We start from the raw sequence: 69270 nt of genomic DNA on the forward strand, positions 1-69270 counted from the left end.
GAATGATGTGGGACAACAACAACAACAACAAGGAGAACACAGAGCAACAACAACAACAACAACAAGAATGAGACTGGGAATGGAAGTGGAGTGTCTGAGTCTGGGCTACTTGCTCATAAGCATAGCTCAATGCCGGGCGAAATATGAGACTTGTTAATGTGCCAAATTATATGCGGCGACAGCGATCTGAAGCTATACGGAAAACACTCCTATAACTAGAGGCTAGAAGATATGTAGACTTGAAGTTCTTCTACTCAAATCAACAGCTATCATAAATGGGAGAGATATTAGAGATATAGTAACTATAGAACTGTATGCACCTTGTTATTATAAATAATAATAATAAGTAAAGCGAAAATACAAATATTTTATGGAAAATATAAGCAAACTTTAGTAGACTTTCTGATTGGGTCTTGTCTGGGTTTTCTCCAACCATTTTGCAGTTAAATACCCCCAGAAATCTTAACTGAATTTGAAAACTGAACCAACTTTAAAAATGAGCGAGAATGATGTGAATTTATGAATGTGCTACGATTATCAGCCTTTTTCTTTCAGTTAAGTTCAATTTCTTTCACGAGAAACCAGGAATCGAGAGTCGAGAATCGAGATCCGTTTGCAAAAGGAATCGAGAATCGAATGAACACGCGATCTGCTGCAATCTGTGAAGGATCACGTCTGGAATGTGGCTTAAATTATGACTTAAATGGCGTTGGCAGTTTATGTGGCTGCCGTGTGTGCTCTGTGCTCGGTGCTCGGTGCTCTGTTAATGATCATCATGCTGAAGAACATCATCATGATCATGATCGTGAGTAGCGGAAACGCACTCAAAAGATCGCTTGACTTCGACTTGAAGCAGAAGCTGCTTTTAAGCCTCGCTGGCTTTCTTTCTCAATGCTGTTTCGCCCATTCTTAAGAGCTTCCAACTCCAATTTGGACTCAAACTCGGTCGCGGCATTTTTTTTTTCTTCAGTTCTTTTTTTTTATGACTGCCTCTCAAAGTTGTTATTGTGAGTTTTGCTTTATTTGGTTAGTTGACGATAAATTTTTGCACTGTCGCCGCACATTCTTAGTTACATCCTTCACAAGGTCATGCGAGTGCGCACACACACACACACACAGAGACACATACACTATCTTGTATGTACATATGTATATATTCGTATTTAAGCCAAGTAATCTTGAAGCAAATAATTGTTACTGGTATGCGGTTTCTGTTTGACTGGCCTCTGCTGTTGCCCCCTTCCACTCGCACCCTCCACCCTTAGGCTGTCCATCTCTCTCTCTCTCTCTCTCTGCCCGCAGCGCACCTCGGCAGAGCTGTCGTCATTTGTACACATCGAGGTTGCCGGCGCCGTCGCTGGTGCTGCTGCTGTCGCTGCTGCTGCTGCTGCTGCTTTATGTTTGCACAAATTGTTAGCGACTGCCACAGAGATACAGTTTGTTTTGTTGCTTGTTGGCTCGTTCTTCTTCTTCATCATCATTTTTGTTGTACTCTGTTGCTGTAAGCTTTCAAAAATATCATATCTGTAATTTATGTTTGTACGCATGTATGTGTGTATGAGTGTGTGTGTATGTGTGTGTGTGTTTGTAATGCACGACTGCAGCGCATTCGAATTCGAACTCGAACTTGAACTCAACGCATAATTAGATGTGCCAAAATGAGTAAAAGTGCATCGACTATCGAATGCCTGTTTCCTCTTAGTCTCTCTCTCTCTCTCTTTCTTTCGCTCTCCCTCTCTCTCTCTCTCTCTCTGTCAACGTCATCTTCAACCTCCACGTGTTGCACGCTGTAGGTGCTGTTTGGCTGACGCGTGGGGTGTTAACAACATATCAAATCCGAGTGTGGGCAAACTTTGGAGGCATTGAAGCTGGCTTGATCCACAGATCATGATAAATGCTACGCTGGAAAATGCAACAATCAAAAGTTACATAAATATATATGTATGCCACACGTGGCAGAGCGATACCCCGCACTTAAAGTTTATTTCGGTAGAGTTTAATTGCTTTGCTCGAATGATTTTGAAAATTTATCAAACATAAAAAAGCCTGAAGTAAATTATATAAAATAATGCTTTGCAGCTAAAACTTCAAAATGTAGTTTTATAAAATCATTCTTATTTATAGATCTGATTTTTGTTAACACTTTCAAAGAGCAAAAGTTTTACACAAATTTCGCACAGTGTAAATCAGAGCAGAGGCAGCGCAACTGGGCAAAGCGTAGCACGGTAGCCCAGTTTGTTAGTGTGTGTGTGTGCGTGTGTGTGAACGATGACGCTGGTAAAAAATATAATGATAAATAATAAAAAACACAAATAAAACCTGTACCACAAAAAAAACAACAGCAACAACAAGACGAAGAAGAAGAAAATACAAATACAAAGCAAAGACAAAGCTTCGTCATCGTGTTTTAGTGCGTGCGGCTTAACTGCAGCAGCAAAAGCAAAGCAAAGCTGAAACTGGTCCGCCAATGCGAGGAGGATGGGCGATGCAGACGGCAGACGGCAGACGGCAGATCGGATCAGACGACGGGGGAGAGTGAGAGGGTGATAGGGAGCAGGAGAGGTAGACTCAGGCATTGACAGCCAGCAACACCAAGAAGAGCAACACAGGCGAAACAACAAAAACAATCTGATCAGTTATTGCTCTCTCGCTTGCGCTCACTCAATGTAAAGCGAGGCTCCCAAACTCCTGCCGTTCGTCAGCCAAAGCAGAAGAAGCAGAAAAAGAAAAGAAGAAGCAGACGAGACGAAGTCTTGCAGCCAGCACATTTGGTTAAAAATTGCTTGTTCTTCTCGATGATGTTGTTGTTGTTGTTGTCATTGTGCTTGCTGTTGTTGTTGTTGCTGCTGCTGCTGCTGCTGCTGCTGTTGTTGGAGTGTGGCAGCAGTTCGCTTTGGAGTGCTGCACTTATTATTATGCGCTTCTTTTTTTGCTTGCTTTTGCTTCTGTTTGCCTTCGTCTTCTCCTTCTTCTACTTCTTCTGTTTTTTCAGTTCTTCTAGAAAAAAAAACATAAAAACACTTTTCTTACGTCCTTTAAGGTCATTAAGAGAGTTCAGCCCTAACCTATTTTGGCTACCCTGTGGCATTGCGTTCGGTCGGGTATGATTGCAAATTTGAAAAATTTAATATCACTTAATTTTTACATTTTTACTTAATCATTAAGAAGTGTTGCAGTCTAAAAATTTAATTTGCAAGCATTGTGTTTATGGATTAAGCATTTAATATTTATATATATCTATATATATGTATATCGCATGTGATCTTTATGGCCACCACTTAAATTTACAATGTAATGTCATTTGTCAGGCCCAAGTCAAAAAAAGTGACTCACTTATTTGTCTTGCTTGCATCATGCTCAAGTTCAGTTCGCGAGAGGTCAAAACTGATCTTAAATAATATGTCATAACTTGCCGACACTTTGGTGAGACACCTCCCACATCCCCCAACCCCACCGTCGCTCCCTCTAGCTACCACAGCACAGAGCGATTTAAGCGTGACACAAAAGGGTTGCGCTTTAATAAATTAATCAAATCGGTCAAGGAATTCACCAACAACAACAACAACAAACGCAGATCATTGACTCATTCTTGAGTCTGATCTGAGGGGTCAATTTGGAAGTCAGCGTTTGCCACATAATTTTACCCGAATTTTTTTCATTTCATTTCTTTTTTTAATGTTTTTATGAATATCATCTTAATTAACTGTTTAACTGTAAAAAATGCAAAAGAAAGGGCTTCCAACTGTTTGCAACGGAAATGATAGCGTATACGCAGCGTCATACAATTATATATAATACCCGATCGTATATACATATATAGATATATAATGAGTTGTTATGCTGATGAAATATATATGTACATAACAGGAACTCCGTTAATATGCGTCCGTGTTGTATGTTGTATGTGACTAAAATTACATACAAATACATACATAAATACATAGATACATAGATGTACATATGTGTTTGGTATGTACTTAGTTTCATGCACAATCAATGCAAATGGGAATGTAAATTTTCAAATTGTTAACTCGACTCGAATGTTGCTGTTGTTGTTGTTGTTGTTGCTATTGTTGCTGTTGTTGTTGTTGCTGTTGTTGTTGTTGTTGATTTGCGCAGATGCTCACTGAATATCAAATTACTCGGCTCGGTTTCGGATCGAGTGTGTGGGATATTGTGTTTGTGTCGCTTGGATTTATGTTTATCCAAATAAGCGCGGCATTTTTTAAAGTAATAGTTGCGATTGCTGCTGTTTTTCTTGTTGGTGTTGTTGGTGTTGTTGTTGCTGTTGTTGTTGTTGCAGTTGTTGATTTTGCTGCTGCCGCTGTTGTTGTTGCAGCTGCTTTTGGTGCGCTTGCTGTGGGGTGCTAATAAATAAATCGCATTTGCAAATACATGCTGAAAACACACACATTTGCAAGGTAAAGTTAGCTTAGCTGTCTAAATATGTAAGCAGATACAACATCCATATAAGGTCGTAGCACCATAGCCCATTGAGTACTTGTAAAAGTATGTGGCATGAGAAGTCGCACTCGCCACACTCATCCCACCAAGCATCAACTGGGCTAATCCAGCCAAGCAAATATCCATCCTCAAGGTTTGCTTTGGTGTCGCGAATTGATCTTTTGGTTTGGCGGCACTATAATTTGGGGTATACTGAAGTCAAACATTATGTTTCTTATATTTATGGCAACACTTTTGAAGAGTATTCAACTAGTCGTGCCCCGGCTACTATTTGCTTATTCTGTAATACAGAATCTGTATGCGTAACGCAATCTATTCATAAAATAAAATTAAATAAAATAAAAAAGAAAGAAAAAAAACGAAAAACAAAAGAGGAATAAATATTTTCATTTGTAAGACCGGAAGAGCACTTCCTCTCTCTGTGACTGTGACTGTGGCTGTGGCTGTGCCATCAATCCCGGCACCCGCAGCAACATAGACAACGACTCAACTCAGCCCCATGCTGTCCCCGGTTGTTGTTGTTGTTGCTGCTGTTGTTGTTGTTGTTGCTAGTGCTGCTTATGTTGTATGTATTTACATACTCGTATCTCTCTACACATACGCATGCTAAATGGCTGCCCTATGGTGGCCTGGCCCGTGCCCGGGCACTAGAACACTCGAAAGTGCAACAGTGGCGACCAGCTGCCGAATCATACACACACACACACACACACACATACACACACACACTTACATATGTTTCTCATACAAATGTGGCTGATTGTGCTTACTAAACATGTTTAGTTTTTGTTATCGGTTGAGGAACCGCCTCCATCCGCAGTTGCTCATTGAAAATGCAACGCGATGTGTGTGATTCTTATTAAAGCACAAAGATATCTACACACACACACACACACACACACACACACATATATATATAGAGAAAAAAAGATTGATGCATAATGGATATGTACATCGTACATAACCTCATTTGATACAACTAGTTGCGTTGCTTAATGAGCTTGTTTAATTAAATAGTTTTGTTGTATTATTTCTATTGGTTTCTTGGCTATCTTAATAAGTCACAGACAAACACACAAATTATATTCAAGGCATTCTCCAATTTACGTTTAACTATTACTTTTGGAATCGTAATCGTAATCTGGTCCACTCCAAATCTGATTCATTTCATTTACATATTTTGCAACAACTTTATAAGGAACGCAACGTAAACAATATTATTTTTTTTTGGTTATTTTGATTTTGGCTGTGGCCCACATCCGTTTTTGTAGCCGTCAAACGAGATGAGTTTCCGTCAGTGTTCATTCAGTTTTCTAAACGGACACTATCCTATCTTATTGAAAACTATTTTCAGATTTTGATTTCAAGCAGACTTTTCACAATATTTACACACACATCTCAGTGAAATTTTCCGCAAATAAAATAGCAGAGAGTAGAAAAAAAAAGAAATAGAAAAGAAAAAAACAACATTTCGCCCATCAAGAAGAAAAATATTTCGAATAACATTTAGCGAAAAACTGGCGCCAGGCAATTGCCGCCGACTACCTGAAATTTGCTCATTAATTTCAAGCGTGAAAATTTGGAAAAACCATTCGAAATGGAAAATGACAGACACTGAGAGCGCCGACCAAGTGGATATAATCACACATGTGTATTTGCCTATATGTATATATTTATATATAAACAAATCTATTGCGAACGAGAGGGGCGTACCGATTTTGTTGTGATCTGAGACGAACCATGGCTATGAGCAAGGGCGTAGACAGCCCCTCTTCGAGAAGGAGGGCGCCCAATTCTAATTTAAAACCACTTTGTGTTTATGTAAAGTTGAGATCTATCTGCCTACGCCTTTCGCTATGAGAATATATTTACGTCATGGGTATTTATAGTGTTTAAACTCAAACAGGTGTAAACCGTAAAACGGGCAAAACATTGTTTAAATCATTTAATTGTAAACTTTTTTTTTTCGCAACGTAAGCAGCACAAGGCACGAGGCGAAGATAATCCAATCAAAGTTTCAGCCTGCCAAAAAATAAAAATAAATAAAAAATACACAGCTCAAACTACACTAGCAAAAATGAAAAGTGCGTAGTATTTGAAAAAACCTTCAGCAGAAAGAAATTTCCTAAGCAAATTTCTTGCTTTTCTTATTTGTGTATGTTGTCTATTTAGTTCAAGGACTTCGACTTGTTTATATTTAATAAATCTAGAAATTACTGGTTGCGATGTCTCATATTTTTTTGGCGAGTGTACAGCGTGAAGTGAAGCACTTAGCTGTCGACTGGATGGCTTCCAGGAAACCCAAAGACTGCTTCTCAAATATAGTTCATCAAAACATTTTTGGCACGCGGCTCCGGCTCCCATTGTCAAGCTGGGCAGCTCAATGTACCACTGAGTGAGTGGTGTTAAGATATATCTAGCAGCAGATACAGCAAACAAATGTAGAGGTTCAGCTCCAGCTCCAGCTTCAGCTTCAGCTTCAGGTTGAGCATGCGCAGGCTTTTTAATTTGAATTATTTGGCCGTAAATAAACGCACAATAGGATCCAGGCAGCAGGAAGAGGGAGAAGGGGTCACCGAATGCTCGATCTGGCTCTTGTCTGTAAAAATGAGATTTTTATTTCATCGTCGACGTCGTCGTCGTCGTTGTCGATTTGAATTGAGGCAGCGCAGAGGCCGACCCCAAGCCCAGAAAAAGGCATAAATATTTATAATCATAAAAACTTGGCTGAAAGGAGCAGCAGCACTAAAGGTAAACGATTTCTCAATGTCTTTCATATACATATATATATATCTATATATATTTGTATGTCTATATGTGTATGGACAGTCCGAGCCCTCGTTCAAAACTCCAACCCCTTTTTGGGTAGAGCACAGCACCGAAAAGAACAACAACAACAAGAACAACAACAACACTGCTGAGGACAACATTGAAGCCAGGGCAAAAAAAAAAAAGCCAAAAAGAAAAGACAAAGACGATCTCCGTTGGCCGATCGAGAAACTTGTTTAGCACGCGTTACAGCGGCTGCCTGTGTTGCTTTTCAAATTATTTGCCTTCGGTCACTCTTCACAATGCTCCCCCTCTCCCCTGCCCCCACCCCACCCCCTCGCACTCTATCCCTGTACGCCCACTTGCTCCAGCGCACTTCTTATTTGCTTATGCCACATGTAAAAAAAAAAAAAAAATTTAAAAAAAAAGGCCAGCAACAAGCAAAAATTTTCTCGTTTTACTCGTAATCCGTTCAGCTAAACGTTGATCACACAGCCTCTGCCACTGCCTCTGCCTCTGCCTCTGCCACTGCCACTGCCTCTGCCACCGCCTCTGCCTGTGCTGCCCCTCGGCTACCCCCGGCTGTTCCCTCCGCTGGCCACCCCTCTGTTGCCACCTTTTCCGTTAGCTGAAGAGTGTGCTCGCTGCGTGGGCTCATTCTGGAATTTCTACACTCATTCTTGATTGTTTCGTTTAGTTATGTTTAACGCTCTGGGCCATATGTGTTGCATTCCATCCGAATTGGGTTCGCTTCAGAGGTTGGAAAAAAAACAAAAACAAAAATGAAAACGAAAAAAACAAAAAAGAAAAAAGTGGAAAAATACAAATAAAAATAACCAAAAAACCAAAAACGGGAAAAAATCAAACCAAGCCAAAAACTGACAAACTGAGAGTCGTGGTATCTGCTGAAGCTGTGGATGTAGCTGAAGCCGAGCCCGAAGAGCAGATAATAAATTTGAATTTCAATAAATTACTTTGTTGCTACAAGACAGGCGGTTAGGAATCCTCTTCACAATATCTTTCGATAAGTTGAATGGTGCACGTATTGCATACCCTGCTTAAAGTAATGATACGAAGGGTTTAATAGTGCTGCGAAAAATAATACATTTGATGTTGCCACATAAAAATATACACAAGTTTTAAAAGCAGCTTTTGCACTTTTAAAGATGTTAACTAAATATACTTATTAATTCATTAGGTTATGTCAACGAAATTCGAGTTATCTTTAATCATAAAATTATTCCTGTTATTTATTGATATCTATAAGCAATTAAAAAGGATTTTAATAAGAAGACTATAAGTGGTATAACTCAACCAATTACAGGGTATCTGCCTGTCGTACTACATCAGCGCATTTTGACTTGTTCTGCTTGTTTTTGTTGAGTTGCGTCTGCATCGCTGGAATTTCATTCAAAATTTTTTTGGCTTGACCAATTTCTTTTTAGCATTGTCGTCGTCGTCGTCGCTTTTTCTTGAATTTTTTTTATTATTATTGTTAAGGCCACATTGTTGACCAAGGCTGTCAGCTCTCAGCTTGTAGGGGCACTGATGAAGCGATCAGGCCTTGACATTGAGGAGCATCCAAACAAGCAACGGCGAGGAATTAGGAATAGATGTCTTCTCTTTCTTTTTTTTCTTGTTTGATGCGAGGAGAAACTGATTATTAACCGTAGAAGATCGATCTTCAAGGGCATCAAAAAACACACATTTTGGTTGAACTTTCATTGGTATGATTTGGGAGACCTCCTAAAGCCAACCATCATCATTTTCATAATCACAAAAAAGACAAACTTTAATGATACCAACTAGTTGGCAAGTCAGTTGTCAGATCGCAGCTCAGGTCTCATCAGCATAAGTAATCACCCAAAATTTCCAGCTTGACACAGCTTGACATCTGTTAAACACATAAGTATACATATGTTTATATATATATTTAAATATATATATATATATATAAATATATATGTAAATAAAGTGACAAGCGCCTAAGGAGAGGCCAACACACGATGATCAGCATGATGATGAAGAATTAATTCATGAAGATTCCGTCAAAAGAAATTTAGAGCCCATTCTGTGTCTCTCCATCTCCGTCTCTGTCTACATCTCTCTATCACTGTCACACTGTCACATGGCAACCAGTTATGGGCAAACGTAGTAGTTTACTAGGCGACTAAAAAAAAATAAAAAAAATTAAATCAACTGACAAAGCTAACAAACAACCTTCGTCATTAGCCTTAGCCAAACTATGGCATGTCAACCAAAATTAGCATTTTTTGTCGGGCCAACTTTAGCGGGACGACGATGGAGTCGACGACGCCGACGACGCCGACGGAGACGCGTTGTCTAAAAATTGGAAGCCCAGCTAAAGCCAAGCAAGCATTAAACACCACGTTTCACGCTTTAGCGTCTCAGTCGAGTTCAGTTCAGTTGCTCGAAAACTGTGCGTAGGTAAGAACACAGAGTCGCTGTTGAGGAACCACACACATATAATATATATATAATATATATATATATATATATGTATATATATGTGTGTGTGTATTCAGAACAGCCTACGCATATTTTGCAATTTCGTTTGTGACGCCCACGCATTTGAATTAGCTTAGAAATAACAAAACCAACAACAACAACAGCAGCAACAACAACAACAGCAGCAACAACGACGACGACAACAGCAACCCACAAAACTCATATTATAGTTGTATTCACATTATTTACTATACTCAAACATGCTTTGCGAGTGGTTGCTTCTAAGCTGTCTATGCTTAGATTTTGTGTGTGTTTTTTTGTTGTTTGTATTTTGCTGTATTTTTACAACATTTACCACTAGACATATTTGCAGTCATATTCTTTTTTGCTTCTGACCGACTTAAACTGTTAAATGTCAACGATATTCATTGCACACGCCCATCATACATCAAGTGATGGCTAAATCTCTATTATTATTGTAGGCGATACCCTTACCCAACAGCAATACGCAAATACTTTTAACCCTAGGCCATATTATGGAAAGAACGAAACTAAAATTGTATATATATATATATAGATGTGTGTGTGTGTGTGCATGTATTTACTGGCGTAAAGCCACGCCGGAAATGGTGTGTCCGTGAGCAGCAATTGAGTATGGAGATCAGCATGGTTGCAAGCCGATTCTTACACTGCAAATCATTTGGCATTACTACTGCATTTATGGGCATAGATATCCGACTTATATTCACTTGAATTTTAATTTCTCTGTTCAAGTTTGGTGAGTCGCTTGTTGATTTGACTCCAATATAAAAATGTGACATATCTTTAATCTTATACAAATATTATTGTATTATTATTTTCTTAATTCTAAGTATAAAAATTAAAATGGCAGGCAACCTCTGCTACTTGTTGGCTTCAGTTTTAATCATAGTGTTTTCTTTCAAGATAAAAGAGAATATAAAAAAGTATTCAATTTTTAGGTCATCTTTTAGATGTGCACTCTAAAAATGCAGTAAACGGAATCTCTAGAAAATATAACTTCAACTCAAAAATAATTGATCTAAAATGATGGAGCAGGATAACAAGGCTTCCAAGGCCATATATATATGTACTTATAGAAATAAAACAGATGAAATCTCTTCAGTTGCTTTACACCTTTAATCAAGAGTTCTTAAGTAGTGATTTTACTAAGATATAGCGTATATATAGATGGTATAGACATCTGTTTAAGCATAGCTTTCGAAATGCGAATAGTTTACTGTAAACATAGACATACACATACACATAGATACATAGATAGCATATATAACTGCAATTTATGACATCTGCCACACCCACCACACATCAGTATATGCAACATAGCCAGCTGCATAGCGAGCGGCAAATGTGGTTCACAACGCCCATGTGAGTGGTGCGAGGAGTAAAAGCGCTGCCAAAATTCAGTTTAATCACCTCAAGACACGGCCCATATGGTGCCACATGACAAGCGGTGCCACCAACACAGCAACACACAATAACACACACATGCTACATGACTCCAGCAAATAGCCCACACATATCCATATATCTATGCACAATTAGAGAGTAAAACTGAATGGTGAGCCGAGAAAGGCGAGTGGTGGGCAAGGGCGGAGCCGGTGCCGGTGCCGGTACCGATGCCGATACATTGATCAAGCGATGCGTCGACTGCAGATTTAATTATCAAGCAGAGCAGCGCAGCGCCAGCATATTTTCACCCGCCTAGCAACAACAACAGCTGCAGTGAAATTAAAAAACTTACCAGCTTTTGAATATGGTTTTCGCTTCGACTTCGAGTTTGAGTTTGAGTTCGACTTTGACTTGGGCATGGGCGTCGGACGTTGGACGCCAACGGAGACAGCGTCGACAGCAGCGACGCGTTGACGCCAACGTTGAATACAATTTCATTCACAAAAATTCACTAAAAAAAACGAGCTTTGTAAAAGGCAACGGACACACACAAGTCACGCATGCGCCGCACGAACGGCGATAAACGGGAAAACTGAAGTCTACTCCAAGCTACATTATAATTATGAATATACATTATACCCCTTCCCTTGCCCCACAGACATATCCTATAACTAAGACTTTACTCTGGCTAGTTTCTCGTTCCTAGAAGTGCCCCCTAAAAACCTTTTCAGAGCCATAACCCTGCCAGAACTGAACTGATTTTCAAAAATCAATGATTTCAGCTCTACTTTTTTAAAGTTTAAATCTTTTTTAAAAGTTATTTCAAAAGCTTGACCTTTTGATCATATAAAACTATATTTAAAGTTGATAACGCGATTCTCGCGGGTCAAAAATGTCCACAATCATAACTTTTTCGAAAGGGATCAGATAGTAAACGATGGTTTTTTGATAATGGTTCGACTTGTACATGAATACTACATTTTAAAAAGCCAAATTCATGTTAAATGATGTCCTCAAACTAGGACTTTTTGACAAGTTAAACTCTGGTAATCATTTAATTTTATTCGCCTTTTTAAAACTATTTTGTCTCGGGTGAGTATCTTAGCCCACAGCTTCAATAAGTTGTCGGCGCAAATGTTGACGAATTATATTGAACTCTGGCAGCGCCGACAGATTGAATTCCTCACCGGAATCCAAGCGATGATCATACAGCTCCTCACCGTAGATATTGTGCCAGTCTGTAGATAGAAATCAAATGTGAATGGGGCATGTATATTATCAATAGTTGGGATATGTAATTGCTCACCTTGACTAAAGTTGTTGGCATGAAATCGGACCCAGAGCGTATAGCGATATAGATTTGTGCGGAGACTATAGCCCATGATCTTGATATTCCTCAGCTTGGGCTTGTCGCTGTTGGGATGCTTTGTGGGCAGCATGCCTGGACGCGGATACTGGCTCAGTGCCACGTGCTCCTCCCCTGCAACAAACTCAGATTAAGATAAGCTAATGCACCGAAGGATCTCTGCTCACCCAAATCCGTGCCCTGCAGCTGCGGATACAAACTCTTTCCCTCGGAGCAGGTCAACTGTTGCAGTTCACTGTTGCTTCTATTACAAGTGGGAATCGGTGGCAGATGTGCGAGATCCACAAGCGTAGGAAACACATCTAGCAGCTCCGTGATGCTGTGCATCTGACGTGGCTGCTCCAGTCGAAATTCCGGACTGCGGATGATGAGAGGCACCCGTAGAGCCACCTCAAAGTTGCTGTACTTGGCCCACTCGGCGTGCTCGCCCAGTGACCAGCCATGATCGCCCAGCACCGCAACCACTGTGCGCTCCAGATCCAAATGGGCCATCAGCTTGCCAAAGAGATCATCAACATAGGCCACCGAGGCGTAGTAGGCCTGTCGAATCTGTGCCGCCTGATGCCCCGAAATGGGTCCATATGGAAACGATATGTTTCTGTGCTTGAAGTCGTCCCGCGACCGCACATCTGTGTACGGATTCCAGGCGACATCCGGCATGCCCGGTGGCTTCACTGCATCCGCCGTATAGTTGTAGAAGTGAGTGAGCGGAAAACGGTCGAGAAATTGTCGAGGAAAGCGGAAATTAATGTGCGGCTTGTGAAAACCCACGGCCAGAAAATAAGGCTGGCGATTTTTCTTCCGTGAATCCAGAAAACGCAATGCCTCCGCCACGGATTCAATATCCGGCAGTGTCTTATACGGCTGTGTTTGCAAATGCACCGGACAAATGAGATAATTCTTGCGCAGCACTCCTCCACTGTGATCCGGACAGACGGGTGAGTTCATATACTGTTCCGTGCGGGGATGAAATGTCGGAGCTGACCAACTCAGGGGAAAGTCATCGGTATTGTTGGACGATAGACCGGGATGGAAGACCTTGCCGCAGCTATACGTGTAGTAGCCCTGCTCCTTGAAGTATTGTGGCAGTGTGGTAAAGTTACCCACAAAACTCCGCCAGTAACTATAAAAATCGTACAGATGCAAAGTATCCGGCCGTCGTCCGGTCAACAGTGAGTTCCGGCTAGGTGCGCACAGCGCTTGCTAATGAAAAATAGTGGAGTATAGTTACCCAGGCAGTCATCCCAATGATACTTACCTGACTGTAGGCGCGCATGAAGATGCTGCTGCCCTGGGCAAACTCATCCAGATGTGGCGTTCGAGCCCGACTATCGCCATAAGCACCCAGAGCCGGTCGCAGATCATCAAAGATGACCATCACCACATTGTAGTGGGCAAAAACGGCAGCCAGTCCAATCCACAGCAGCAGCAGCAGGAGCAGCAGTGGTGGTGCTGAGATATAGGACATTTCCGAGCGAGCGACTTTTGCGACTGCAGTCTGACAAGATGCCCATACGGCGGATGTGAAATGCCGGTCCCACAATGGCTTATAAAATATATAAAGGAGCATATCAGCTTGCAGGTGGTGTTTGTCAGAAACTCTAGATCGCAACGGAAATTGGGAGTGCGTCAGATTCAAATAGAAATTGAAACCCAAATTCTGGTTCCTCACTGATAGCTTCTGTTGATTCTACTTAAAAAATTAACTCTTAGCTTAAGTGTGCAAATAGACCTACAATTTGAATTTATTTACAGGGTGTGTGAAAGTCGTGCATGTTGGATAAGCTGAATTTTGTCACTTGTTTACGTTTCACAAAGAGCAAAATATAAAAAGAGGCAGCCAAGCAAATACATGCGGCAAGCGGCGTAATTCAAAACCGCCCCCATTATATTTCAATAAAATTGAACGGAAGCGGGCCTCGTCCACAACAACAAAAACAACAGCAAAAACATACAAACAACAACGGCGATATCACAAATGGAATGTAATAATAAATGTTTAGGGCGAAGCAACCAGAGTAGCGTCACAAGAGAGCCCTAAGACATCGTCGTTAAATAGTGCACATAATACATATACATATAGTTTTAATGATTAACAAGCTACACGCTACCATAAATTTGTCGTGATTTTTACAAAAAAATTAACAGTCGAATGAGTTTTGAGGGAATTTGCACAGATCATATAGGTCATTATCATAATACAGCTTAAAATGTCGCTCCGCAATTGCTGCAGCGCTTCTCACGCATCGCCAGGCAGCACAGGATGCCAAGGGGAAAAAAGAATATTGCACAGCACAGGCCCAAGGGGGAGAAAGTATCTTCCAGATATCCAATGCGGCACGATGGACACGCGTTAATCAGAAAAATCTGTGCTGGCTGCGATGGGTGCACCACAATGCTAACTGGCGTTGTCTCGAAAGCTCCATAACTGGCCATATTGTTTGGTGCCGTCGGTGCACCATGATGGACGCCAGTGATTAGTCGCGTGTCTGCAAATAAGTTCTTTATTATACATTCTTTAAATAATTGTTTGTCACTCACCTGGCGCTGAGGGCATCGTGGCTTGCATGACTTCCTCGTAGCTCGGTGGCTCGGCGTCTTTTGATGTGTGCGCGGTCATAGTTGGAGAAAACAAGAAAACACCACACAACTGTTTATCTTTTGTGCAATGACTCACTATGTGTTTATTTTTAATTTGGTATTGTTATAATGTTGTTTTTATGGAGCCCGTTTACACCTGCTCTTTGTTTGCATTGCTTCTACCAGCCTATCGATGAATAATCAGCTGTTTGCTCTGTGATCGAATAAGTCGCATCGGAGAGCGCGTATTGATTCAAAAGTAACTACAGCATTTCCCATGGTGATTAAATAAGTTTGCTGTCAAGAGCTATTTTGAGGTAGCCGTGCGATAGATGCAGTTAGACGATTTATAGTGATGAGTGACGAGTGATGTCTCATAGTATTTGGCGGGAATTCAAATCATTGTTGCAATTAACCGTATTTGTATTAAATTAATAATAATGAAACAGATTTCGTGTTGCAAATTGAGCAGTGTCATTTGCTTTAGACATTCTTATGCACTCTCAGCAACAAAAATAAAACTTACAAATTAGCAAAATGGCAATTGTGGATGAAAAACTGAAAAACTACTGCATACATTTTCTTAATAATACAATTTCAATTCAAATGAATTGAAGAAGAAAGGACAATTTATATCAATATCGACCCATTACTGCTAGTTTTACAAAGCACAATTTATGCAGAGAACATTTTACGCATTTTTGTCAACTAATTTTAATTCATAATTTAAAATTCCAATTTTAGTGGCAACTGCACTCGATAAATTTCGCTTGAAATGTATCAACGACATCGATTATACGCGGAAAGCAACGCTGCATAGCGCATATTAGCATACATATAGCCGCACTGCTCTAACGCCATTGGTCTCTTGTATCTGTTGACGCAAAGTCGGTGCAGAAGGGTTTTTAGATTAAATTGATGAATAGATGAGGTGAAAAATATGCAATTAGTGTTCGAAGAGTGCACACAAAACTCCTGCATGTACCCAGCACATAAAGTGCAAAAAGTGAGTGTTTTATACTACGTTTCTTTGCACACTTTTGTTTTGCACAATTCGGTTTTGCTAAATCGATTGGCATTTTTTTTCTCTATGTCTATTTCCGCTGCTCCGCTTGTCGTCTCATTCACGCTCTCTTGAATGAACGAAAAGAAAAGGGAATAGAGAAGCCGACGACAAGCAGCAGAATTTGTAGTACTACAAAACCAACAAGAACAGCAGCTAAAGTGGCCGGGTGACACCTCGCGTAAATTGCAACAAACGACGAGGAGAAGCGCAGCGCAAATTGCTCATGCGCGATATGGCCGACTTAGATGCAGTACATCTCGGCTTGGACGAGAACGAGGCGGACATTGCCGAGGAGCTGCAGGACTTTGATTCGTTTGACACACGCAGTGAAGCTTCTAAATCCCGAGCTGGCTCCATGGCCTCCGATTCGGAGCCGAGCATTAGTTCGGTGAGCACGGCTCCCTCGTCCACCAGGAGCAGCAGCAAACGTGCCAGTAAATCCAAAAGTGGCAGCAATAACAAATCCGTCAAAGATTCCTCGTCTTCTGGCAAATCAACGAATGCGAATACAGCTAAAGCCAGCACAAGCAAGGGCAGCAGCAGCAGCAAATCTTCGAAGAAGCCTTCAAAGCGTTCCGCTTCGCCCGGCGATCTCAATGGCAAGAAGAAAAAGTCCAGCCACAGCAGCAGCGGCAGCGAATCCTCAAAGTCCAAGTCGAAAGCGCTCGACGCAGATGACAAGTCCAACTGCAAGTCGCAGGATGGCCAGGAGCCCGAGACGAGCAACAAAAAGTCGCGCGAAAGAAGCAAGAAAAACCACAACAGCAGCAGCAGCAGTAACAATAACAGCGCCAGCACTTCAGCAGCAGCTGCTGCCGCTGCTCTCGCGGATACGGGCAACAAGAGCGATCTGAGCGATGCGGAGGATGAGAAGCCTAAACTGCTGCCCGTCTTGGAGTCGGACAGTGAGTCCTCTGATTCGGATTCGGGTACACAGCACAAACGCAATGGCAGCACTCGCGGCAAGGCGGCGGCGTCCTTAGCGCAAAACAGCTCAAAGGACTCCACGCCCGAGAAGGAAGCCCAGAAATCCTATGACTATATGACGAAGCTAAACTATCTGTTCCGCGACACACGATTCTTTCTGATCAAGTCCAACAACATTGACAATGTGCAGCTGTCCAAGAACAAGAACGTTTGGGCCACTCTGCCCCAGAACGATGCCAATCTGACGCAGGCCTTCAAGGAAGCACGCAATGTCCTGCTCATCTTCTCCGTTAACGAGAGCGGTAATCTATTTATCCCCATTTATATATATTATAACTTGGGGCTTATATTTATTCAGAGCTTTGTATTTAATACAGAATATATGTCCGCTTCATGCGACTTATACTACGCGATTCAAGCGACCAAAAGCGACTGACTCTTACTTCATGAAATTGGCTTAAACATACCATTGAAGAAGGTCTTGATCATAAGGAACTTACAATTACCGTTGCTCGCAGGCAACAACAGATTAAGACTACAAAACGGGAATGCAAGACAAGCTGCGGTGTACATAGGCAAATACAGTTATTTCCAACAATATATTTAGTTTTGTTAGTTATGTGTTCTACAAGAACCGCTTGTGAATTGTAAACTGCTAGAATGAAGGATTCAATTAGGGTTTGATAGACTGATTGGGGAACAACACGCTTCCAGCATGCCTTCTGCTCATCCAATTGTTAATCTTTGTTTCCAATTGACTCTCTTCAAAAAATACTAATCTTTCGTTTTCATTGATGACAGGCAAATTCTCGGGATTTGCGCGAATGTCGACGTCATCGCGACGGGAAATACCGCAGGTGGCCTGGGTGCTGCCGCCAAGTATATCATCCAAGGCGCTGGGCGGTGTCATCGAGCTGGATTGGATCTGTCGCAAGGAGTTGCCGTTTAACACGACACTGCATCTGCACAATTCGTGGAACGAGGGCAAACCGGTGAAGATTGGTCGCGATGGCCAGGAGATCGAGCCGAAAATTGGCGCCGAATTGTGTCGCCTGTTTCCCGAAGACGATGAGATCGAATTGACGCCCATCTTACGCAAGTCGAAGGAGACGGCACGTGTGATGCGCGAGAAGGGCATCCATGTGATCTACAAGGCGCCGCGCAGTCTCTCCACCCGTGGACATGGCGGTGGGCGTGGCAACAATCAGCTGGGACCGATGCGACATCGACGCAGCTATGGCCACAATGCCCCCCATCATCATCACCAGCATCAGCAGCAGCGACCCTATCATCGGCATCATCATCATCATCATCATGGTATGGGCATGGGCATGCCAGGTGGTGGTGGCGGAGGTGGTGGCGGCGGTGGTGGATTTAAGCGCAATGGTTCACCCTATCGCCAAATGGCTGGCGGTTCAGGTTCCGCTTCAGCTGAGATGAACTCACCGGGTTGGGAGCGTTACATGTCCTCGGCGGACATGGCCAAAGCGTACATGGCCGACTATTTTCGCAATATGCACGGCCAGCTGCCGCCACTACCGTTCGCGCCACCCTTTGGTCAGATGCCAATGCCGTCGTCGGCAGCAGGAGCTGCTGGCGCTCTGCTACCCGGAGCACCGGCATCGATGTACGAACAATTGCCGCCACCGGTGCGGTACTATGATGGACCGGGTGCACCACCGTTGCCGGATTATCCGCCGCCGCAGCCGATGCGACCACCGCCGCCGGGTTTCGATAAGGCACCGAGCTATGAGGATTTTGCGGCCTGGAAGAATGCCGGTTTGCCAACGGTGGCAACACCGCCCGGCTTTCCCAATGTGTACGCCAACAATGGTGGTGGTGGCGGGGGCAGCGGCAGCGGCAGCCTTGCAACAAGTGGCGCCGTCGGAGGTGCAACGCTGCCCAGCATCAATGCCGGCAATCGGGGGGAGAATGGCAACGGATCCGGGCTAGGCGGTCGTCGGCGCGATTATGGCGGTGGCAATCGCAGCGGCGGCGGAGGCGGATCCTCGCGACAATTTCGTGGCGATCGCGGTGGCGGTCGCAGCTATCGGGATGGCGGCAGGCGTTGAATCTGTGTATCGATTTTGAGTATTCTGTTTAACACACACACACACCCGGGTCTCTATTCTCGATCAAAATAAGTGCGCGAAAAGTATCCAATCCCCCACCCCCAAAAAAATCCTCCTACCCCCCGGCAACTTCCCCCAACACACTCTCTCTCCATGCTGAGAGTGTCGCGTGTGAATCGAAGCAGATGTCTTCAAAAATGCAATGCAAAAAAGAAAAAGAAAATGAAAATCGTAAAAATTAATCTAAGTGCAGCAGCAGCAGCTGGAATTAAGCAGCGCAAATAATCGTTATCAGCAAATCAAATTCAATCCAATCCAAGTATGAACGAATAACTATTTCGTCTCTTATACAACAACAACAACACTCCAACTCTCTTTCCCCTCTCTTTGTCTCTCACAGTCTCTTGTCTCTCTCTCTCTCTCTCTCTTTTGCTTAGCCTATTTGTCATGCGAGAAGTTTTATATGATTTAAACAAACTTACAAAATAAGCAAATTACACAACTACAACAAAAATCATATATTAATAATATTAAAAATACAAAAAAGAGAGAAAAAAAAAATATACCAAGCACAAAATGTGAACTTTATTTCAAAGAAAAAAAGAGACGCTACAAAACTACAAAACAACCAACAAACAACAAAACTGCACAACAACAACAGCAACAACAACAACATGAACGTACCGTTAAATCAAAGCAGTGATCTGTGTGTGTGTAAATGTGTGTGTGTGCTTCTATACAACAACATCAACAACAACAACAAGAAAAAAATACCCCTGTGCTTCCCCCCACACGAGAGTTGGACATTTTTGAATTGAAAGGCAGACGGCACTCATGCTACTCCTCCATACTACTACTCTACTCTATATATATATATATAAATCGTATAACGATTATTAATTTAAAACAACAACAAAAAAACATCATATCTAACAACCGGACCGCAAATCTAACCTCTCAAGACTCACAATCTTGAGCAATTTCTGAGACAGACCACAAGTTAAGAGAACCAAACAAACATTTCTCGTGGAAGGTGAAAAACAACTACTCCCAAAGTAATATATGTCTGTATATATAGACTATATTCTTTGGGTATGTGTTAAATTTGATTATGTGATATTTTTTGAGCCCTCCGAGCTCTCCAGAATTGACAAGAATTTTACACTTTTGTTCTATTCTGGTCCCAACGAGTTTCAACTAAAATAGATCTGTCTTAGATATATATATATATCGATATATATTTATATACATTACGCAAACTGCAATTTTTAAAAAAAGACTGCCATGACGGCTTCAGTTCCATTGTGGAGCAAATGGGCCAAAGAGACTGCTAAACACCTGAAATTGACATTTTGGACTGTATTAGGAACGTTATTTTTTTGTTCCATTTCTTTTTTTTCCGTTCTTTTTTTTCGTTTGTTTTGCTCTTTTTTGTTACAGATCCTGGCAGAGTTACGTGAGGCTACTGGAACCTGCTGAGCTATATATTTACATATACCAAAGACTAACTTGCAATCCACAACTGGGATTATCTTTAATGAGCATACTCAAATCGATATCTGCCTGTTGCGAACTACAAATATTGGATAAAATGTAAAAATACTTTGCAAATTCTATTTGAAGCCAAGGATATTTTGGATGTTCTGTTCAGCTAAAAGGGAGCACATCTCCTTTTGGAGTTTTAATAAATGTTTACATGTCTATATATATACAAACGACTTGCCTACTTTATTTATGTCACTGAATTATCGAGTTATCTTATTATATTCTGGTAAACTTTTTGGAACTATATTCTCATGGGTTGAATGAATTCTACGATGATAATTAGTCTTACAAAAGCAAAGGGCTTTAAGATATACTTTAAGGACGAGGTCGAAGCCAAGGACAATTGCTTAGTTCGAAGATTTCCTTGCTGATTTTTGAAAGACATGCTGCATTAGCATCACAGGAACCAACTCTATCGATCGGCACTCAAGGTTATGGGGGTCAGCTAAGCAGAAAACACTTGGACAATCTCAGTCGGAGGGCAAACTACCACTTTTAGCTAGTCGATGGACCTGATCACAACAATATAACAGTTAAACGCAATTTCCTTTCAGCTGCTTGTATGATTTTCGATCTTTTTATTAAGCGGCAGGCTAAGTATTAAATGTTGTCCGAAGGATACTCGAATACTTCTTAAAATTGCCGAGCTATGAGCTTGATTAAATTAACATTTGCTGACCATTTTCGAGTGCCAAACGATAGGCCCTTTTACTGTAAACTCAACAATATATATAAAGGTGTTTTTTTAAGGTAATACATACATACCTTTATTTAGTTTTGCATATTTATTTGGTGCTTAAGACAATCAGAAATAATAATAAATTATTAAGAGCAAATATTTATTATCACTACTTTAAAAGATTCGAATATTCAGTTGGTTTTTATGCAACTCTATTTGAATTGGCTTTGATAAGCATTTCAAATTTCAAATTTGTTTGGGTTTGGCGCGTTTTTCGTCGATTTGCTTTGTGCTCGTCATTCGTTATTGGTTATTCAGCCCTCGACCATCTGCCGCTGTTGTTGCTGCTGTGAACATAACCCAACTTTTGAGGCCGAACAATACATGACGTATGCATGCAAGTGTGAGTGTATATGTGTGTCTGTGTGTATGTGTGCCTGCGTGTGTGTGTGTCTCTGTGTGTGTGTATGTGCGTGTATGCGTGTACCACCATGTAGCATGCCATGTATTCTTAAGGAGCTACATGGCAACAGCCCGCGGGGTGCATGAAGTAAAAACTAAAGCATTTGCCATAAGAAATTGTGTTTGATGCCAATTAAAAATACAACTCCCGAGTCGAAGAAATTTAAGATAATAAAGCAATGACTGCTTTCACTTGATTTTTATCTATGACTGCGGGAGTCTCACCATGTGTGAGTGCAGCATATACATGGCAGCCATTCTAGCATACATGGCAAATGAAAACTGGTTCTTGAGCAGGGGCGCAAGAGGGGGTTAAAAATAGAAAGCCGCCCCACTAAAATTGCACCCGGTTGGAATTTTCAGCAAGGGCAATTATATAAGGTAATCTTCGAAAGTTAATAAATAAATAAAAAATACGATTTCAACAACTCTATTGTTCAGTGTATTTGACGAGTTTTATTTAAAATTAATATTAATTTACGAAATGTTTGTTCTTAGTTTATTGTGTACCAGTTTTTTTTAAATTTTTATTATTGTTATTTACAATGGGCGCAACATTTGGAGCATCTGCAGCGGAGGCATCTCCACTAGAGTGCCGGATTCCGTATGCTATGGTTCGATCTTGCGAATCTTAAGCCCGGCACCGACACTGGCCACCCGACTAGTGATGAGTGTTGCGGGTGAGGCGGAGGAGCTGATATTGCTAAGGGCTGAGGAGGAGCTGACCAGCTGAGGCATCAGCGGATTGCTGGTGGTGGTTGAGGTGGTGTTGTTGTCGCCGCCATTGGCGCCATTGTTATTGTTGTTGTTTGGACTGGAGGAGGCGACGCCGTTATGCAGGCGACGCTTCAAAACAAATCGACGTGCATTTGGGCTCGTCATCACAGGTGAGTTGGTTGCTGTCGTTGTTGCTGCTGTTGCTGTTGTTGAAGTTGCTGCCACAATGTGTTGCCCGGCCGTCGTCTTGGTCGCTTGTGACTGCTGCAGTTCCTCGGCCGTGGGATCGACTTCCATTTCGGTGGCTGTGCTCTCCTCGTGCTGTTTTTGTATAGACAATAACTGAATTAGATTCACGAATTAAGAATGGCTCTAGGGATTGCTTACCACATCGCTTGTGTGCTCCTCATCGTCGTGTCCCTCCTCCTCCTCGAACTCGGCGCTCTCCGTCTCCTCGGGATACTCAACAAGCTGGCCATTGAGCGTGGGAAACTCAATGACAGGCAATATTTGACGTGGCTGCTGTGTGTTGTTCTCGTCCATCAGCTGCTGTATCAGCTGGGCAATATCCTCGCGCTTCTTGGTGACGGTGAGGTAATCGAACCAATTGGTCAGCTGCTTGATGGGCAGGCGGTAATCCTTGATGGGATCCTTGAAGAAATGCTCCACATACTGTAGCAGATACAGGCCACAGTCGGTGAAGTTGTTCTGTTGCGGCACCTTGACGCCATGACCCGGCATATTATCCTTGTTGAAGATGTGCACCTGCGCATCCGGTTTCTTAATCTTGTACTCGCACGTGAGATAATCTCGCAGCGTTGCCACCACACGACTGCGTGAGGCGCCCGCCAGTGAATCAAAGATTAAGATCAGCGGCTGCTTCACAGCAGGCATATCCTCGCTGGATACTCGAGCTGGGCCCGAAGACGATGCTGTTGTGGTTGTGCTTGGTATTGGTGTTGCTGCAGCTGATGTAGCTCCACCTGCAGCTGGCGTTGGAGTCGCATCCTTGCTGGTAGCTGTTGGTGGTGGATTCGAGTTCTCGCTAGCCTCGCTAGCCATATCACTATCATCGCCCTCGGCTTCATCTCGTTCGCTCTCGTCATCGCCAATCCGGCAAATTTCGCTGGCCATGGCGGGAAGTGTGACAGTTTCGCGCTTTGACAACGGCGTAATGGTTGTGCTACCAATCTGGAGGGCAACCTTCTTGCCGCGTGGCCGTTTCAGCTGTTGCGGCTCCACGGGCTGATTCGTGTCAAAAGTGACGGGTCCCTTGAGGCAGGGGAAACAAATGATGGCAAGGAACCAATGCGATTGCTCGTTAATCGGCACAATGATGAAATCCTTGTCAAAGATGTCCACCAGTTTCGTCCACTTTTGGACGCGTGCATGACGCTTTTGCGCCGCCGTTTGCTTCACATCCGTTGGACGCGTCAAAGTCGTGAGGCGTTTGTAAAAGAAGGTGCTGAAAATGTGAGTGCGTTCACGCAACGCCTCCGGGATGAGAGTGTTGCGCAGCCAGAGCAGATAGAAATCAATGATAATATCATTTAGATACGACTCCTTGGTCAGGCACACATAGTCCTCCATGCGTATGCACAGTCCGCCGGTGCCCTTGGGCGGATACATCAGCAGACTGACCTGCTCATCGGAGCGCAGTTGACGCGGCGCCAACTGTGTTGGTTTGTCTAACGCCTTGCGATCTGAGTCCGCAATACGCTCAAAGATTTCCGCCGCATCACGAGACGAAATCTCATCCATAAAACTAAACATCGACTTGAGTGTTTCGCGTGCCGAAAAATTGATCGAATCAAAGAGCAAAATTAGACGGCGCTCATAAAAGCTGCCCTGCTTGAAGCCAAATTCTGCGGTGAAGATTAGAGAAAAAAATTGGAATACATTTAAATGTAGCTATAACATATATAGCTTACGTTCATTGGGGCTATCGTCGGGCAGCTGGAGTTGCGTCTTCACATATTGAGCGCAGGTCTTCAGCATGTAGAGAGTGACGAGGGGCTGCGCCTGCTCGTAGCTGGCAAAGTGTGCAACCACCTTGATCACTTCTCGCTTATAAATATGAAGCACGAACTTCTCCTCCTTATCCTGCAGTAGGCCCATTATGCGCACGCCCTTCGACGTGAAGGCGACCTACACAAAACAATTCAACACTCAATAAGTAAATAATAATAGAATAGTGCAAAAAAGGAGGATGATTTGTCGAACTTACCGGTTCTGTAATCTGAAAGCGATATGGCATCAGGCGCATACATTTGCAAGGCAGCTCGGTGGTAAATGATTCGCCATCCGTCAAATCGGATAGATCCATAACATCTCCACGCACAAAGTCTGCAAATAAATAAAATTTCATCATTTTACATGTGATTTTTTTGTTTGCTTCTGGCATCCCTTTGCACTGGCGGCAGTCACATTTTTTCCAACATGTTTTGTTTGCTGCACACGCTTACCGTCGTCTTCCATGATTAAATTACTATATTTTTTATTTCTAAATAAAACTATATTGTCAAACAAACGTCATAACAGGATGTAAAACTAGTTAAAGGCAACAAAGCAGATTGCAATTTCTTATAATGCAATGCAAATGCAAAACGCGTTCGTTTTGCTGTGCGCTCTGCTTCTTCTTATTCTGCTTCTCCACCGTCTTCGCATGCTCTTTTTCTGAAAAATGGCGTGCTGCCGAGGCGCACTCTGGCGTCTGTTGTAGGCAACTACAAACTGTGTACGAAATCGTTGCCAGCTTGAAAATTACGGCACAATCATGTATATAGTTATTTACTGTGTGCTGCTGACAGGGATGCAGAAACTTTGGGCACGAAATATATTTCTTGGGCAATTAATGAAAATCACGACATAAATTAATAATAATGATTGCTAGTTATGAATCGTTAAATGGATCCGCTTTGCAGTTTCAACTGCTTATATGAATATAGAATATGCAGTTAAATTGAAATTTTGCATGCTATTCTTTCATTTTTATATATAATAATATCATAATAATACTAAGAATATTTTTATTTGATCGCTTACCTTTATAAAGCGCTTCCTCATCCACCTCGGGCAGCGTCGGATCACAGGCAAATGCAGTTGGTAGTTGATTAGCGTTTCCATTCGAATTCCGATTAATATTGTTGGCAGTGAGCTGTGGTTTACACATCATTAATTAATCATATTTTACTTAAAATGTGATCTTTTTCTCTTACATTGTTGGCATCGCCTTTAGCCTCATCCTGTTCGGCTTCATCCTCACTGCTGAGCAGGACGACAGGATCTGCTTCCGCTACGCGTCGTCCGCTGCGCGTACGTCCACCTCTAATGGCCATGCCCCTGCCCCGCACATTGCTGGTGCCTGGTGCATAGGTGGCACCACCGACACCCACCTGTTTGAGACGTGCCAATTCACGTTTTTTGTCCGCCGCTGTTGCCGGCTCGCCAGATAACGAGCCCGCGCCGGCTAGGGATGCTGCTGAGGTATTCGACTTGGTAACGTAGGATTTGCGTTTGGGCGGCTCCTGGAAGACACGCTTGCAACGCTGGCATTTGGCATGATCCATGCCCGTGAAGCCGCACAGCTGGCAAACGGCAAAAAAGCCGTCAATCAATTTGGGTCCATCCGTGGGCGCAATCACTGCGCCGGCGGCGGATGATGCGTTGGTGACCACTCCAGCGGTTCCAGCGGCATCTCGCTTAACCTGATCCGCAGCTGCTGCGGCGCCAGCAGTAGCCAATTGCTGGCCGTTGTTGTTAAAGGCTGGCGTTGTTGCCGTTGTTGGTGCTGCTGTTGTTGTAGCTGCTGCTGCTGCGGCTGCTGCTGCCGCCGCTGCTGCGGCATTCTCCTGCTGTCGATTCATTTGCAGACTCTCTTCTGCTCTTGAGATGAGCTCGCTGGCCGATTCGTTGACGGAGAAGCCGACGGTGACGATAAAGTCAACATTGGCTGCACGATGCTCTACACACTGAATGGTGGTTGTGTTGTCGAAGGGAACAGATACCTGCTCCAGCAGATCCTGTACTGTGCACGACTCCCGTGGCAAGGTGAACGTAATCAGACGCTGCTCCCCCGAGGCGAGTATGACCAACATTTTGGCACTGTTTCGATCCCTATCCGCAATTGGTTGACCAGCACGATTGTTGAGCACATGCTGCGAATGAATCTCGTAGTTGTTGTGCGATGTTTGCTGCACCGATGACAGCTGTGGCGGTGGTGCTGCGGCAACTGCTGCGGTTAGCACACGTTGCTGTGGTTGTAAAATGCGAGTGGCAGCTGCAGCACCAGCTGAATTGGCTTGTTGCTCCTGCTGCTGTTGTTGATGTTGTTGTTGCTGCTGCTGCAGTTGCTGCTGAGGTGCCTGTGGCAAGGCTTGCGTCAGCTTGGGCCCCGTTCGCACTAGAGTGCCTGGCGTCGCCTGCCGCATGGGTGTCAATCCAGCCGGGCCTGTTGGTGGTGGCGCCGGGGAACTGACTATCGTCTGCCGTTTCTTGTATTCCGCCAGGGACATGCTGGCACCGCTCGCTGTACGCAATCCTGGTGGCTGCTGTTGCTGCTGCTGTGGTTGTTGTTGTGGCTGCTGTTGTTGTTGTTGCTGCTGCTCCTCCTCGCTGCTGCTGTTGTTTGCCACCGTACTGGGCTGGTAGTAGGTTGTGAGCGTGGTGCTGCCAGCCGGTGGCAGCTGCATGGGCACAATGCCACCAGCTGGCTTCTGTTGCTGTTGCTCCTGTTTCTTCACCACCACAGCCTGGATGCTCTCCTCGAGATCTAGTCCCATGGTGGTGGCATTCGGTGCTGGCGCAGCTCCTGCTGTTGGCGCCGGAGCGGGACGATAGCGCACGGGTTGACGCATCAATACCATCTGTTGTTGTGGTTGCGGCTGTTGTTGCTGCTGCTGAGGATTACCGCTCGCATCGCTGACGACATGACGATAGACATGACGCGGCTGCAGTTGCTGACCCGGTGCCGTCTGCTGTCCAATATTCGTTATCGTTATCTGCTTGGTCATCTGTGTTTGGGTCACAATCTGCATGGTCTGACCGACCTCGCCGGCTGCACTAGTCTGCACCAGGGTCTGGGCGCGTGTGGGCCGCACGCCCGGCTGACGCATCGCACGCACCAGGTTACCTGCCACAGTCTGGACGCCGCCGCCACGCGGTCGCATGTGCCGCACAATGGTGGGCGTCAGGGCTGGTCGTGTTGCAATCACAGTCACGGCTGGTTGTCGAGCAATGACGGCACCGCCACGCGTAGCCTTGCCGCGAAACGGGGCACGCACTAGTTGTGTGCCGGTGGCTGTGACCAATTGTGGTTGCGGTTGCACCTGTACTTGTTGACCTTGTGGCTGCTGCTGCTGCGGCTGTTGTTGTTGCTGCTGCTGTTGTTGCTGCTGCTGTTGCGGTTGTAATGGTGTCTTATGCAATTGCACTTGCTGATAGACAACGTTGCCGGTCGGCTGTGGCACCACACGCGTCTGCACCAGATGTGTTTGTGCCTGGAGATGTAGTTGTTGTTGCTGCTGCTGCTGCACGTGTTGTTGCAGCACGTGCTGCTGTTGCTGCTGCTGCTGTGGCGAGGTGGTGTACACGACCCGATTGTTGTACGCATGTATATTGATTCCCTGTTGCGGTATCGCCGTCGCCTGTCGCATTATCAGTTCCTGATGCTGTGGAGCTTGAATCAAGACCTGCTGTCCCGTCGGCTGCTGCACAATCACGTGTGTATTGTTTAGCATCTACGAGTCAATGAAAAACATATTTAATTGTTCAGTATTATGCGTTGTAACAATTATTAGTTGGTTTTTAAACTTTAAAATAACATATTTGTCAACAGTTTAACTCCGATTTGTACGTAATATTCGGCATGACATATATATATACATATTATTCACATCTTGCTACAAATATTTCTAAACTATAAGTTGGATTTGCATTCTTTAGTCTTTAGCAATCTACAACTACAATTAATTCTTGTTGCTTACGCTTATTTGGCGCTGTTGCTGTTGAGTTGTCGTCATGCGATAGACAATTTGGGGATGCTGTTGTTGTGCGGGTGATGTTTGCAGTTGCAACGTTTGTTGCGGATGCTGTGGACTTTGCAGCAGCTGCTGCTGCTGTTGGGGACTGCCCTGCACCATGGGGGTTGGTTGCTGTTGATAGGCGGTATGTTGTTGCTGAGGTTGATACTGTTGCTGGTGTTGTTGTTGCTGTAGGACTTGCTGCTGCTGTTTCTTTTGTTGCTGCTGTTGCAATTGCTGCATGGAAGCGTGCTGCACAATTGTGCTGGGCTGCAGCACTTGATCCGATGTGTAATAGATTTGCTGCGTGTGCTGAATGGCGGGCTGTTGTTGTTGCTGCTGTTGCACATATTGTTGCTGCTGTTGCTCGAGACGCAACTGCTGTTGCTGCTGTGCCTCCTGTTGCTGTTGTTGCTGATAGTGCACCTGCTGATGATGCATAACCACCTGCTGTTGCTGCTGCTGCTGTTGCACTTCCTGTTGCTGTTGCTGCTGTTGCTGCTGCTGCTGCAAGTCAGCGTTTATAATATAATGGCTCGCTGTTGCCGTTTGCTGTTGTGGCTGATACTGCGCTGGTGCCGTTGTCTGATAAACCACTTGCTGCTGATCACTGAACACTAGCTGCTGATCCTCCTGCAGCACCAGATTCTGTGGAATGATATTAATCAAATGAGCGATCAATTTTAAATTAATTGTTGCAGTACAACTTACGCTCACGTCGTCATGCGGCACTTGTACCACCTGCAAATCTGAGTAGACTGGCTTCATTTCCATGTCGTCGCTGTTGCTGTGCACTATGTAGCCTTCCATGGTGTGGCACGCTGCACGCTGCAAGGGCAACAAATTTGTTATTTATTTGTACGTCGTCTGTGTGACGTCACATGCCTTGTTAAAGGCAGCAGCGCAATTTTTCTTTTTGCATCATCTTCTTTTTACCTTTGTGGGCCTTGGCTTATTATTGTTGTTGTTGTTGCTACTGTTATGCGTTACAACACACGTTTTGAAACACACACTCGGCTCATTCGCACTTAACTCTCAAAGCATTTTCTTTTCGTGCACGATTTCAGTCAAAATATGCCTTAGCATCTAATTATAAACGCAGTTTGCATGAAAATTCGCTTTCTTTAACAAACACCAAAGCAACGAACAGGAATCAAATATGGCGTTTACTTGCAGCTGGCAATGCCAACAAGCGAATGGCGCATGACGCCATCTAGCGACCATTTGGGCGGCAGCTGTTTACAAAACATTTTCAGTGTTGCGTTTTGTTTTGCACTTTATCGACGTCTGCTTCTGGTGCGTTTACGTCTAATGTATAGTGGGACCACTATCTGGCATGTAGAGCACTGAGCGATTTTTGTGGTACCACTAAACACCCGAAAGCCACTTATCACTGGAGTTTTCTTCATTTTCACACTATTTCTAACTAATCTCGAACGAGACACTTTTGACCGTATAAAAACCATGATCAGCGTTATTTATTTGTTGCAATGCACACGTAATTTGCTAAATTATAGTTCGATTTAATGCCAGTTTGAACGTTGTCTTCAGCAGCGCGAAAGGAGCGCGCAGCTCTTGCGAATTATTTGGAAGAGGAAGATGAAGCAACAACACACAACGAAGTAGTAAGGTAAAAATAAGCGCCAGAACGTCCCGATTGAGTTGGCAGCCCTGACAACTCAAATTTAATTTGACTAATAAGCAACTATTTAATTAATATGTTTTAGTAGTATAAGTTTACCAATTTATATATATTATATTTTTTAATGGTTCTAATACAAATGAGAAATTAAACAGAGTGAATCAATATCATTGATAATAATAAGCAATAACTTATTATTAACCGGGCAACAGCTGCGCCGTTAAGCCAAATTTAATGTATTTTGTGCAAGGCTAGTTGACAACGCCAGTTCATGACGTCACATTTAGTTTGTTTTTTCCCTAATAAATGAATCATCCACAAAGAGAAAAATTAGTAAACAGTATTTGAACAATTACCGAAGTAAGCGACAGATACCAAGATGTTCTCCAGTGGTCCCAACTACAACAAGCTCAAGACAAATTTGCGTTTGGCGCAAAATCGTCTCAAGTTGCTCGAGAAAAAGAAATCGGAAATAACGCAAAAGTCGCGCAAGGAAATTGCTGATTATCTTGCCACAGGCAAAACGGAAAGGGCTCGTATCCGTGTGGAGCACATTATACGGTAAAGTCAGGTAAATTTAGAGCACCAGCTGAGATATACTCACGCTGCATTCGCTTCCAGGGAGGATTACCTCGTGGAGGCTATGGAAATAGTGGAAATGTATTGTGACTTGTTGTTGGCACGTTTCGGTCTCATCCAGCAAATGAAGGAACTCGATGCTGGCATAGCCGAACCCGTGTCCAGTCTTGTGTGGGTATGTCCCCGACTGCAGAGCGACATTGGCGAGCTAAAGGTCATCTCAGACATCTTTGTGCACAAATATGGACCGCAATTTGCGGAGCATTCGCTCACCGCAACTGGTGAGCATTTTGTATCGGAGAAGTTGATGCACAAGCTGACTCTGCAGGCGCCGCCCAAGCTGCTCGTGGAGAACTACTTGATAGCCATTGCAAAGAACTACAACATTGAATACGAACCAGATCCACAGGTCATGCAGGAGGAACAGAAGCCAGATCCACAGGCACATCTCATTGATTTATCAGATCGGAATAATCTGAGTGGCGGTGGTGGTGTGCCTCATCCACCTCAAATGGGTTTCATTGGATATCCGGCAATGCCACAATTGCCGGAAATGCCAGCGCCACCCAGTAGCAAGCCATTTAATTATCCACATTTCGGTGGAAACGGCGGCGGCGGTGGTGGTGGCATGGCTGGGGCCTGTGCTGCTCCAGCGCCAGTTCAACCGCCGCCACCATTTGCATACAACATACCGCCACATCAGCCACCGCCGTCGCAGGGCAAGTGTGCCGAGGAGAAGGATTTGAATACCAATTTCATCAATGTAAGTCAATGATTATAAATTATAATTATAATGATAACTTGGCTAATTGAGAAATGCTGAAATTATGATCTGCCAGTATTTAAGTAAAGTAGCTCTATAAGAATGCTTTTCTTTCACAAACTAGAATCAGTCGTAATTTAAAATCAATTGCGTTTCAATTCTCGAGATATCATTGTAGTTATTTATATACATAAATCTGTATATAGTTGGCTTGAGCTGAGCTCTTTGCATGTTTGTGCATGATTTTTTGGGCAATTGCAGCATGAATCTGATCCCAAGAATAAGGAAGCGGAGGCCTCTGGCTCTGGCAGTCCGGACGAGAACATTTTGGTACGTTAACCAGGGCATGGTCTATCTAAACTAACCTGCTTTTCATTTCTAACCCAAAAACTGTATCTGATGTCACTCTCTTGTCGCACTTTCTTGTGACGTCACGGCGTGTCTGTAAGTGTAGAGATGGAAATGAGTCTTCCTTATTTCTGCTTATCTATTTTATATATTCGTTTCCTGCTTTCGTCGTCATCGCTTTTGATATATGTACATATTAATATATATTTATTATTTGTTCCACTTATGATTTGATTTGGAATTTTTCATGTTTTGCATCACAGCGCCCCAAGCCGCATAATGATCCACCGCCACGTTACTCCTCGATTAATCCCGCTAATTTGCAGGTCGCCGACACGTTCTTGATCTTAATTTACGCTTGACGATTGACTTTAAATGCGCCCATCCACTAAATATTAATTTAATATATTTCCTTTATCGCTGCAGAATACCAACAAACCGAAACCTCAACCACGCTCCAAGCTGCCACCGGGTGGACCCCAATATCCCAGCGCACCGCCAGCGTTGGATATGCCATCGTTGCCCAATGTTCCAAGTGATTTGCCCGATGTTCCAGGCGGCGGCGCCGGCAAAGCTGATGACGATGAGATTGATTTCGATGAACTCTCACGTCGTTTTGAGAATCTGAAGAAGCGCAAATGAAGCAACAACTGCGACGCACCCTTTAATCCCTATACATTCAGAAATTTGTTAATCTATATAATCCCAATACATAAATATATTTTGTAAAATTCGTTGCGCATATAAAAGAGCGAGATCTTGATGTCATCCTTATAATTGTGAAGTCATGTTCAATTCCGCGTCATCGAACATAGGTATCCCATGCAATATTTTTCGATTTTTAATCATTATTTGTCGACAAAAATAAGAATCTGTGCTGTATATAAAATATCAATTCGTTTCCCAACTAGAAAAGCTCATCGCTCTCCACAACTTCCTTGAGTTCGAGCAGTTCCAACAGTCCTTTACCCTTGGTTTCGTTGCGCACCAGTTCGTCTATGACGCGATACTGCCCGGGATCTATCAGTAGTGTCAGATGAAGAGTTGCCTCCTCCCACTCTTCGTGCTCCACTGTGTTGGCCAGCTTGATAACCGAGTCCTTCAGCTTGCCGCCACCTTCTTTGCCGGCAAAGCTGACGCGCAGTTTCATGCGAGATCGCTCAATCGGCATGTGTTCGCGCAGCATTTTAATGGCCTCCAGTGTGTTCTGCTTCGTGTTCTTGTTCATCTTCACGGAGAAGTGGGCATCCTTGAGAGATTTCTCAATGATGGTCGCTGAATAGGGACGACGTGTTTCGGGATTAACACAAAGTGCAGCGACACCATTCACAATGCTATTTAGCTGCGAATCCAAGACGCTCTGTCGCTCCTTCTCCGACACCTGAAGTTCACCTTTGCTGAGGATCTCTTTGCAGATTTCCGTCTCATCTTTGGCACCAAAAGCCTTCTGCAGTTCATCCTTTTTGGCTGCCTGCCCTTTGGACACATTGGTGAAAATTGTGTGTGTTTGCAGCACTTCATCGATGTCCTTTTCACTGTGAGTTACTTGTTGAGTTAATTGCAGCGCATGCTATTTTGTGCACACTTACCTGTTGTTGCGCCAGGACAACACCTTGTTTTTATAGCAGGCAATTTCGAAGCGTTTGCCAGCCTTTTTCAGCCGGACAATGGCTACATTTGTAAGACGTATTTGATTCGTGGGCGTGAATATCTTGGACATGTTGAAATGATTGCTCAGTGTGACCGCAGACGGCCAAACCAAAAATACATATACAATTGTCAGAAAAATACCAAAAAATAAATACCAAATTCGCCGCAGCTATTCGCGTTCCGCGTTTGCCAACACTGCACTGAAACCAGTTTCGGTTTGTTTTTACTTTATTTGTTGAATATTTTTGTGTAAAACATAAAACTTTAACAATATCTGCCTACTTCTTTTCTGTTTGCTTGCAACGATTTGCAATTGTGTGTGGCAACAGGCGGATGAGGCACGCCCGCGTGCTGCCAGACACAACAACAAGGCAGCACACATTGGATTTGTTTAGCGGGCCTCAAAAACTCCAAACTTAAATGAACCAAATCATATTTATCATTATCATATCATATTAAACATGCCCATCCACTGTGCTTCCTACAGATGTGGCGGCTCTGTGCAGTCGGACATTTCGCTTTCCGGCTCGCATGGGCATGTCTCCAGATCGTCGGGTATGCAACCTTCCTCCTCGCAGATGCCCGCATCCGTTGCCGACGTCTCGGACTCTTCCTCTTTGTAGCCAATGTAGGTGGAGGCACGCTGCTTGATAATCTCCAGTATGATGGCTGTGAGTATCTCGCGCGAGTCGACAATGTGACCGACTTCTTGGGCCACCTCGGCGGATAGCCATGGACAGACTTCCTTCATCAGCTGCTCCTTCTTCACCGCATCGCTGGCCGGCTCAATGCTCTCCAGCACCTCGGGCAGCAGGCTGGCGATGTGTCCCTGGAGTAGCTTGGCCGCTGTGACGCTCTTCTGCATCTCCACATCCAGCTCCTTGGCAATGGAGTCCTGGCGCAGACGGCGTTCTTTCTCAGCGTGCAGACGCAGTTCCTCTGCCTCCAAGCGCCGCAACTCCACCAGCTCAGCCTCGCGCTGGGCCAGGAATCTGTAAGAAATGAATTTAAATTTATGTCATCTTTTTAAAATGTATTCCTCATGCTTACAGCTCCTGCTTGCGACGTAGTGTATCCAGTTCCATTTCATGTGCCACCTCCAGCATGCTCTGCTCTATGCAGGCATCCACCATTACATCAATAATCGGCTGAGCTTCCGCATCAAAGTGAAACAGTTCGTCATCTCCGATTTCGGTGCCCACATCGACGCCCACTTTGGCGGGCACATATGGCGGCGTTGGCGGCTTCTCCAGAAATAGATCGGTTTGTGTGTCGACCGAGTATTCGGGCGGACGTTGCACCAGCTTCTCCAGGTATTTTTCCGTTTGCATGTTTTCATGCTTTCGTCCTTTGACTGGCGGCGGTGTGCCGAGGACATTGCGCTGATTGCGGCACTGCATCGATCGCTTGCGTAGCATATTGCGGCGCCTAATCTCGGCAGTCTTGTCAAAGGGGTCAACCTCCGCCTGCAAGTAATACGAATGCGATTAGTCATGGGTCAGGGTTGCTTCAACCAGCTTCAACACTTACAAGCATCGACGGACTACCAAAGTTGCTTCCCTTTATGACACGTCGGTCGTACATCATGTTCATGTAGGGCTCGGGCGGTGGAACGACGGGCCTGCAATGAATTTAAGACGGACACCACCAATTAGCAAACCTCGACCCAGTTCAATAAACTCGCGCGTATTTCTTGACTGCTTATTATACCCTGTATTACATTACAACCAGAAATAAATTTGAGTATTTGGCCATTTGGGCACTTTAGATACGTTTTTTTTAAAGATGTGCTGGGCATTTTCAAGTAAAACTCTCACGACAGCTTATTTATACTTGTTTAGACCTAAATCTGTTGCACTCTGCAGGCGATAAACATCAAATTTGTGCATTGCACCACGACCCGCTAATACTAGAATGGGGCGTTAGCTTGTCAAGTCATCTCCGATACGAATCAATTTCCTTTAAGTTCAGTACACTTTTGGGTCACGTAGGGTAGGAGTTTGCACATAGCCGACTTTCAGCACCACAAATCGGAATTAAAGCCTCTTGTGCCGCACAGCTTAAAGAGCGAGCAAAGGAAGCGCACAAGCAGTTGCCCCTGGACTGAACTGGTCAGTTATTTGTGACTTGCTTATTTATATGTACCACTGCGGTGCATAGGTGGTAAATGGTACATGGCATTTGGTATATATAAGTATATAACATTGTCAGACATTGCGCTCCTTTTATGCGCTGGAACCTGAACTCGTGACCTATGCAAATTTTTCAGCTTGTTGGGGCTGAAACTGGCCCACAAACAGGAAGCGTATGTCTACTGTCCGCTTGCTAGAAGCGGAGCAAACGGGGGGTGCTACGACCAACTCTCTGGGTCTGGGTCCCCAAGCACAAAGCAATCAACCAAAGTGACGACTTCAAATAAACGGAACTGCGCTGTAGAAATGAAGTTCAGATGGCATGAGAAGTCTTTGTCAACTTTTTTGTTTTTCATGCTTGATTTTGTATTGTGGTTCTAAATCAGTTTTATAGTGATAAAAGTGATAAAAGACGGACAGTCACCAGGCATGTGTATGAGAGTTGCTTATTTTTTTGCACGATTTTCTTTGAGATTGATTGTTGATTAAGTTAAGTCTAACACATGATCAACATTACACTTTAAAGGATAATAATATAAGCATTTTGAAAAGTAAAGTTGATCATATCTTAACAATTGAATAAAAAGAAAAAAGTAAATAAAACAGTTTAAATATTCTTCCATATCGCATATCCTTTCCCTTAGCAGTGTGTAAAATTCGTCGTATAATAAAATATATAGTATATAATATATATTCTCATCTCACGCTATTTACCGATATATTTACTGTATGCTCCAGTTTTGTTGGCTTATAATAATTGCTTCAACTATCTATTCAGACCATTTCCAAATACTATATATGAAAAGCCGAAAGGACAAAACAAAACTTACTACATATGTGTATACAAATACAATATGCTCGTCTACTCATAACGACTTTTGTATTTATATTCTCATGCCAAAACGTATCGCACATATGTCGTCTGTGTAATGTCCTGCTGCCTTAATTCCCTCTTAGCTGTGTGGATTTTTTTTTGAATCGGTTCGGTTCGGTTTGTTTTTGTTAGGAAAATTTCCAACTATTGTGGCATTTTTTGTTTTTTGCTTTTACCATTGTTCCCAGCGATAATAAAATCATGATTTAAATCATTTAAGAGTGGGAGAATGAGTGTAAGGAAAGTAGGAAAATTTGTGGGCGTGCTGCATGACATACCGCGATGTCGATGTCGGAGTGGGGAAAACCATTTCCCTACCGGACGCGGCAAATAAATTAATCAACGCTCGACTTTAAAATTCCAAACGATTAGAAAGTACATTTCGAATCTATTTGTTCACATTTCAATCGATAGGAGCTCCTCGTTGGAGCAGCCGTAACATAAAAAAATAATAGTAATCCACTCAACCACCAAACCACTAAAATGAACAGCCCCCAAGGTACATTGTGATAAATACGAACTAAATGTATACCCTGTACGTATTATAAAAGAGAGTATCACAAAGGAGAGCGAGATATTTCCGATTCAATTGAATATGTACATATATTCTTTATCACGTCATCATCCATCAGCTTGTCTATATGAAATCGATATGGAAATATCAACAGGGGGATTTTTAATTTCAATATTATACTTTTTGGATAGCCCCTGCAGGAGACGGGGTGTCACCTAGTCGGGTACTCTCAATTAAAACGCTTTTAATTATTCCTTGAGTATTTTTTTTGGGGACTGGAGACCCTTTGCTCTTATTACCTTTTGTCGCCGTTGCGTCGTTGTTGCAGTTGCTGTTGGAACTGTGCCTTGGTTATGTGCAGACCACCGGCGAGCGATTGTGATTGTGAATCGGGTTTGGAGGAGGCCACAGCAGCAGCAGCCGCGGCAGCTGCCACAGCCGCTGTGGCACGCACTCCATTTTGTCGTGTGGAGACTTTGTTTTCTTTATCGGCTACGGGAATCTTGCTACTGCTCTGGTTATTATTATTAGTGTTGCTATTGTTGTTGTTGTTCGGGTTATTGTTGGCATTGTAGTAGCTGTGTAGGATCATAGGATAGGAGGAGTAGGCATAGACATGGCGTCGCAACATCGACGCCGGCAGCATCTGCAGCTCATGCGGCGGTGGCAAAAAGATGCCCGTGGGCACAGTGGTCTCGAAACGAGGACGGTCCATTTGGCGTGTGGAGAGCCAGGCGCCGCTGTTGTTGATGCCAGCGCTGCTGTGACTGCTGCCACCGCGTCCGTAGTAGTTCTCCTCCGGCGCCAGAAAGCGCAGCTTGTTACTCAGCTCATCGGCAAAGCTGCGGACCTCCTGAGTGCTGCGCGAGAAAAACGAGCGAGTTGTCAATGGTGGATTCGATGTATTCGATGTGCTGCCAGCGGCGGCACGTTGTTCAACATATTCCGATGGTTCACGGATTGTGGGACGCACAATGGCCTGATTAGGCGGCTTGTGCTCGTAGTCCAACTCCACGGAATTGTGTAGCACAGAGAATGCGTTGGTGACTACGTGCTGGAAATTGTAGGGACTCTGATAGCGTTGAACGTTAAAGGATTGCTGGTGCTGGCTGTTGCTGCTGTGGCTGCTCCGTCCTGGTGCATAAGGATAGTTGCTTGAGAAGGAGAAATTCTGTGCACGTTCCTGTTGCTGTTGTTGTTGTTGCTGTTGCTGTTGTTCCTGTCTATTGTTGGGGAAGTGTTCTGGATTTGTGTGCTGCTCGCTGCTGTCGTTCGACTCTGGCATGGTCCGCTTTAACTGCTCTTATAAATAGACTCAAGACTTTCGCACTCCAACAACACTCACGAAAAGTTAATCAATACTTTTTTTTTTCTTTATGTTATGCTGCCCCTTTGTCCTTTTGTTTGTGGTTAAAAGGACAGCAAAGGAGCACGCGTTACCGTAGCGCTCTGTTCGACTGGCGAACGCCAAATGACCGCTGGCAACACTCGGTCCTCGGTCCTTGGTCCTCGGCCCTCGCTCGCAACTCGGCCATCGCATGGTCAGTTGGGTACTCCCGTTCCCCCTCGTCCTCCTCCCGACACTTGAGGGTGTAGTGAGTAGTTAACCACTACAGCCGACTGTTGCCGCACAATTGAAATGCCGCCAAAAAAAAGGCGTTTTTACCTAGAAGCCTTTTTGCATGCCGCATTATGTATTCCGTTATTCGTATACAAGTTTTGCGAAGTCGTGTTTCTAATTAAAAGTGTTTCCTGGCACATCGTCCTTGAAATTGGCAAAACCGCAAACACAACAAGGTGTTTGTGACAAGCGACGCATTTCTTCGAATCCTCCTTCCTCTCGCCATCAGTCCAAAACCTGAGATGACTTCACGCATTTTCCCACTTGACATTGAAATATGGTTGGGTGGCGCTTAGCTGGAATCCTCTGCTGTCCAGCTAATGTCAATGGCCAAGGTCAATTATAAGTTCCGCCTTAAGCAGCTTATTTGGCTGACGTGTGTCGCTGATAAGCGCAATTAATGAAGTAGAGAATAAAACAGTCGAGCAGCTAAGTCTGTTTCTTGGAAATTATCGAGTTGTTGCACATGAAAGGCGCCACCAAAGGTCGTGTAGCTATTGCTATCTTCAAGGGCAATCAACTAGTTGGTACTATTTAAATAACACCACACATCAATATTATAGGAATTTCTTTTGAACGTCAACATATTTCACTTGAAGGCTTATTAGTTCGTTCAGAGTGAGAGAGATATCAAAAAATAATAAATATAATCTATATTAACCAATTGTCCATTCAGGCAATGATAAGTTATAATTGGCATCTCTGAACATATTTGAGCTTGAAAGGGTCGAAGTTTATTACTCAAATTAAACACTTTAACCCAATTTTTTGTGCTTAATATCAGAGAGATAACAATCAACCTACTTTTCTCACAGATACTTATACACTTGCAAATTAGTGCTTCATTTCAATGACCTTTCTATGACCCGTTCACAATTATTGCAACATTCACGTGTCTATTTTTGCATTTAACGACGTTTATAACTTACTAACTGCGTCAAATTCAGTTTTAATCTACGCAGTTCCCGGTCTTACGGCCCTACGAGGGCTTCCATTACCAGTCAAAATAATGTACGCTTGCGTGCTTCTAGGCACCTGCTGCCCATGCCCCCTACAACAGGGTTTAATAATTTATTTACGCAATTTGTGACTGGCTTTCTTCGGGGACAATAACAACTTTCATTTTCTGTTCATCAGCCGGCATGCCGGCCACAAAATTCATTGACCCCTCTCTATAATAGATGTTATGTATATATATTATGGCTATATTTCTGCCGTGAAACACCCACAAAAAATCTGTGCTGCACTTACTTGGGGCAACCTTTGATTTTGATGGGTTTTGGCTGGCTGGCCCACCAGAAGCTCTGTTTGCAGGGTGGTGCGGGGCACGGTTTGTCCTGCCACTTAAGTTGCATCTCCGTAACCTCCGTGCGTGTCCCGACCGTGCTGAGCAGATCCATGCCGGTGCCTTTGCTGCCCACTGGCACTCGCTTTGGAATCGTTGGCATTATTTGTATTGTATTTGTATATCCACACTTATTGTTTATCTATATATAATTTTTAAGCTCTATTTTTATTATAAAGTTGTAGCTAAATATTCACTGTATAAAAAGTCTGTAAACTGACGCATTTTACAAAGCTTTCGACTTGATTTTTATTTGTTTGTATTTGCACTTTCATCAAATTTCTTAAATATATTTTCCGACATTTCTTATGTTTGGCTGCGTCGTATCCAAAATAAACAACAACTGCGGAATTTTTATGGTTACCATGGCTATTTATTGTCGGCATTGTTGCATTGTCAAACTGTTGCCTTGCATGGGTTGGGATTTGCAGATGCTTCAGCAGGTAAGATACTGCGTTTATCCTTGTAATCAGGAGTACGAGGAATGTTAAAAGTAAACGAGACACATCTTATGTGTAATTTTGCATAACATATGCCTATTTCACAGAAATCTGCTTGCTTTTGAGGAAGCAACAACTTATTATTCATATCTACATAAAAATCATTCGTTAATGAGTAACTTTTAAAATAAAATTGCAATTGAGTATTAAATTTGAAAGGCAAGTAACATTAACCGCGCAAAACGAAACAATTGGAAACACTTGAAAATATTTTAATTGCAGTGCGAAATGTTTAGCAACTGCTTTGCTCTCAGCAAAATAATTCTCAGTTTCACAACCATAAACTGCTTGGAATACTGGTAAGTGAAAATAGTAAGAACCGGATGTTAGCACAGTTTCACTCCTATTATGAGAGTTTCACACCTTTAAACTGCTTGGTATTCACATTAAGCAGTGCATGTAGCAGTTTGAAATGCAGTTCACACAACCGATGTAAGCAGTTCATCGCGCCTCAAATAAGCACGCGGTTTGTACGCGTTTTTCGTGCGATTTTTGAGATTCGCGAAGGATATGGTGCATTAGAATCGCAAGGAACAATTCTAGCGAACTGCATTCCAGGATTATGTGATCATCTAATAACCTAAACACTTGTAGAAAATTTTGCTCGCTTTCGAAAAACAAAATTTGAGGCATACCTTTGGGGGCACACAGACGACGAGAAAAAGATTGTATCTTGGCCATTTTCGCGTCGTTAGAATTGCAATCGGACTCGATCGAGAAATATATGCCATGAGTAAAATTCTTTCCATTTTATTACTTAAATGATTTATGTCTATATATCATAATTCATGTTAAACATTTATATTCTGCTTGATCCAGGTAGTCGGGGCATGCACTTAAGTGTAAATGACGGAGCGTCCTTCCTCAAAAGAAGAATCTTAATTGTCTAGGATGTTTTGGATGTGTGCATTTTCTTGAATGATCCTGCAAATATAACATAGGAAACATTTGAGGTACATTCAATATATAATAGTTACTTATAATATGCAATGCGACGGATCTTCAGGATGATGACACTTTAAGTAATTTTAAATAAAAGATACAAAGTATCGGTTTCAAATTTACCACGATATTCATCTCTACCTTATGCTGCAGATACATGCATTGAATGAATTATTCACGGCAATTTAGTGAATCTTTGATAACGCTTCTGCTTTAATCTCGAAAACGCAGCTCATTTCATATTAATTAGATTCCCCTGCCAAAGCGATTTTGTATCGATACATGTTATATTCTCAGACGCTTGTCATTTGACCAGCCCTTGCAATCTGATCTGGAAAGGTATATGGGCAAGAACGTTTTGTTGAAATTACATGGCCTTACTTCATATTGTTTTGCCTATTCATTAACGCTGAGACGCGCTGGAGGGCACTCATTGAGCAATGACTCGCCTGTCAACGATGACGTTTGGCTTTATGCCCAGTCGGAGTCGGGAACGGAGTGGGGGAGGGAGAGGATATCGTCTGATGGGGGTGGGTGATAATTGGTGTGCGCGTGTGTCGCCCTGTTTGCTTCTGGTGTCCTTTTGTTTGTACCCCTTTGTATGTACATACTTAAATTCGTATGACTGCCTAATAAGATCACAGGGAATGGGCCGAGACGGAGCAAACATCAATAAGTGCCATGACGTTTGACATTTAGCAGCAGCTAGTCCCCTTGTCTGGCATTTAAAAGGTTAATGATGCCCACTCGAATGGCCACACAGGCTCAAAGCCTGGCGACGTCGATGACGATGATGACGACGACGACGTCGACGAAGACAACGACGGCGACAAGGCTATTGATAATCTTCGACTGCAATTTCCACAACTTTTGTTGTGTTCGATCATTTGCAGTGATAGGTAGACGGGGCTACCTTTCTGCGAAGGGCCCACAAAATTGTTGTGTGTCCCACTGTGTTTGTTGTCAAACAAATCATTTACAGATCTTTCTGTTCAACGCACATACGCACACACACGCGTAGGTGTGAGCTGCAATTTTCCAAAGAAAATCTAAACACCAACCAATCTCGCACACCCTCTCCCTCTCTCTGTCTCGGACAATTGAAGTCTCGCACTCGAGTTTTGATTAATTTATTGCCCTATCGGGTACGAGTGGAGAGTTCGTGGTCGAGGTGAGGCTGAAATAAACTATCTTGGTACCGTTTCAGCCTCATAAAAAACATTTGTAGATTGTTCGTTTCTGCGGGCCGTTTGCGTTTTTTATGAGTTATTCATATGGCTTGGTGGCGCCATGGCAAATAAATAAAAAATTGGTGTCATAAAAATATCGCAGTAACTGTAAAAATGATTGATTTCTTCTAAAACAATATTTTCAAAACTATCATTTATAAATATTTTCATATTTTAATTAATCAATTTACTTCAGATCTGTACAACTGGTTCTTACTAACAACCCAACTAAGTAACATTGGGTGAAGCTAAGAAGAAACCGCATTAAATTTTATTCTCAATGCATAGGGAAAAAAGTGAATCTCAGTTTGCTAAATGAACTTTACACTTTTTGTTGTTCTATTTCAATTTAGCCAGCAGCTTCTTTTTCTCGGTTTTCGAGTTTTAGTTTGTTTTTTTCTGTGCTAAGGGTGCAGAGTGTGCAAAGGGTAGTTGGACTCAATTATGAGAAAACGGTTCTGGATTCTAAGCTGGGCCCTGCCGCAAACATTCGCATCAATTATGCATACGCCAACGCATTCGGCATTTTGGCACACAGATGCAGTCCAAGCTAGCTAGAGACAGAGATACAGAGAGAGAGCGAGGGAGAGAGTAGGAGCGAGAGAGAGAGGGAGAGGGTAAGGAAGGGACATAGAAACAATGGCCTGCAGCACAAGGGCTGCCTGCTTGTGCATCCTTTTTGTGCTGGCCTAAGCCACAAGTTTACCGCATGGCAAATTCGACGAATTTCCTGCGGTTTTGAAGCATTTCGGTTGGTTGGATTGGTTTGCTTGGGTCAGTTGCAACTTTGATTGCCAGCGGGGGGTTGTTGGAGGAGGTGGTTTGGGGTTGAGGTTGCTACCAGTCGGTCGCTTGACCGCAACAGCATTGGTCGAATTCAATTTATTGTAAATGGCAAAGGATTTGTTGCGACTCAAGGATTTGTGCATTCTGAATTTGTGTGCAGCTGTGCTGAGGCCTAATTTTGAAAGCAGTTGTCATCGAGAAATGGGGTATCTCTTTCTCTTACCACCTCCCCGCCCTCTCTTTCTCGCTCTGCTCTGTCGTTAACATGGCACATCCGCATGTCAAAAATGTCGCACAAAAATCAAATATGTCGTCAGAGGGGGCAGTCAAACAGACAGGCAGACAGACATTAAGACAGATAGACAGACATGAAGCGTACCAGGAACCCAACATGTTCGGGGCCCTCGGCCCAGACCCAGACCCAAGACTCCACACAGAAAATCCAAAGCGAGCCAAGCAAAACTCAATAGCAAATTAGCAATTCCGATGCGGCCATTTATATTGTTTATTCTTATTGTTGTTGTTGCTGTTGTTGTTGCTGTTGCTGTTGTTGCTGTTTGCTGTTTGCTGTTACTGTAGCGGTTGACGAACAGACGATCGCGTTTTTATTTTTATTTCATTTTCTATTTGGTTGACTTTTTTTTTTCGTTTTGTATGTTTTTTTTTTTTTATTTTTTTTTGTTTTTGTTTTTATTTGTTTTGTGCGCAACGCTTCAAATAAACGCAGTTGTTTTTAAATTATTCCGCTCTGTAGTTTGGAAGCGATCGATGTTGTCTGTTATCAAGTCCCGACCCGAACCCGAGCCCGAGTCCAATGCAAATTAGCTTTTGGAGTCAGGGAGCAGTCAGGGCATTACAATGTCTAATGTTTGACTGACTGACTGAGTGAGTGACTGACTGAAGCAGAACTATCTATGCTCACTTACCTCGCACATCTGTCAGAACCTCCACCCCTCTTCCAAAAACAAAAAAAAAAAAAATGTTAAAACGTTAAAGAGCCATTTGTTTTGGCGAATGTTGGTAATCAATAATACCAGAAATATTTCAGTCATGCAAACTGTCCCAAAAAGCAAACCCACAAAAGCTTTGCGTGCTTTGCATTTCTTATAATTATATTTCTATATACATATACAAATATATATATATATATATAGTTGTGAACGTATATATATATACGTAGGTATATATGGGCTGTCATTAAAAGTCAAGCAAAATTTGTTATATATGTTATGATTTGGGTGCGCTTATTTATTTATTGTGACCATTTGTGAGAGTCGCTAAGCCACTAACGAGTTTCTCATTTCTTATTTCTCATTTCTCGCACACACACACACACACACACCTGCAACACACGCAAGTGGTGTTCTGACACCGTTAAGCGCCACCACCTGTAGCCTAGTAGCGTTGCATGGGATAAGTATCACACTTTCACTTTGTGTCCAGGACAAGTGTTTTCCCAGAAGTGTTGTACCTGCTGCACTTGCAATTCTCTTGCCACACTTGTCTTGTGATTCTTGGAAACGGTTTGACGTTGTAAATGATATTGTATTGGCTGATCGTAATCGATCTTGTTCTTAGTTTTGTTTTGGCCTCTTTGTTTTCGGTCATAACTCAATTAGCCAGAATATGTTTTGAACAAACTATGTGTACCGTTAGTCGTGAGATCTCTATTAGAGGGTGTTCATAATAGTTTGACCACACCACAAAATAATAGCCTCGTTGTCACTTCCGTTTCACCTGGAAGCAATGAAAATGTGTGGAAAATGTGGTTCCTACATGGGAGTTTATGGAGAACAAGTGTTTAAAGGATGTGCGTGACTGTCATCAGATGGGATATGAAGATGTGTCACGTAATGTTCGTGAAGGCGTGGGTTCCAATCGAGACACTATAAAGATTTGAAACGTGTGCTGACGAAAAGGAATCGTCTTCTTCTGGTGAATGTGAACAATACGACAACAATTTGTCTGGTTTACTGCGATCAGTTTGGCAGCGAAGATAAGCGAGAGAATCTATAAAAATAAAAATAAGTTATGTAAACGGAAGTTTTAAATCAAACAGGATGCGAACTAAACGGAAGTTTAAACGTTTCTTCTTGGTCTTTACTTGCTAAGAACTTTTTTTTTAATCAAAATATATATACATTCATGCAAATATATATATTGGCTATAAATTGGAAGCAATCTTTCGAATGAATATATTAAGCATCATTTAAGGGTGCTCAAAATTTAAAATCCATTCACTAATTTATTGAATATTTATATATTCAACAGTATTTATGATCCAAATAAAGCACATTTTAATGCCTCTTAAGACTTGGTTTTGTAAACAACAGTGAACTGCAATAACCTCTTAAGGAATTAATAATCAATACTAATATATAATTTTTTGTTGGTGAAGTAACAAATTAAATACTCTTAAGTCGAAAGTGTTAAGCAATGTGTACTTTCAATGTAAACAGTAGACATCAGTAAACAGTTTCCACGCTTTATCCTTTCGTCATGGGTCCCATAAACAGTAGTTTCCTCAATTAATATCATAAAATCTCTAGATTTTATAGCAATCTGCTTTTTCTTGCCTGCTTATTTTTACGATGCATACAAATTGATGTTTAATGATGCCCTTTCTCATACTTATAGGAGATGCCATATCTACTCATAATGCATATATGTATGTGTATGTGACGGAACGATCTCACTTCATCAAACTTTCAACAGTCATCCACTTAATGTACAATCTTTTGTTTATTGTCAACATATTGCATTCGGGATTCAAGCAAGAAACATTTTGTAGCCCCATAAAATCAAAACCTATGCAAGAAATTAAGCAGCCAAAGCCAATCAGTGGATTGTTTTCGTCATTTTGGGTGGCGCTGCGTGGGGTGTCTCTGTTAGTGTCTCCGGACTGGTTCATAATGTTTATAACTTTCCTTTCTTGGGGTTTTTGTTTTTTTACATATATACATATATATTTTATTTGCTTCGCATCGTAATTTTGGATTTTATTGATTGAGAGTTCGTCGCTTTGATTTTGGATTTTGGCCAAAGCGCTTTTTAATTATACAACAAAGAATACTTTATTTTTATGGCTGCAATGAAAGTTGGTAGCGTGTGATGATTAAAATGGGTAAATATGGGCAGCTACCCGAGCCTGAATATTCTTTTTTTTTGGAATAAGAAAATTTATGACATTACTGCCGCAAACAAAAGGCGCACAGGAAGCGGGCTAAAAAAAAGAAGACGAGCCCAAACACAAGTATATATCAATGAAGTTGTCCTGGCCGTGTGTCCAGGATGCGCTTAAAAAGAAATCCCGTCCGTTTGCCGCTGGCCAAATGAGTTGAACTTCCGCTGCAGCGCGTGGCCAAGTTCTGTTTGCTGCTGCTGTGGCTGTTTCTATTGCTGCTGCGTTGCTGCCACGCCCAATCACCCTAATGTAGTTGTCATTTATATACGTATACATACACATATACATATATATAAAGGTGTACATGTATCTGTACACACACTCAGAGAAAAGCACTGTGCCCCATTCAAGTATAAGCTAACGTTTTCTTCTCAAACAGAATTCGTTCAATAATTTTCTTAAATGAGTCTGGATCGTTTTTGTTATATAAATCTACAGATGATAAAATATGAAGCAAATACAATAAATATTAATAAATATTATTTGCTTAATCAAGTTCATGAATAATGCAATATTTTGAAATATATTTAGAACGTTACTGCATAAAAATTAAAGCAATTGCGCTTAGGATTTCGAAGCTCGACAGTATTTTGCTGAGTGTATCATATATGAGTATCTAGCAACAACTATGCTAATCGATGCCTTGCCTAACGGGGCAAGAACCAGAGTTGGCTGTGGCTCGGTGAGGGCAGAGAGGATGGAACTGGGAATGAGAGGGGTACTTGTCTAACCAAGGCGACGCCATTTGCAGTTTCACACTTTTTTCTGCCATTGCTCGTACCATTTTTTATGGTCAAGCGTGCCAAATTTGTAATATGCGTCAGCGACAAGTGTAAAGTAGATTTTTTCTTGTATCTGTAGTAGTTGCTGTTGTTGTTGTAAGGCTTGCATAATGGTTGACAGGCCTTTTGGCATCTGCGCTCGCAAATACCGCTTTAGAAACTTTCATTAATTTGTGCAATAAATCAAATGAATTTCACTCAAAACAATCAATATCTAAGACGAGCGGCCAATTATTAACAAATGCCTGATGCCACAGCTATGGCTAGCAATAGACACTTAAACCACTGCAACAACAGCAACAATCACAGCAACAATAATAACAACAAACTAAACATATCAATAAAAGTCGGCACGCAAACAAGCGATTGACACGCAAAAACACATTTAAAATTGATTAGCCAGCGGTCAGCGGCGGTCCCAATGGAATCCACCTTATAAGCATAGAAGATGTCTAGACGTACAAATGGCCCCGGTGTGACATTTGCCCCTGGGGCCACTATTTTTTTGTTTTTTCTTTTTTGGAGACTCCCCTCCCCAATTTCATTCCTCTCACATCTCTCGCTATCTCACTTGCTATGTCGCGTGCTATGCACAACAATACAAATTTATTTTGGCCAACAATTTTGAACATTTGTTAAAAGAGAAATAACAAGTATATTGGGTATTTCACTTTGTATGCTTCTATGAAAGTTTTTATGCTCTTTAATGGTTTTATACAAAAATCATCTGAATGAATCCTTAGCTTATTTTGGTACTGCATTTTCAGATTTGATTTCCATAGCACATAATATATATGCGAGAGTTTCTTATATGTAAAAGAATTTATAAAGATTGCAACTGTTATGTGTAACTATGAGTCCTGGATTTTCTACAATTATAGTTAATGGCAACAAGCAACAATTCTTCTCGAAAAGTTGACGAAAAAGTGAATGCATTTCCCCAATTTGTGCTGCAAATGATTTAAAAGTGTTCAAGCCAAACTGAATACTCTTAAGGTGTACCAAGTTTCAAAGACAAGTCATGTTGCCTTGCTTTAAGGGTATTTTAACATGGAAAACTTGAGGCTGTCTCTAACTGATAAGCAAAAATGTGCGTTGCTCGCCCGCGGGCCTTATAAAAAACTGTATATATATAGATTGGCTTTTGTTAGTGGCGGGTAGTCTTCGACGGCTACGGTTGGGTTTCACTCTCAGTTTCTTGGACGGCGGAGGGGCATAATTATTGGGTCAGCATTTGGGGCTACGTGCGTCGTCATAACGGACGCAGCGCAAAACTAATTTCGGTCTCGGAGCCTGGCCCCTCTTGAGGCTATAGCATTTCCAGTAAACGCTGCGCACCTTTTGCTTAAGCTCAAGAGTTTATGTTGTTCGCATCATCTTCTGCTTCTTCTTAAGTTGTGGCATCTTATGATTTATTAGCTTTGATCAATTTGATGGATATTTTTTGGATATGTTTCGTTATTTTTTCTTTTTTTTTGGCAAAGCAATCGATCCCGGCCAACAAACTAAACGGGCAGTACTTCCAGCAAGTAAGTATGTGCCTACCTTAAGGGCTTTCCAAAAAATGCTTAAACCAATTTTCACAAAAGCGAGCTTAATTAAACGGAATCCCACTTCCCTTTCCCTGTGTCCCTCTCACCCTGGCTGCCCTCCTTCCGTCTGCTAAAGGCTTTCAGTTGGAGTTTGCAGCCTGAGCTGCCTTTCGATACACAGCTTCAATGGTGGTCGTCGCCCCAGAGACACGATAAACGCGTACAATTGTTTGCACTTAAGATTTTTACACATGATTCAGTAGCAGGGAACTGACTGAGACTGAGGCCGACGCCGAGACTGAGGCTGAGATGCAGACAGTTACTGGCGATCCATGCGCTTTTGTGTCCTGGCAGTCATGTCTGCATATGTTGCACTGGCACTCAAATCACAGTCAGCGCTCCAGACTCAGTAGCGAGGGGTCCGTCCGCTGCTTGTTGTTGTTGTTGTTGTTCTATCAGATGCAATATTTGCTAACGAATAAATTGGCATTTCACAAGTTGCCCTGACAGACGACTGCCAACTGACTGCCTCCTGGCTGACTCCCTGGCTGAGCAGCAGTAGCAGCAGGAGCTGCATGGCTGGCTAAACTGGTTGGGCTTGCTTCGCTACACTTTGAAAAAAGAAATACCCTTAAATGTACAACAATTATATTCGCTCAGATAATTACAAATCATTTTTGTTAATTAGGACTAATTCTCTGTGTTTCGTATGTCCAAAAAATCTATTTACGACTAGTAGAAAAAAAACCACAGAAGTTCAAAAAGTGTTTTTTAGCTTTTAAAAAGAGCTAAATGTGAATGAAAAGAATTGATTTTTGTGAGTGTACGCCCGCCTTTGCCTGTATCTGGCTGCCTGGGCAGCCAACATGCATTGCAATCATTTTTGTTGAATCTAAAATTGACGCATCGCGGCTATGACTTCGTCATTCTTGTGTTTGCAGCAAAACTCCGGTTGCAGCATCCAACTACCGTGTTACGCGAGTCCGCCTAACCGGGCGGTTGTCCACTGGGCTAAAATGGCCAGCGCGTCGCGCATTTTTCGACGACATCTGAATCTGATTAGAGAGAGGCCCAGTGCCAGTGGCAGTGGCAGTGGTCAAAGCCAACTCGTCGTCGTCGTTCAAGTTGACGTTGACGTGCAGTCTAACAGCAACAACAACACCAATAACAACAGCAGCAGCAAAACTGAACCGCAGGCAACCGCAATTCAAGGAAGGCAGCCAATCTACCCCTTTTCCCTAGGTTGCACACTGGTTTTCTTAAGCCGACTAATCAAATTGTTATTGGAAATTGTAGCAGATCATGTAGCATGCAGTCATATTAAATTGTAGAGATGCATTAAATGCCAAAAACCTAGAAGCTGTATCTGCAGATTAAACTTTGTCCACTTTCATGAGAATAGTCTTAACATGTCTTAGACTGTCAGTAAGAAGAGTTCTTCTGCCTTTTATAATAAGTAATTTGTTAAAAAATAATTGCAGTATTAACTGCATGGAATGACTTTTTTTTAAGGCATATTTGGCTTAAATAATTCATTAAGTTAAAGGGTTCCACTGTGCAGATGGGTGCCCTGTGGGGGCTGAAGCGTCATTTCAGCCTGTTTCGACATTTGTTGTTGTTGCTGCTGCCTGTTTTACTCGGAACTGTTGCCTTGTTTCGATATGCCCTAAACAATATTTTGTGGCATTTGGTTGCACACATAAATTCCATGTCATTGTCATATGTATGTTTCTGCTCCTTCAACGAGTCTTTCGTTTATTTTTTGATAACGAAAAAATTGTTTATAAAATCAAAATGCGCGCGCGCAGCTTTTGTATTTTGTTTCTGCTTTTTTTGGGATGTTCTCTGAACTAAGCCACGTTTTGCACTTTGCATAAATTGAGTTCATCTCCGTCTCACTCACTCCCACTGCCTTGGGAGCTGTGCCATATCCTGTGCATAATCGTGTCCTTGTACAACAAAAGCAATTGCTACTGTTTGCCGCATTGGCTGCTTAGTCGTGGTCATCATGTGGCATATATCATGTCGTCGAGGCGCAGCAGCAGCATCAGCATCAGCAGCAGCAGCGGCACCAAAGTCAAACGTTGCCACGCCCCCGCCTTGTCTACTGCGCCTGCGCGAATTCGACTCGCTGGCAAGTCTCGGGCCGCCTGCTCGAAATTTACATAAAATTATGCAAAATCATGCAATGCGCTTAGTGTCTGTTGTAGCCCCTCGTCCCTCATCCCCCTCATCATCTCCTGTATCTCCTGTCCGCCTTTTGTGCGCCTGAGTGCGCTCGTTTTATGAATGGAATCGCCAGAGCAGGCTGCTGGCTGCTGGCTGCTGGCTTGAGATGAGGACCATGGAGGATGCCAGCGAGCGAGCCCGGTTGGTGCCTGCAACTTGTTGCCGCTGTTGTACATTAATGAAATTTGTTAGTATCACGACTTTTATGCCTGTTGCCTGCCAAGTTTGCTTTTGTTAGCCAGTTCCTTGTTTTTTTTTTCTTCTCGTTCTTTTGTTTTTTTTCAGTTTTTATCTTCGCGATTTTCGATCTGTGCATTAAATTAAAATATTTATAATATGAATACTTTGCATAGATTTGCAACGGCATCGCTTTTACAATAGATTGAGATTTAGGTGGCTTAGTCGAACGATTTGTTGTTGCCGTTTCGCGAGCATATTTACTAAATTAAACATCAAAGTAATATTTGCGAATTTTGCTCTTTTGTTCCTGAATCGTTATAAAGCTAATAAGTTATGGCAGTGTGGTGCTAATAATATGTGTAGAGATGCGAATTTTAAAAGGCTTTAGATTAGATCTTAAATAAACAATTTTTTTTGCAAAGCTTTCAGTTTTGTATCAAACTCTAAAATACATCGCATTTAAAATAATTAGAATTATCTTTACCCAATAAGTATTTATGTTTGCATACTTTCTAGAGTAAATGTTAATTAATCAAAATGAATTACGAGCACATTAAGTAAAATAGTTGTGGATTCTTTTGAATTAGAACTGCAGATGGGGACTGCAAACCAAGGTGAAGTAACTCGACAGTACTCGATTGATAGCATCTCTCTTTTTTTTTTTCGTACAGCTGCAACAATTGCCTCATCTTTCTACCTTTGCCCCAAGAACAGACCCAGCACATATTCGCTGTTGTTATTGTTGTTGTTGTCACATCTTCAGTGCTGTTTTCTTGCAATCGGATCTACTGCTGTTGCCAACATACAAAAGCAATGTCAATCAAAGTTTTGTCACAAATCTCGCAGCCGAGAGTTGCCGACTCGCAGCCGTCGCTTGACGCATTTAATCGCTCTTTTTAACATATCGATCAGCGTTGGGGGGATCGGGAAAGGAGGGCATTGGGAGTGGGGAGATTGCAGTTGCAGCCACACTCTGGCAACATGATGTAAAAAAAAAAGGAAAAAAATACCCAAACTGGATAGCGTTTAGCCAAACGTAGATGCGTATCTGACGCGCTCTTGGGGATGGGGATGAGGATTGCTATTGCGATGTGGATTTGATGTGGACGAGGATTGGGTTGAGTCTTTGGGGGGTTGGCTAAGCAGAAGTAGCTGCAGCTGACAACTGCTTATGGTTTAAATGCCGATGACTTTTGGGCTTATCGCTTAACAAACGACACAATCCAATATAGCAACTCAAAGGGCTCTGCGGGGGCACCTTACACAGGTGGGGGAGGTAAGGGATCTGTGTGCTCTATCGTTGTAATTTATGACAATATATGCAGCGTTAATGTCGTTTGGACGCATCGTTGATCGATGTCTGTCACTCGTCGTCGGTTCGACTCACTGCCTGTACGGATGCTGACTGCTTATATAAGTGTCTCAGTCTCAGCACTGCGATTGTTATCACAGACCAAGAAAGAGAGAGCGAGCTCTGCCCTCGACCACATCTTGGAGGAGGCAATACTCGTTGGGCAAGAGTGGAGGGAGGGTAACGACGACATATTTGGCACCGCACAGCTTTAACGTTGCTTTCGTTCGATCCACGTCTGATTATCAGCGGACTGCTGCATTTTAATTGATTTCGGTGGCGATTTGCATGATCTAGAGCGACGTTTGCCTAAAGAGGCCAATCAAGCGCATGTTTTATGGATGTCAAAAACAATTGCTACATATTCTAAGTTCGGATCGTGCATTGCGCAAGTTGTGACACGATATATATATAGCCATATATATATATATACATAAATATGTATACTCAGTTATATTTCCTTCACATGCAAACTGTCATTCAGCCTAAAATCAAAAAAACCAATGCCAAATGTGGAAGAAATACACTATAAAAGTATCACAACGACATATTGGTGGATTGAAACTTTACAGCTTAAAATAGGTCTCTTAATTATGCTTTGGAAACTGTCCCGACTTGTACAACATATTTAGTATTTACAGGCTTTAGTTAATATCTTTACAAATCTTATTTATTTAGAAGCTTGCCACAAATCAATAACTGGGTTTTATATATGGCTAATAGTTACATACATGCATACACACATTGCATATACATTCATACATAAATATGTTGGTAAAAGTTACAGCGCCAAGAAATCAATAATCGCAGCTTCCAATCACAGTGATTGGTGATTAGCTTTTACCAATATCAAGCCAATAGTTTTGGCATATTCTGGCCTTGGGCGTTACAAACATGATAAGTAAGCTATAGATATTTCGCGTTGTGTCAAGGGTATATGTATATGTGTGCGTGTGTGTGTGTGTATGTGTATATGTATGTGTAAATACAATGCTGTCCATATAATTTATGCACTGGCCGTTTTGGCTGGCAGCGCAAATAAGGGCATGTCTGGCCAGTGGCCATCAGCTGCGATTGCAACCAGGACATGCTTGCCATGCATGCAGCAATGCGGCAGCTCTTGGCCTTCAATTAAACAGCAACACACGGCACCAGCAGCAGCAGAAACAACAACAACAGGAGCAAAAGCAGCAGCGGCAGCAACAAAAACAACAGCAGCAACAGCAACGTAAAATACAATAAATAACTTTACGGGGCCAGCAAATGAAGAGATATAAACCAAGTCCCACTTCTCTTTTGCCAGGCGTCCCCTGTCTGCCTCTTCCCCTCACCTCCTCCATTACCTCCCCCTGCACACCCCTCGTGTGATGAGCCTTTGTCTGCATACGCAAAACTTATGAGGAGGCCAGAAGAAAACCGTGGCCAGAAAACGCCGTAAAACGTACACCGATCGCTTAGCTGATGTTGTTGTTGTGGTTGCTGCGTTTTCGCACGCATCGCCAATCGGTTGCCCCTGCCAGCGGGTAGGAGGGGGAAGGGTTTTTGGCTACAGAGGGGAACTGGGCAGGTGGACGGCGGATCGAGGTGATTGCTGGTGAAAAATTCCATTTGTGACAATGATAAAATAGTTTAACCTCGACAAAAATCGCGTTTTGAATTTGAAATGCGAGTTTTTTTTTTTTTTTTTTTGGCGTTTCGCTTCAAAAAATGTATTTGTAGTTGTTGTTGTTGGGCCCGAGCCCGAATCCGGGCTACTGTTGTATAGTTTACTCCATTGCCTGAAGGCACCACCGCTGCTTTTAGCTGCTGGGCAATATTTTGGTGACAGTCGTCGAGACGTGGTCGTCTGTTGTTGTCGTCAACATCGCCATCGACGTCAGCCCATGACGTCGCCCGTTGGACGACAGACATCCAGTGTTGATGACATTTTGTGGAGGCGTCGATGCAAGCGAAGGCAAAGGCTATTTTTTGATTTTGGACACATTCAGAAGCGTTTAGATTTAGGCTGGGGTGTATCGTTATGTCAGCAAACAGAAAATTAGAATAAAGTAAGAAACATTTAAGTTGAATTTGATATCCAATTACTGATAATTAATGATATCAGAGGAATAACAAATTTAACGAAAGATTTCAGTTCTAATACATAAAAGTCTTATTAAATTGTTTGTCAATTTTCTAGTCACTCATTTCACTTTTGACTGTGTGCAACTTTGTAGTCCTTTCATGGCGCTCATGTCTGCTAATGTCAACTGCTCAACTGTCTGTCCCTCCCCCTTTGGCTGCGTGTGTCATTATGTTGATGACGCGACGCCAGCAGCAAAGTTGTCGCTGTGTTTTACCGCACTAAAACCAGTAGCCAGGGGCAACAGAAGCGGATAGCATATCATAAGTTGGAAACATATTTTGACTACGAAATCAGACGGCGCAATGCAAAATCCCACACGCCAGTCAGAGAGTTTGTGTGTGTGCGATGACAATATAAATAAAATAATTGCCGACATAAATAAATTCAAAACTCTTGTACACAATATGCATGTTTGTCGACGCAAAAAGCGCCGCTGTTAAGTTTTTTGCGCTTTTGTGCGTGGAACACTTTTTATGATTTTAAGTCTTTTTTGCAGCTGTTGTTGTTGTTGTTATTGTTGGCGCTATGTGCGCAAATTGTTAATGGCATTTTGCATGCAGAGACACACACAGACTGATCGCTGGGTGCGGACACGGGGCGGAAATTAAAGTGCAGTGCTAGCTTTCATTGTCTCCCCGAAAAAACAAAAACGAAAGACTTAAGACGCAAACTTGCCCAAGCAACTTAAGGCGAGTGCATTGTCGACTTTTGCTTCGCGTGGCGGCGCGTGTTTTGGGACAAATTCTATTTTTATAACAATTTAAATTCAGCCAATTGTCAAGGTGTGTTAACCAACAACAACAGCAACAGCAACCACAGCAATGGGGCGAAGCAAGACAACAACAAAAATTATGTCTGCATTTTCGCGCCTGTTTTGTGGGCAAATTGACAACAATTGCCAGCTATTAGTGAGTTATGTGTGTCTGCTCGTGTACGCTGATTTATGCCAGTGGAATGTCTGTCAAGGGCGTGGACAGTTCAGGGCGTTTAAATCGTTGATTCCCTCCGCGAGCAGAGCAGATCCAAGTCGCTCTAACTTCCGCTTTTTAATTGAGTTCAAAATGCGCAGACGCCTCATAAAAAATGGCACAAAATACATAAAAGCAGTAGATCAGAGTGGTGTGATAGGATGCCATGGATGAGACGATGTGCACAACTCGAAAGAATCGCCTTCGCCGGGCAGAGGAAGTTTGAGTTCATGCATATTAATTAGGAGCTCAACCTGTGCCATAAAAGAGCGGCATCTTCGATTTTATATGCAGCCAAATTGAAAATAAAATTTATTTTATTGCTCTTAGTTAGTATTCCTGCGACTTCTCCCTCCGCACACAATTCAGAATGTTTGCACATTTTTCGCACATTAAGCAAGAGATTAACACTTGAGCGTCGTTGTTTTGAATCGTGGCACTGACACTATCTGGTGCATCGCACAGATTAAGATTTGTGGGCGCACAGTTGCAAGCGGCTCAATTTGTTGCAGCGCTTCTTTATGGCATCACAGTCGTCAGTGGCAGTGGTGGTGCCACATTTCGTTACCAAATCTGGTGCGCCCGCTAAGCCTCGTAAAAGTCAAAGTAGAAGTGGCTGCGGGGGGACTAGGGACTCTTTTTTAATGGCGATCATAAAATGGCTAACACTGGCGTCAATTAATTTAGTTGTGGGTACAGTGGGACAGTGCAGGTAGGAAGCAGCAGGCAGAAGGTCGTAATGCTCAGCAAAAGGAAGTCATCAATCAATTCTATGTTCCAGCAACAATCCAGTCGTTGACTTTACAGATAGTGAGAACCTTGCATTGTTAGTTAGTATGTCTCCTCGACAAGTTATATAGCCTGTTTCTGTGAGATTGTTTATATAAAACTTTCTTTTCAATTAAAGTACTTAAATATATATTTATAGATGTATATTTCCTAGTGCACATTTTTCATGTTTTCATTTGTGAAATGTTATTTGCGTTATATGCGCCAATTAGACAATAAATAATGAATTTATTGTGTGTGAGTGTTGTGCGGCTAATCCACACATACAAGCAAACATACATATATACATATATTATTTTTAATTGCACAAGTAGCTGGAGCAGCAACTACAACAACAACAACAAGCATTTGGAGTGCAATTTTCTCACACACCTCGCTTCCCGGCAGTTGCATGAGCAGCGGCAATTAAACAACAACGAGCCTCATGTTTTTGCAAGCTTTTCTTTCACTGATTACTATATTTAAACATTTAAAGCAATAAAACAACGAAACGGAGTAAAAACGAGTATGGGGCTTGGGGGCGAAATAGAGCGGGTGGGTGGGCAAAATCAATAGGCATGCGAAAAATTTGCTGCCTTCAATACACACATATAATGACTCATTGTTGCTGTTTGTTTGCTGGCCATGAAATTTGTTGTTGATGTTGTTGTTGTGGTTATTGGCGCAGGCAAATTGCCAAAATATTATTGTGTGCACAATCAATTAGCACTCGCATTCGTTGGAAATTTTTCTAAGCTCCAAAAATAACTATTTACGATCTCTCTCTCTCTCTATATATATATATATAAATATCTCTATATCTCCCTGTGGCTGGTGTATCTGTTGTCTTGTTACTTGTTTGCGTTCTTGTAGTTAGTGTTCGTGAGCGGATTGTCTAATTGGGAGCGCGATTGAAAATCACGTGCAGTGCTCGACAATAGAATCTTTGTCGTTAAAGTTTTTTTTTTTTTTTTTTTTTACGATTTTGACGTAGCTGCAGGTGCAAACTGTACTCGCAGGCATGTTAATATGGCCGCCATGGTTAGTTGTAATTGTTGCTGTTGGCACAGAGCAATGAAAACAAAGCGAACGAACGTATATACAAAATGTACGTATGAAAAGCACCAAAAGACACACACATACACACACACACTCACACTGGTGCACTTGGGCGGCAGTCAGTGAACTCGCATGGCCGCACGAATAACGTTTCGTGACAGGCAGCAGCACAACTACCAACAGCAAACATACACACAATACCAACTACAATTGAAGGTTGAAGTTACATTGCCTGTGCGTGTGAGTGTGTGTGTGTGTAGTGGTGTGCGTGCATCGCCATTCGGGCGTACCAAAAACCCAACGGAGGCCACACTGCAATCGACCCAAGCCATACGCCCCCTTCTTTAGCGTTAGCTGTTGCTATTGTTGTTGTTGCCCATCTTTTCTCTTTATATGCATTATTATTATTATTATTACATTATTGTGTATTTCAAGTTTGTTTGGAGCCGTGTTGGGTCTGTTTGCTTCCAATGACTTCGTTTTGATTGAGGAAATCACCGTTGTCACATTGAAAATTCAGTGAAATTTACTTAAGGCCATTGACAACATAAAGTGGGCGTCACTTCATATGTGCATTCACTGTTTGATTGTAGCTGAAAGTGGCATTGAAATTGAAGGATTTCAGAATCAAGTCAAATTGTGTGTAGAGTTTTATTCCGATTTTTTTCTTAAGTAAAAATGGCACTGCGTGCAATTTGCTCCATTTAAAACACAAAAGACTTAGGCAACGAACTTGTTATAGGCGTAAAGTTATTTATTGATTTCAAATGTTGAAGCCAAACATTTAGAGCAACTAGAAACAAATGACTTAGGCAACGAACTTGTTGTTAAATACAAAGAGCTAAGTTTTTGTTTTTTGTTTCAGCTTTTATTTGATGTTGTTGTTGGACTGTTTCGTATGACAACATTGACTTGTAGGCTTGATTGCAGTGACCACTTTGCTGGCTAGCTCAGATCCCGCCGAGATGTCTGTCAACGCGGGCTGCATTGCAAAGCCTCATAAAAATTAGCTGCGCCGGCTGCTGCTGTTTTTTATGGTGTCTCTCTACGATTTTATAACGCCGACTCTTTTGTATTTGTTGGGCGTGTGTGTGTATGTGTGTGTGTGTAAGCCGTTTCCTTCGACAATATTTTCAAATTAACAACATTAAAAGCAACCTTTTAATTAAGTTTCTTCTCTCTGTCTCATTTGGCATTGGGAACTTTATTGATTTCTGTTATTGCTGTTGTTGTTTTTCTCATCTGCTTGTTGTTGGTTTGATTTGCGTTAAAACTTTTAACTGATTGGCTGGTCAAATTTTTTCTTTCATTTTTTTTTTATTTTGTGGTGGATTTTCGATTTGGAGACACATGTGAAAGCTCTGTTACAAATCGGCTTCGTTAAACGATGTTAACCCACACCACAACACAATAACCAGCCAGCACCACCTGCAACCACAAGCTGAACCACCTTAGCTTTCGCTCGTTATCGCTCTGACCTCTTGGGCCGGTTCGTTTAATGGCCCGAAATGATAGCCACAACGAAAACCAAACCAAGCCAAACCAAACCAATCCAAAGCAAACCAAATCTTTCCCATGATTGTCGCCAAAGTGTTTTCGTATCATACATCGAGACTACGTGTCTTTGTTGTTGTTATTTGTTATTTGTTATTGCTTGCTGCTGGCAGTTGCCTTTCGACTATTTTTATGTATACGCGCCTCACATTTATGCTCTGTGCTACAAAGTCCCCACAACTTATCCGATACTCATCAAGTTATCCATCAAGTATTGCCCCTACGCTTCTTCTTGTTTTTTTTTCTTTTTTTTTGGGTTTTTTGTCCCCCTCTTAGCTTGGATAAATGTTGCTGTATGTGTGTCTTAGGCGCTTAAAGCTTTTTAAGGGTTTTTAAGATTTTTATCTAACAGACTCGCTGTGCATACTTAATTATGTATTTTGAAATGTGAGACAGGTTGGCATGGGCATCGGGGCCTGTTGGTATGGCCACAAAAAACGTTCGTCTTTTTTTGTTTTGTTTAGACAAAGCTACTGGCGTTGACAACAACGACCGCAAGTGTACGCGTCTTCTTGAGGGAGGCAAACGGCAGGTGCAGCTGATTGCTCAGATTGAAATCAGATTGCCAGGAAATACATAAATATATACGTATATTCTTAGGTAAATGACATATATATCAAGCGAATTTGTCTTTTACTAGCATTCTTCATTTCGTACTATATTCTTTTCTAACACACCAAAAAATATAAACTTCTGTATTAATATTATTTTCAGTTCATCCCAATTGCAGCCTAGACATAATAGATTGCTCTCGTGTCTGGTGGGCTTGTCTTCAGCTCTGTGAATCATGCTGTTCGCATTGCCCTTCAGCACACTTTAAACTATCCTGTGCAACATTTATTTTTACCCCCGCTCCTTAGCTTGTGCGGCAACAAGTATGCAACCGCCCCAATAAATAATTTATGCACTGGAATGACACTTGCTCATGACCTTATCGACGTCTCCGGCAACGACATCGTCGTCTAGGCCTGGTCCGTTGGCTTGGCCAACAACAAATTGGCCAGCGGCACACATTGGCCAAGCAGCCAAAGCCAATAACAACAATTAAGCACACACGACCAGTAACAACCACAACAACAGCAAACAACAACAACAACAGGGCGAATTGTATTGTTGCCATTTTTCTTTATGGCTTTATGCGTTTTGGCATAGAGTTCGAGTTGGCAACGCAAATAAATCAATTTATTTCAATTATAATTATAGGTCCGAGTGCAGTTTTCATTCAGCCCGCTGCTCTGCTCCTTTTTGCCCGCAGTGCCTTGCGGCATTTTTTGCATTCACATTCGTATTCATATTCATGGATTTTTTTTTTATATTTTTAAGGAGCGCGTGGCCAACTGCTCATTACTTTTGTTGTGGCCCCAAACAGCATACGCCCCCTGCTTTTATTGTTGTTGTTATTGTTGGGATTGAGGCGTACTTTTGGCCAATTGTTGAAAAATGAAATGGTCTTGCACATAGTTATGACTCGAATCTCCCATCTCGCATCTCCGTATCTTGCATGTGGCATCTTCTGTCAGAATCATGCCTGCTTCTGGCTAGCATCCATAAGCTGTACATTTTCATTGATTTTAATCCATAGAGCTGGTCAAGTGTCTGTTATTTATTTTGTACGCTACTTCACAACTTTATTTAAGTGCCCTCTAGGTCGCAAATTATATGCATTACGCATAAGAAAAGCCTGTTGCAGTTGCTTTCAGTGGCTTCACTCGTTGCAAATTAACTCATAGCTGAAGCCTGATCAAGTTGCCTCATCTTCTTGCGATACTTTAAAGAAGAGGTATTAGCGGTGTTATAAAACTTTAATAAATCTATTAAGAAATATACATTTAACCAATAAAATCGCATGTAGGCAGTTTCCCTCTATCATATCTTGGGCAAAACTCAACCGATTTTCAAAAAGAATGGCTTTTTGATCATAATTTGACCTCAAGAACAATTCCACAAATAAATTTGAAAACGCGATTTCGACTCAAAACTCATGTACAAAGTCTATCTTCAAGACTAGTACATCGGGACGGCTCTAAGTTTCGTAACTTCATAACTTGGTAAAAACTCAACACATTTCCAAGAATTTTTTAATCATGATTTGACTTCTAGATCAATTCTACATTTAAGTTTGAAAACATGATTTCGACTCAAAATTCAAAAAAAAACTCCTTCCTTCATATTGACTCCTGGGATGGGATCAAATTTCCCAGTATCAAAACTTGGTCAAGGCTCAACTGATTTTCAAAAGCAAGGACTTTTTGATCATGGCTTGACCTCTAGATCCATCTCCGAAATCAAAGTTTGTCAACGGTTAAACTGAATACAATGTTATAATGTTATGTTACTTGATGCCTAATATATTGTTTATTTTGTGTGTTGACGCAGTAAGCGCCGCTGCTCCTGGGACCGGGCATTATGTCGTATCATTAAAATATTTTATGCTGGCTTAAGTTATTATAAGAGACGTTCGTTGGCTACTGTTAAATGAGCACGTTGCTGCTTTGGTCAGCCAGTCGGAGGCACTCCCTTCTAACAACACTTACAAGTGCTGGAAATAATCTAAAAACAACAACAACAACAGCAACCGCAACAAGAAGAAGAACAACAACAAGCAGTAGAAGCATCAGCAGCCACAACAATAATAAAATTGAAACCGATCGTCTCTTAAAAATGCGTGGCACGTCGCGCAGTTTATTAAAATAACTTGGCAGGCAGGAGGGGAACTGTGGAGCCACATCACCTGCTATAAGAGACTTTGCGGGCAAAGAAAAATTAGTTTAATCATAAAAATGCTCGACATCGACAGAAGCAGGCAGCAGTAGACTCTAGAGGCAGCTACCTGTTTTGAGCAAGAAGATGACTTCAATTAAAAGCTTTTAACAATATCACGTACGGCAAATCGCAGAGGAGCAGATGAAGAACGAGAAGAAGAAGACGCAGAAGCAGCAGAGCCTGATTACATCACAACAGCAGCAGCAGCAGCAGCCGTAGCCGCAGCATAGCAGAGTCTGTGTCGCCGTCGCAGTCCTGTGGCGGTCTCTCAATGAGTGTGCGTCGCGATGCGTTCCAACTTGCCTGTCTTTCATTATCAGGTGTAAAGCATCGCGAGCGCGGGGAGCTGTTGTTGAAAACGCGTTTGTGCCTTAAGTCTTTTGTTTTTTGCGCGCGTTTTTTTTTGTTTTGCTTTTTTTTTTGCATTCAGCTTCACCTTATTAAAGAAAGCAACTGAAATGATAGCATCGCCCCCGAAGAGAGAGAGAGAGAAGCACATCCAGTCTGCACGTGCTACTTTTGTACACCCCCGTCGACCTGAGTTTCTTTTTCAGACTTCGCGCCGACGAAGATCAAAGCGCGTTATCCTTGGACGCTGTCTTGGCTTGGATATGTCACGTTGGGGCGTCAAAACGTGGCTTTGTCGGCGGAAACTTTGCACTGTCACTGGCTCAAAAAAAAAACTTAATAACAATAACAGTTAAAATAATACCACTAAAAAACCAAAAAACAAAAAAACGACGCGTTGATAAAATTCGGCGCATGCGCAACCGGTGGCGACCTCCGTCAGCGTCTCGTTTCGATTATAAAAATTTCATTTATGTCTTATGGGCGATTTGCAATTTCTGCGCAAATTGCGTCGCTTCTCGTTGTTATTGTCGTGGTTGTTGCTGTTGCTGCTGCTGCTTTTTACGGTAAATAAAATGCCTCAATCATTGGCGCGTGCGTTTGCACAATAAAAATGGCGTTTATGTTTCAATTAAAAGGCGTTGTCAAAATTACGTAATCGAAGAGCACTTTAATTACAGCACCCAGAAGACTTCTCACATATGAACGGCTGATATTTCAGAGACTGCACTTAAAGTGACTATAACTTTTGTGGGTACTTTCGGATTTTTTTTTAGAAGAGTTCCAAAGAACTTTTCCCGATATATTTGCTTAAATCATTAGCTAGAATCCTTTATTTAGGGGCATACGCAGGGAGAGCCAGGAGAATGGGTGACACCCCTACATATGAACTTTGCATAGATACAGATCGTGTGTGAGATATTTCTAATTCGGCCTACCCCTTAAGAAAAATTTGGTTGGGCTTTTCTTATTAAACTAATAAGCTTAAGTTTCATTAAGCACAGATATGAAGATGATAACCCCCATTTAGAGGTGAGCAACATGCTACTTATGATATTTATTCTTGCTAAGGAGCCGTTTTATAGCACACCTAATGAAATTCACCACATTGACTGAACTAACTGCGTGTGGTTTGTGCATTGGCTAAGGCAAGGGTTAAGGGTGAACTTCCGTTTCCGATTAGAAACACACGCTTATGCTGAAAGAGTTGATTGGCCTTTGATGTGTGCCAGGCTGTGCTCAGGCTGCTGAAAAACAGTGTCAGTCGGAAAATGTTTACTGGTTTTTTGTATGCCGTGCTGCTAATGATATGCACCCCTGGCGTGGCCTGCTCCCCGTACCCCGTTCCCTGTTTCCCGTTCCCTTGCGGATATCAGTCGAAGCGTTTGTTTTTTGTTTTCGAAGGAAACAAACATGCGTGCCGTAGTTGTAGTTGTAGTTGTCGCCTGCAGTTGTAGATGTCGTCTTTTTGATGTTGCTTAGTTGTTTTTTATGTCGCTTTCAGTCCCTCACCTGGTCTCCAGTGCGGGACAGGAAAGGCGACGAGCACTCCACGGTTCAGGCAGCGTTTGCCCTTTTGACTGCATTATGCAAATGAATTTCTAAAAGATTTTTATTGACATATGTTTTTTTCCTTTTATTGTTGGTTTCGTTTTATTTTTTTCGTTTCTGTCGTATATATGTAGGAATAGAAAAAAGTGGTTTCTGTCTGTCGGTGCGGTTTCCTGTCGCCGTGACAACATCGACGCTTTAGTGGGTGTGAACAGGGTTTTAATTTTTCATACTGATGCAAATGCAACTGGGTTAGGTATCAAATGATTAAGTGGCTGGCATTAGAAGCGCGCTCGAAAGAATTGAAAGTGAGAGCAGATACAAAAGTGAACTTTATGGATATTTAACGTTTCAATGAATAATTTATTTTTATATTTTCCTTTTCATTCATTGCTTTGCATGCAGCGAGAACGTTAAAAAGAAAAGTTGATATTGAAAACGATTTAACTAAATGGTTTTTGTATGTTTTTATATTGCTACTTATTCTTATTCTTATTCTGATTGAATAGGTAGTAAATGCAATAGGTATAATTATTTATAACGTGTAAAATAATATAAAAATTGTGTTTCGATTAAAATTAAGTGAGCAATTATGAAATTACGAATAGGAGTAATGAATATTGCATATAGTGATGACTAATAATTTTGTTTATCAGACAATAAGCAAAGTTTAATTTGGTATTCATGTACTTATATTTATCAGATGTTATTTCCTATTTAAAGTACTATGTCTGTACTCCACAGACTATGCATTGAATCCTGCCTAATTCTCATAGGTACACTAGGACAACTTATATCATCTAGTTAACTTGGCAACTTCAAGCGGCAACTGTCCAACTGGTAGCAGAGCAGAGCACCCCACACATTTTGAGCCTGTTAGTTAGCATTAAAAAACCGCGGCAAAAAAACAAAAAAATTGAGGAGAGTAGGAAAAAAATTGTGTCCAGGTGTTGCAACGCTTTTTGCTGCGCCGCTTGCCGCCATTCGCCAATATTTCACGACCCTGATGGGTTTGCCTATGGGACGGGTACGTGTCACAGCGGCGCAGAGATAAATTAGTTAATAAATAAAAAAAACGAAAAAAATAGAAAACGCTAACTAATTTGCATATTTGCCCTTTGCCCGGGTTCCATTGACAGTTGCGTTGCGTCGTCGTTTGTTCGTTCGTTTTGCTCAATGCCAAAGCCAATGAGGCGCACCAAAATGCATTTAACCCAGTCGCAGGATCGGGGCACACACGCAAATGCACACACACACACACACACATATATATGTTTAAGTAGTTGTGTAGCTAAGCTACAACAATTGCCATTTTGTGCGCCGTTTGCGTATTTTATGTTTTTTTTTTTTATTTGGCGGGACGCGAAAATTTTCTACTTTTTTTAGGCTGAGCTAATTTGCATATGACAACGAGTCCTGTGAGTGTGTTGTGTATCTGTGTGCTGGAATTTTGGCAAACTGCTGGGGTACTCTGTGTGTGTGTTTGTAGGTAGCGAAAGTGAAAGGATAAAGGCCAAAGGATAAGCGGGCGCGGCCTGATTGCAGTCGAAAAGAGAGAACGAGTAAGGTAGAGCGAGAGGGAGAGAGAACGAAAGACTTTAACTGCCGTTGCATGCAAAATCGCTAAAAATTGCAAAATCGCCAAATTGCACAAATTTCAAAAATTTCCAAAGGAGCGGAAAAAAATGATAAATGGTTGCTTGCATCTCGACAGGAAGGGAACAGCGAGTCCTACTCTTCTTCCTCCTCTTCTATTGCCGCTGCTTGCCAACACATTTGCCTATGCGATTTGCCTACGTGAGCAGCACGTTTGACCTTGCCACAAAGGGGTAGCCCAAAAAGGGGTTGTGTACTCAAGACGATGTTGTTTTTGCTACGACTGTCTGTCTTTTGGGTAGCTTCTTCAAATTGAAGTCTGTAGCATGTAGTCTTCTTTTTTTTTGGCGCGCAATTTTTCTTGTTTTTTTGTTGATTGCGCATATGGTAAAGAGTTGACCGACTGTCTGGCTGGGATGGGTTGTTGTTGTTGTTCCCGTTTCTACGTTGTCTTTTGGGTTGCCCATGAAAATTTGCAGCTGAGTTTTTTTTTTTTGACATTTATCTAATGAAACGTTTCTGTTTGCAAATGAATTTTTGCGCTGAGGATTAAGGAAGTTGCATATAAAGTAGGTAGAGACTTGAAATGTTAAGAATATGATGATGTGGCACAGCAGAACTGTTATTCCGTGATTTAACTGAGGTACTTTGCTTTAATTGTTTATATATATGTTAACGTTTATATTGCTTATGCCAATGTATTTTTATATTTTTACTTCAAGAGACCATATATATATTTATATTTGTTTACTCTACATTATAATACATAATAAATATATCATATTTGTAAGTGGAGTAAGTAAGGTATTAATATTTCTGCTGAATCCTTTAAGCGCATAAATTTGATTGCATTTAATGCCTTTGTTTTGCAGCCGAATAACGACACAATAATTAGGCACTCAAATTGTATCGCTTATAAGTTCGACTCCCTCGCATTGACTTAATTGTTTTGCGCTGTAAATAAAGCGCTTGAAAAAACCAGACCAGTTTTTTATATTTGTTGTTATCTGGTCTTCAAATTATGACCAAAATAATTGGCAAAGTTTGTTTGCTTGTTTGTTTGTGTTTTTTTCTTGTTGCTGCCTGCGTTTGTCTATGTGTTGCTGTTGTTGTTGGTGGTTTCGGTGAAGCAATACACAAATTAATGCAAAATAAGATGAAAATTATGCTAATAATTATAAGCAAGTGCGCCGGCCAGACAGCTAGGTGCGAGAAACCCCCGATACCAAAAACGAACCAAACCGAACCGAACTCAAACCGGAGCCGAGCAGGCGCTGGAGTAAAAAAAAAATGCAGCCAAAATGCTAATCGAGCTCATTATCATCCAAATCAACGGCGTCGAGGCTAGAGAGAGAAAGAGAGGGAGACAACGAGAGTGAGAGAGAGAGAGAGAGAGAGAGGTAGAGAGAGGAGTTGCTTTAAAGAGATCTTCATTCATAAATACATCGTTTAGTTATGTTTTTTGCTCTCACATCTTTTTTTTTGGTCCGTTCGTTCATGTTTATTTTTTATTTACTCGCATGCGGCGCATAATTATGCAACAAGTCCTTTCACGGCCACAAAAAAAAACAATAACAACAACAGCAGCAACAAAAAAGCAACGCGGCGCGTGCGCATTTAGCATATGACGAGGGCCAGGGGCGGGTTGCTGGTTGGAAGACCTGCAGCGGCAAATAAAACAGGATTTTTTTCGTCATTTGAAATTTAAATATGTATATTTTTTTCCATATTTTTTTTTGTTATTTAGCGCCGCCACCTAATTATCATGTAAATTTGCCCAAGGACCGTTTGTTCGGTTGAGTGACAAACTTTCAGGCAATGACTGTGACTGTTTAGCTCGGTCTGCGGCTTATTAATTATGCCCAAGTGTGTGGCCAAAAGGATACAGAACAACAACAACAAGAACAACAGCAGCAGCAGAAAAATGTAAACAAAGTGATGCAAATATGTTGTGTGTGTTTGTTTGTTTGTTGTTTTTGATGGCGTTGACCTTAGTTTGCATAATTTTTGACACAACCTGGACGCTTGACCTGCCGCAAGAGTTGTGCATAATAATAGTAAAGGAAGACATAGATAGAGAGAAACAGGTATACAGAGAAAGAAAGAGTGCGGTGGAGAGAGTTGAGGGCACTTAATGTGGAACGCAATTAAGGCAAATAAATTGTTGATGAATAGACTGGTTTAAACAATTAACACTGATTGCAGAATATGGAACAGGTTGTGAGCCAGAGATATACAATATATACAACTAGAACATTGTATCAATAAAATACAATTAAAAATTTCATGATACCGTTGGGGCAATTGGATAAATAAATATAATTAAATACAACATTCCTTAAATGTCAAAGAGATATGACAAAATGTAAAATATACTATAAATACTAAAACATTATCCTAATGATTTAAGTTTTGATACTTTGAAAATGATTTCAAAAGCCAGAAGCGAACAGAAATAAATGCAATAATAAAATCTTTATAATATTTCAATATTTTATTATACGTATATATATACACATATATATTATCATGCTGCTGACTGCATTTAAATGCAATTAAATATATTAAATTAAACAGTGCTGAAAAGTTGAACACGACTGCAATTATTAAAGATTATATTGTTATGGCCTTACTAAATGCTTGATAAATTCATTAAGCTAATAAAAAGCCAATAAACATTTGCTATTAATTAAGGATTAACGTTAGTGTAGTATTTTGCCCGATTTCAACAGAATCTCACCATCAAAAGTACTTTTCAAAGTAAATATATAACATTTTGCGCAGTGTACTGAGCTGTCGCTGCATTTGTGCCAAAAATGTTAAGCACTTTGAGAGAATACACAAATTGAGAATGGGCATAAAACTGTTTGTTTTTTATCTGGGAAGCTCCACTAAATCAAAAATCGCACAAATCCAACAATGGCCACAGACAAAAGACCCCAAAGCCTATTTTGTGGCAAATCGTGCAAACATTATATACTGTAAAACGATAACAATAAATAAATATAAACTTGGCACGCTCACGCAAATCAATAACTAGCCAGTAGGAGAATGCTTAACGGTAAACTAATCGCGAGTACCAAAACAAAACAGCAAAAAAACTAACACAACACGAAACACACACGGCGAGAAACAGTTTATAGTTTAGGGCAGACAATGGGCCTTTCTTTGAAAGTAACTGACAAAATCATATGCATAACAAAAAGACAATATGAAGTAACAAAAAAGCTTAAAACTGGACGAAGATTGAAACATTACAAGCATATTTGAATGCAAATTTATTTGCCGCGATACATTTCAATTAATGTGCGACTGATTTTTACAGTTGTTAGATGATGCTCCCGATATCGGGCTGAGATAGTATGTGTGTGTGTGTGTGTGTGTGTGTTGCTCGTAGTTACCCGTTGCCCATTGCAATTTGCCCGCCCCATTATATGCACACGCCCCACTAAAGTTACACACACAGGCATACACATACACTCACACACACACACAGGCAGACACGCACACCAACAAAATGAAAGCAAAAGTTGGCCGGCCAAAGAGCGACAGCGAACTGAACAAAGCTTCCTTGTGGCAAGCAGCAGGCAGCCAGGACAACTGTGTGCCGGAAAAGCTTTTGAGTCGGACAAAGGCCTCCGCAGCGCTACAGCGCTCTCTCTCTCTCTCTCTCTCGCTCTCACTCTCCCTTGTGGCAATTAAAAATGTCACTCTTTGCATGGGAATGCGACGCGTTGCTTGTTTTTTTTTGTTTTTTTTTTTGTTTTTGGTGGGCGTCACTGGAAAGCCGA

The 69270-nt window shown here is 42.1% G+C and overlaps 7 protein-coding genes across 12 annotated transcripts; 2 read left to right on the forward strand and 5 right to left on the reverse strand.

Annotated features, from left to right (window-relative positions):
- Window positions 1-12172: 12172 nt before the first annotated feature.
- On the reverse strand, window positions 12173-14165 carry LOC6558002 (iduronate 2-sulfatase). Its single transcript, XM_001983790.3, has 4 exons — window positions 13755-14165; window positions 12664-13699; window positions 12437-12610; window positions 12173-12368 (listed from the first exon to the last, which is right to left on the reverse strand). The coding sequence occupies exons 1-4, from the start codon at window positions 14064-14066 to the stop codon at window positions 12232-12234; spliced, it is 1659 nt and encodes a 552-aa protein (XP_001983826.2). The 5' UTR covers window positions 14067-14165; the 3' UTR covers window positions 12173-12231.
- A 296-nt stretch (window positions 14166-14461) lies between these two features.
- Window positions 14462-15274, reverse strand: LOC6557782 (brain protein I3). Its single transcript, XM_001983789.3, has 2 exons — window positions 15038-15274; window positions 14462-14985 (listed from the first exon to the last, which is right to left on the reverse strand). The coding sequence occupies exons 1-2, from the start codon at window positions 15114-15116 to the stop codon at window positions 14702-14704; spliced, it is 363 nt and encodes a 120-aa protein (XP_001983825.1). The 5' UTR covers window positions 15117-15274; the 3' UTR covers window positions 14462-14701.
- A 639-nt stretch (window positions 15275-15913) lies between these two features.
- LOC6557548 (YTH domain-containing protein 1) lies at window positions 15914-19713 on the forward strand. Its single transcript, XM_001983788.3, has 3 exons — window positions 15914-16082; window positions 16227-17371; window positions 17871-19713. Exons 2-3 carry the CDS (start codon window positions 16366-16368, stop codon window positions 19139-19141), a joined length of 2277 nt encoding a protein of 758 aa, XP_001983824.2. The 5' UTR covers window positions 15914-16082; window positions 16227-16365; the 3' UTR covers window positions 19142-19713.
- Window positions 19714-22246: 2533 nt separating this feature from the next.
- On the reverse strand, window positions 22247-29821 carry LOC6557562. Of its 2 annotated transcripts, XM_001983787.3 has the most exons (9): window positions 29501-29821; window positions 29276-29392; window positions 28529-29212; window positions 25763-28282; window positions 25590-25701; window positions 24772-24890; window positions 24476-24692; window positions 22932-24409; window positions 22247-22865 (listed from the first exon to the last, which is right to left on the reverse strand). In XM_001983787.3, the coding sequence occupies exons 2-9, from the start codon at window positions 29372-29374 to the stop codon at window positions 22437-22439; spliced, it is 5658 nt and encodes a 1885-aa protein (XP_001983823.1). In that variant the 5' UTR covers window positions 29375-29392; window positions 29501-29821; the 3' UTR covers window positions 22247-22436. The 2 variants fall into 2 exon arrangements, with proteins under 2 accessions (XP_001983823.1, XP_032598837.1); XM_032742946.2 differs by lacking the exons at window positions 25590-25701; window positions 25763-28282; window positions 28529-29212; window positions 29276-29392; window positions 29501-29821 and adding an exon at window positions 25010-25185.
- Window positions 29822-30101: 280 nt separating this feature from the next.
- Window positions 30102-32648, forward strand: LOC6557551 (IST1 homolog). 4 transcript variants are annotated; one of them, XM_032742963.2, is made up of 6 exons: window positions 30102-30194; window positions 30568-30767; window positions 30828-31548; window positions 31810-31878; window positions 32160-32222; window positions 32323-32648. In XM_032742963.2, exons 2-6 carry the CDS (start codon window positions 30586-30588, stop codon window positions 32536-32538), a joined length of 1251 nt encoding a protein of 416 aa, XP_032598854.1. In that variant the 5' UTR covers window positions 30102-30194; window positions 30568-30585; the 3' UTR covers window positions 32539-32648. The 4 variants fall into 4 exon arrangements, with proteins under 4 accessions (XP_032598854.1, XP_032598855.1, XP_043071498.1 ...); XM_032742964.2 differs by lacking the exons at window positions 30102-30194; window positions 32160-32222 and having other exon boundaries at window positions 30488-30767; XM_043215563.1 differs by lacking the exons at window positions 30102-30194; window positions 32160-32222; window positions 32323-32648 and adding an exon at window positions 32003-32080 and having other exon boundaries at window positions 30488-30767.
- Window positions 32649-32698: 50 nt separating this feature from the next.
- On the reverse strand, window positions 32699-33635 carry LOC6557180 (ribosome maturation protein SBDS). The gene is made up of 2 exons (XM_001983785.3): window positions 33486-33635; window positions 32699-33431 (listed from the first exon to the last, which is right to left on the reverse strand). The coding sequence occupies exons 1-2, from the start codon at window positions 33614-33616 to the stop codon at window positions 32804-32806; spliced, it is 759 nt and encodes a 252-aa protein (XP_001983821.1). The 5' UTR covers window positions 33617-33635; the 3' UTR covers window positions 32699-32803.
- Window positions 33636-33756: 121 nt separating this feature from the next.
- On the reverse strand, window positions 33757-40179 carry LOC6557518 (radial spoke head protein 3 homolog B). 2 transcript variants are annotated; one of them, XM_001983784.3, is made up of 4 exons: window positions 39939-40179; window positions 35077-35167; window positions 34597-35012; window positions 33757-34538 (listed from the first exon to the last, which is right to left on the reverse strand). In XM_001983784.3, exons 1-4 carry the CDS (start codon window positions 40133-40135, stop codon window positions 34028-34030), a joined length of 1215 nt encoding a protein of 404 aa, XP_001983820.1. In that variant the 5' UTR covers window positions 40136-40179; the 3' UTR covers window positions 33757-34027. The 2 variants fall into 2 exon arrangements, with proteins under 2 accessions (XP_001983820.1, XP_032598858.2); XM_032742967.2 differs by lacking the exon at window positions 39939-40179 and adding an exon at window positions 37366-38426.
- Between the last annotated feature and the right edge of the window lie 29091 nt (window positions 40180-69270).

The sequence above is a fragment of the Drosophila grimshawi genome, unplaced genomic scaffold, assembly GCF_018153295.1.
Source record: "Drosophila grimshawi isolate 15287-2541.00 unplaced genomic scaffold, ASM1815329v1 contig_44, whole genome shotgun sequence".
NCBI lineage: Eukaryota > Metazoa > Arthropoda > Insecta > Diptera > Drosophilidae > Drosophila > Drosophila grimshawi.

Coding starts and splice junctions, on each gene's coding strand:
- LOC6558002 (XM_001983790.3), bottom strand. CDS start 14,066: ATGCTCCTTTATATATTTTATAAGCCATTGTGGGACCGGCATTTCACA. Junction 12,611..12,663: donor GCTGCAGGGCACGGATTTGG/GTGAGCAGAGAT, acceptor AGTTTGTTGCAG/GGGAGGAGCACGTGGCACTG. Junction 12,369..12,436: donor TGCCAACAACTTTAGTCAAG/GTGAGCAATTAC, acceptor TTCTATCTACAG/ACTGGCACAATATCTACGGT.
- LOC6557782 (XM_001983789.3), bottom strand. CDS start 15,116: ATGACCGCGCACACATCAAAAGACGCCGAGCCACCGAGCTACGAGGAA. Junction 14,986..15,037: donor CACGATGCCCTCAGCGCCAG/GTGAGTGACAAA, acceptor ACTTATTTGCAG/ACACGCGACTAATCACTGGC.
- LOC6557548 (XM_001983788.3), top strand. CDS start 16,366: ATGCGCGATATGGCCGACTTAGATGCAGTACATCTCGGCTTGGACGAG. Junction 17,372..17,870: donor CTTCTCCGTTAACGAGAGCG/GTAATCTATTTA, acceptor CATTGATGACAG/GCAAATTCTCGGGATTTGCG.
- LOC6557562 (XM_001983787.3), bottom strand. CDS start 29,374: ATGGAAGGCTACATAGTGCACAGCAACAGCGACGACATGGAAATGAAG. Junction 28,283..28,528: donor AGCAACAGCGCCAAATAAGC/GTAAGCAACAAG, acceptor ATTGACTCGTAG/ATGCTAAACAATACACACGT. Junction 22,866..22,931: donor AGGAGCACACAAGCGATGTG/GTAAGCAATCCC, acceptor ATACAAAAACAG/CACGAGGAGAGCACAGCCAC.
- LOC6557551 (XM_032742963.2), top strand. CDS start 30,586: ATGTTCTCCAGTGGTCCCAACTACAACAAGCTCAAGACAAATTTGCGT. Junction 30,768..30,827: donor CGTGTGGAGCACATTATACG/GTAAAGTCAGGT, acceptor ATTCGCTTCCAG/GGAGGATTACCTCGTGGAGG. Junction 31,549..31,809: donor TGAATACCAATTTCATCAAT/GTAAGTCAATGA, acceptor GGGCAATTGCAG/CATGAATCTGATCCCAAGAA.
- LOC6557180 (XM_001983785.3), bottom strand. CDS start 33,616: ATGTCCAAGATATTCACGCCCACGAATCAAATACGTCTTACAAATGTA. Junction 33,432..33,485: donor TTGTCCTGGCGCAACAACAG/GTAAGTGTGCAC, acceptor AGTAACTCACAG/TGAAAAGGACATCGATGAAG.
- LOC6557518 (XM_032742967.2), bottom strand. CDS start 38,351: ATGCCAGAGTCGAACGACAGCAGCGAGCAGCACACAAATCCAGAACAC. Junction 35,168..37,365: donor CGACGCAACGGCGACAAAAG/GTAATAAGAGCA, acceptor AATTCATTGCAG/GCCCGTCGTTCCACCGCCCG. Junction 34,539..34,596: donor CTACGTCGCAAGCAGGAGCT/GTAAGCATGAGG, acceptor CATTTCTTACAG/ATTCCTGGCCCAGCGCGAGG.